General features: G+C 42.9%; 1 protein-coding gene across 1 annotated transcript; it reads right to left on the minus strand.

Annotated features, from left to right (window-relative positions):
• Positions 1–16,388: 16,388 nt before the first annotated feature.
• NXPH3 (neurexophilin 3) lies at positions 16,389–44,706 on the minus strand. The gene is made up of 2 exons (XM_060780839.2): positions 44,165–44,706; positions 16,389–23,028 (listed from the first exon to the last, which is right to left on the minus strand). The coding sequence occupies exons 1-2, from the start codon at positions 44,219–44,221 to the stop codon at positions 22,282–22,284; spliced, it is 804 nt and encodes a 267-aa protein (XP_060636822.2). The 5' UTR covers positions 44,222–44,706; the 3' UTR covers positions 16,389–22,281.
• Between the last annotated feature and the right edge of the window lie 27,383 nt (positions 44,707–72,089).

The raw sequence follows: 72,089 nt of genomic DNA on the forward strand, positions 1-72,089 counted from the left end.
ATGAGATCAAGTTTCTGTATAATCCATCACTGTTTCTCCAAAGTATGGCAAGTCAGATGGCATAGCCAGTGTAACAGTCCCCCTCCGGAGGTGAGAAAGGCAGGGTATAAGTACAGTAAATAAATAATAATAAAAACATGCTTTACTATAACTTCCAGTGAGGCAGGACTCTCCACCACTCCTGAAGACAACAGGTTAGTTTAAAGCAGTGTTTCTCAACCTGGGGGTCGGGACCCCTGGGGGAGTAATGAGAGGGTGTTAGAGGGGTCACCAAAGACCATCAGAAAACACAGTATTTTCTGTTGGTCATGGGGGTTCTGTGTGGGAAGTTTGACCCTGTTCTATCATTAGTGCAGTTCAGAATGCTCTTTGATTGTAGGTGAACTATAAATCCCAGCAACTACAACTCCCAAATATTAAGGTCTATTTTCCCCAAACTCCGCCAGTGTTCACATTTGAGCATATTGAGTATCTGTGCCAAGTTTGGTCCAGATTCATCGTTGCTTGAGTCCACGGTGCTCTTTGGATGTAGATGAACTACAACTCCCAAAACTCAAAGTCAATGCCCACCAAATCCTTCCAGTATTTTCTGTTGGTCATAGGAGTTCTGTGTGCCAAGTTTAATTCAATTCCATTGTTGGTAGAGTTCAGAATGCTCTTTGATTGTAGGTTAACTATAAATCTCAGCAACTACAACTCCCAAATGACAAAATCAACCCCCCACCCTACCAGTATTCAAATTTGGGTGTATTGGGTATTTGTGCCAAATTTGGTCCAGTGAATGAAAATTCATCCTTCATATCAGATATTTACACTATGATTCATAACAGTAGAAAAATTACAGTTATGAAGTAGCAACGGAAATAATGGAACGGTTGGGGGTCACCACAACATGAAGAACTGTATTAAGGGGTCGCGGCCTTAGGAAAGTCGAGAACCACTGGTTTAGAGAGAGACTCAGCACGTAGTGTCCTCCAAGAATGATTTGAAATCTTGAGAGAAACAGTCAGGGATGGAATGGCCAATTCCTCCCTGTTACTGCTGCCATAAGGAGCTGCAGTGGTGCAATGGGTTAAACCCTTGAGCTGGCAGGACTTCTAACCTGAAGGTTGGTGGTTCAAATCTGTGAGACAGGGTGAGCTCCCATTTGTCAGGTCCAGCTTCCCATGCAGGGACATGAGAGAAGCCTCCCACAGGATGATAGCACATCCAGGCGTCCCTTCACACAACATCCTTGCAGACAGCCAATTCTCTCATATCAGAAGCAACTTGTAGTTTCTCAAGTTGATTCTGACATGATAAAAAAAACTTCTGCTATTTGTCTCATTCCTCCTAAAAGTAGGGCTAGCCCTGCCAAATGGCTCAGTGTGACATTCAAACACTGGATAATGGCAAAGTCGACCTTATTTTCCCTTCACTGTGTAACCGGAGACTCTGGATCTGTTGTTGCAGAAGAAACACATCCACTCTTGGTTACACAATTGCTCCTCCTGGTTGTATGTAAACAGTCCAGGTTCTATGGATACTGTCCTAGAGCTGATGATCATCCGTAGGAAAGAGAGTCCAGAATGTGAACAGCACCCTACAATCCACTGTAATGAGTGCCTGTTCCGTCTTCCAGGAGCATAGTTTGCATTACCTTTTAGTTGCATGGGATATTGTTCTTTTGCATTTCCCCAGGGCTGCTACAGACCCAGCAGCACCCTGGAAGTTAAACAGTATCAGAGTCTGCAAAGCCAGCCTGCAGGCCTTTTTGCAGCTATTGGTTTAGAAAAGTATCTCTTTTGTCTAGGGACCGCCTCTTTTCCTGGGTTAAGATCTCCATTTTGGAATCTCCCCTGCCTCCTTCAGTAGAGAAAGAAAGCTTCAGATGTGCTGTTGGTCAGGCAGGTAACTCTGAAAAAACCATTGTAAGAATGATTGAGATACTATAGATAGTGATTGAGAAACAGGTAGAAAGAGTGAGATTGAGATACTATAGATAGTGATTGAGAACTAGGTAGGGAGATTGAGATTGAGATACTATAGATCAGCGGTTCTCAACCTGGGGGTCGCGACCCCCAGGGGGGTCGCTGGGTCATTTTTGGGGGGTCGCGAAGGCACCTCAGTTAGCCCCGCCCCCTCCAAAATGGCTGCCGGCCCCTGTGCCAGCCAAACATCCAGGCACTCCTGGTCGGCTCCTCCTCCTCTTCCCACAAGGCTGCATGGAGTCAAGAGGAGGAGCTCAGAGCTAAAGGCGCGAAAGGGAGAAGGTACACTATTTTTGGAGACCTTCTTGGGCCCTCCTCTCCCCGTGAGCTTAGAAGGGGTGGGGTTCGAGTGGAAGGCTCCCCGTATGGGCTGGCTTTTGCTGCCCAAGTTTGACCCAGGTCCATCATGGGAGGAGGTCAATTTCTCTGGTGTGGGTGAACTACAACTCACCAAAACAAAGGTCAGTTCCCCCATGAAGAAGAGGAGGAAGAAGAGGAGAAACCGCGGAGGCCGCACAGGGTCCGCTGCGACTGTTTCTCCTCTTCTTGCTCCTCCTCCTCCAGCTGGCCATCGAGGAGAAAGAGAAGGAAAAAGAGGAGAAGGGGCTCTGCTGCTGTTTCTTCTCCTCCAACTGGCCATGGAAGAGAAAGAAGCGGAGAAACTGCAGCAGTGTCCCTTCTCCTCGTCCTCCTCGATGGGCAACTGGAGGAAGAGGAAAAGGGTCGCTGCTGCCTTGCCCCGCCTCCCCCCTGCCTGGCTGGAAGGCTCTGCCTGTTGTTGTTGCTGCAAGGTTAGTGACTGGACCAGCTGGTTGCTCCCTGGGTAAGAAACGTCTTAGCTGTTGGGGAAGGAGGACCCACACAGCCAGATAATCCACTTCAGTGTGTATTTTATGCAGTTGTATGGAAGGGGACCCAATTAACCCAGGCCTCTTCCACACAGATGAATGAAATCCCACATTATTTGCTTTGAACTGGATTATCTGTGTCCACACAGCCAGATAATCCACTTCAGTGTGTATTTTATGCAGTTGTATGGAAGGGGACCCAATTAACCCAGGCCTCTTCCACACAGATGAATGAAATCCCACATTATTTGCTTTGATCTGGATTATCTGTGTCCACACAGCCAGATAATCCACTTCAATGTGTATTTTATGCAGCTGTATGGAAGGGGACCCAAATAACCCGGGCCTCTTCCACACAGATGAATGAAATCCCACATTATCTGCTTTGAACTGGATTATCTATGTCCACACAGCCAGATAATCCACTTCAGTGTGTATTTTATGCAGCTGTATGGAAGGGGCCTCTGATAACCCAGGCCCCTTCCACACAGCTCAAGTTTGGTCCAATTTAATTGTGGTTGGATTTCAGAATGCTCTTTGATGGCTGGGGAACTATACATCCCAACAACTCCCAAATGCCAAGGTCTATTTTCCCCAAACTCCACCAGTCTTCCTATTTGAGCATACTGAGTATTTGTGCCACGTTCTGTCCAGATCCATAGTAATTTGGGTTTACAGTGCTCTCTGGATGTAGGTGAACTACCTCTCCCATAATTCACTATAAATTCCCCCCAACCCCCTCCAGTATTTTCTGTTGGTCATTAGGGTTCTGTGTGCCAAGTTTGGTCCAAGTCTGTATTTCGGGGGGTGGGGGGGAGAGGGGTGTCTCAGTGGTCTCTGGAAGTCAGAGCTGCATTAGTTGAAGGTACTTCAGATCCCATCATCTGTTGCCCACACTCCCCCAAACATATTGTTTTTGTGATTAATCACTATGCTTTAATTATGTTGAATTTGTAACAATGAAAATACACCCTTCATATCAGACATTTACATTACATTTCATAACAGTAGCAAAATTACTGTTATGAAGTAGCAACGAAAATGTGGTTGGGGGTCACCACAACATGAGGAACTTTATTTAGGGGTCACGGCATTAGAAAGGTTGAGAACCACTGCTATAGATAAAGAAGCTAATTGAGACAGATAGATAGAATAGCAATTGAGCAATTGAGTTATAGAAAGATATTGAGTTATTGAGAAATAGTTATTGAGCACTATTTGCTTCATCTCCAAAACCAACCTTGGGCTGGAATAGGGAAGGCCTGCGCTTTCTAAAAGATAGTGGCTCAGGGTTGGGGTAAAGAGATCTCAGGATTTTTTCTACCATTTGGATGAAGGCAGCTCAGCGACTAGAGGAAAAGAAAAGAAAGAACATCTCTGTGGTTTCACCAACTGACTGTTTTGTTAGTAACTTTAACAAACTGTGCTAAGTCTGCAAGGACTTTGAGTAATAAATATTCTGTTTTGATGTTCAAAGCCTGTAGTAGCCTCAGTTGCTGGGAATCTCAAGCTTCTAAAGAAAGAACCCCGTGGTCCACTCAGACAAAGAGAGAAGCACATCTTAGTTTTATTTTTATAGGGTCTGGGTGTGACGGCACAGTGCCTGCAAAACACAGTGTAGAACTACCCTAAAGGCACCAGATCCCATCTAAGCTTAGTAGGCTCAGTCCCAGTTAGTAGTGGATGAGAGACATCAATGGAAAGCAGCTGTTGTAGGATACACATTAAAGGAAGGAACTGGCAAAGACACCTCAGAATATCCTTTGCTTAAGAAAATCCAGTGAGGTTCATGGAGTCACCAGAAGTCAACAGCTGACTTGGAGGCACAAAGAATTCTAAGCACACAATGAACACTCCTGCAGCAGTTGATCCAGGTCTATTGATCTTGAACATAAAGGTTCCCATGCAGTGCAATTGTCCATATTCACTACAGACAGCCCCTATTTTCTGCTACTTGCCTTTTGGAGATATCTGGAAAAAGCAAGTGAATGTGTGCATAGGCGTTACAGTTTTTCTTGTGTCAGCCTTATGTCTCTCGAAATGAAGCAGCTGGGTGTAACAAAGGATGCATCTTTACTGCATTTCCCGAAAGAGGGGATTGCGTTAGTCAGCATCAGCAAAAACAATGAACATCTATTATGGGACTTTAAGGAGAAATACATATGTTATGGTTTAAGTTTGGTGAGCTAGAGTCCACTTAATGAAATGAGTGGTACATTACTCAAAGTTGGTAGCTAAATAAATAGTACCTCATTTAAGAAAGTGCAATCCTTTGCATGTTTGACTTTTGCAGATTTGATAATTCACAAATTTGATTAAAATGTTATCTCTAAGGCCCCTTCCACACAGCTGAATAAAATCCCACATTAACTGCTTTGAACTGGAATATATGGCAGTGTGGACTCAGATAACCCAGTTCAAAGCAGATATTGTGGTTTATTCTGCCTTGATATTCTGGGATATATGGTTACCTGGAAGGACCCTAAAACTGGATCTAATCCCAGATTATTTTCTTATCCCAGATTATCTGGCAGTATAGACTCATATAATCCAATTTAAAACAGATAATCTGGGATCAGATCCTGGGATAAACCCTTGTGCTGCTGAGCTGCTGACCTGAAAGAGATGGGACCCAGACTTGGATTTGGTTTTTAACTGGCGTGTTTAATCAATTGTTTTAATTACCGTAACTGTTTTAATGTATTTAATTAAATGTTTTATGTTTATGATGGCACCGTATGGTGCTTTTTGTGAGGCTGCTCTGAGTGTCCTCTGAGATGACAACGCAGGCTCCTCGGCTTGAAAAATGGAAGCGAGCACCTCTCCAGAGCCAGAGATGAAGCACCGCCTTCACAAGCCGGAAATGAAAGGAGAAGCCTCTGCCTTTGTTTGTGCTTGTGTGTCTGTAAAAGGCATTGAACATCTGTCTATGTATGTAAATGTTGTAATCCACTCTGAGTTCCCTGGGGGAGAAGGGCAGAATATAAATAAAGTGTATTATTATTATTATTATTATTATTATTATTATTATTATTAGACTCATAGAGTTGGAAGAGACCTCATGGGCCATCCAGTCCAACCCCCTGCCAAGAAGCAGGAATATTGCATTCAAAGCACCCCTGACAGATGGCCATCCAGCCTCTGTTTAAAAGCGTCTAAAGAAGGAGCCTCCACCACACTCCGGGACAGAGAGTTCCACTGCTGAACGGCTCTCACAGTCAGGAAGTTCTTCCTCATGTTCAGATGGAATCTCCTTTCTTGTAGTTTGAAGCCATTGTTCCATGTCCTAATCTCCAGGACAGCAGAAAACAAGCTTGCTCCCCCATCCCTGGGACTTCCTCTCACATATTTATAGATGGCTATAATGTCTCCTCTCAGCCTTTTCTTCTTCAGGCTAAACATGCCCAGCTCTTTAAGCCGCTCTTCATAGGGTTCATTCTCCAGACCCTTGATCATTTTAGTCGCCCTCATCTGGACATATTCCAGTTTGTCAATATCTCTCTTCAAATGTGGTGCCCAGAATTGGACACAATATTCCAGGTGTGGTCTAACCAAGGCGGAATAGAGGGGTAGCATTACTTCCCTAGATCTAGACACTATGCTCCTATTGATGCAGGCCAAAATCCCATTGGCTTTTTTTGCTGCCAATAATAATTGTTTATTATTATTATTATTATTATTATTATTATTATTATTATTATTAGAAACACAACAAGATGAGTCCACAGCAGTCAAGATCACTCTGCTGGCTGTTGTATTGGATCACACGTCAGACACTTCCCAAGTGTCTAGGACTGTGTGATGTATCGGTGAATAATCCATGCAGATCCCAGTAAGGTGGCCTTCTGCAGCTGGCAGCTGGCAATTTTGTCAGTGCTGATCATGTTTAAGTGCAGGCCAAGGTCTTTAGGCACTGCACCCAGTGTGCCGATCACCACTGGGACCACCTTTACTGGCTTGTGCCAGTCTTTGCAGTTCAATCTTTAAATCCTCATATCGTGTCAGCTTTTCCAGTTGTTTCTCTTCAATCCTGCTGTCACCTGGGATTGCAACATCAACAATCCATACTTTGTTTTTTAACATGATTGTGAGGTCAGGAGTATTGTGCTCCAAAACTCTGTCTGTCTGAATTCTGAGGTCCCAGAGGAGTTTGACGTGTTCATTTTCTGTAACTTTTTCCGGCTTGTGATCCCACCAGTTCTTTGTGGCAGGCAGATGGTATTTGTGGCACACATTCCAATGAATCATCTGAGCAATGGTCTAATGCCTCTGCTTGTTGTTGTTATTGTTATTATTATTGTCATGCTAGTAAACCTAGATATTTCTAGCAATTTCTTTATTTGCAATTTTTCACTTTGGTGGGGGTCCTGTTCTCCTAACCTCAGAAAATGTGTGTTCCTGGACAATACCTCTTTTTTTAAAAATTGAGCCTGTAACTGTGGTTGGCATCTTCAGAGGTTCCTCTGAAGATGCCAGCCACAGATGTAGGTGAAACGTCAGGAGAGAATGCTAATGAAACATACAGCCTGAAAAACTCACAGCCACCCAGTGAATCAGCTATGAAAACTTTCAACAATACACTTCTAAAATGCTTCCAGGGATTATTTTTTTCCTTTCACTATCCTCTTTTTTCTTATGTTTTCCATTTTTGAGGTAGTTGTTGAGATGGGCTTATTTGCTGTATCATTTTCTTTCTTACTGCTTCATGTTCAGTAAGGGAATTCTGGAGACAGCTCCCAATGTTGTCATTGCTTTAAAAAATACGTCCAGTTAGTATAAGGATGAGAAGGAGCTGGACAGGTATATAAAACCTCTGTAAAAAGGCATTCTTAACTGAGGTAGGCTTGTATAAATATATCATGAGTGTTTGAAGGACAGGTTGAAAGCAATAGGGTTTGGGAGATATGCCAGTTAGGACATGGGGTGTTTCTGTGCATCTGCTGAAGTGGACTGTCGACCTTGAAGTCTTATGCCATAGAAAACATATTGCTATTTAAAATGCCACAAAACTCTGTTAAATTTGAGTACATGTTTCTTGTAAATCAACACATATGAACAACAGCATAAAATATTCCCTCCTCATTGAAGTTAAGTTGTGTTTGTGTGTGTCAGAAGCAACTTGAGAAACTGCAAGTTGCTTCTGGTGTGAGAGAAATGGCCATCTGCAAGGATGTTGCCCAAATGTTTTACCCCCAAACCCCCCAAAACAAAACAAAACAAAAAACAATTACAGCACATGCCCCCGTATGAGAAAAACTGGAGCTGACAGATGGGAGCTCACCCCATCTCATGGATTTGAACCACTGACCTTCAGGTCAGCAGTTCAGCTGGCATAAGGATTTAACCCTTTGCGCCACCGCAGCTCCTAGTTAGGTTGGTGACGATGGTTCAAGCACTATTCGCTTTTGTATCTGTGGCTTGATGAATCTGGTCTAGGTTCTTGTCCAAAATTTGAAGGAGCTGTGAGATAGTGACTAATTTGGAGATCGAAAAATCAATTCCCTGTTTTCAATCTATATAAATAAAAATGTAATGTTTGTTTGTGGGATTAACATAACTCAAAAACCAGTGGACGAATTGACACCAGATTTGGACACAATACACCTATCAGGCAACAAGTGACCATCACTCATAAAAGCACTGAAAAACACAGTGGAAGGGACTTCATCGTCTGGGGAGGCCCTGCTCTCGGTCCCGCCCGCATCGCAGGCGCGATTGGCGGGGACGAGAGACAGGGCCTTCTCGGTGGTGGCCCCTCGGCTGTGGAACGCCCTACCTGTGGAAATCAGACAGGCCCCTTCACTACTGGCATTCCGGAGGAAGGTCAAGACTTGGCTTTACGAACAAACGTTTGGCTAATAATGCAATGAAATACAGTAAGACGGTACAACTGAACATAGGAATTGGTATAAAGGATTATGATTACGGATTCTGATTCTGATTTGTTTGCTGAGGCGCACATCTATGATAATGATTGTTTTGACTTGATGTTTTGTATAATGTGTTTTTAATTGCCTTCTTGATGTTATTGTGTTAACCTTTACTATGTAAACCGCCTTGAGTCGCCATTTCGGCTGAGAAAGGCGGTATAGAAGTAAAGCAAATAAATAAATAAATAATAAATATTCATAAGCAAAAAAAATCAAAAAGGTGCTAAAGCACATGCGCTGGCAATCAAAACACACAATAGCATATCCACACTCTCTTCTGGATTATAGCTCCTACTATCCCCCTAGACCAGGCCCTTTAGGAGAGGAGGATGATCCAAATGCACTGCTTCCAACCTGCAAGCATTCTTCTCCTTTGATTTCTTTGAGAGCACCCCAATCCTTTTATATTTCCAATTTTGTATTTCTGGACTGCAACTCCCAGCAATCCTCCAGATAGATAGATTCGATAGAGATAGATAGGTAGGTAGATAGATTGATCAAGGGGACTGCTGGGAGTTGCAGTCCAAGAATAGGTAGAGAAGGAAGAAAGGGAAGAAAAGGACAGGGAAAGAAAAGGTGGGGGGTGGAAGGGAAGAAGAGGAGAAGGAAGGAAGGAGTGAAAGAAAGAAAAAGGGGAAGGAAGGAGAGAAAGAAAAAAGGAAAGAGAGAGGGAAGTTTGGCCACAGTAACGCGTAGCAGGTACAGCTAGTCTATATAAATAAAAATGTAATGTTCATTTGTGGGATTAACACAACTCAAAAACCACTGGATGAATTGACACCAAATTTGGCCACAAGACACTTATCAGGCCAACGAGTGACCATCACTCATAAAAACAAAAAACACACACAGTGGAATGGACTCAAACACCCCCCCCAAACCAAAAAGACATTACAGCGCATGCACGAAAATGACTCCCCGACCCCGTCCTCCATTTCTACTTGAACCAAGTGTGAAAGTTGCAATTGCCCACCTGGATTACCTTTGAATAGCTTTTCACCTTAAAAGCCTGACTTCTACCAGGCAGTGGGAAACCTTTAGCTGTTACCTTCCCGCCAGAGCGGTACCTATTGATCTACTCAGATTTGCATGTTTTCGAACTGCTAGGTTGGCAGAAGCTGGGGCTGACAGTGGAAGCTCATGCCGCTCCCTGAATTCAAACCTGCGACCTTTCGGTCAACAAGCTAAGCAGCTCAGTGCTTTAACCCACTGCACCACTGGGGGCGGGGGCTCCCCCTTCTTATCCTTCTCCAATGCCAAGACAGTGGCATTGGGAAGAAAGAAGAGCCATTCATCACTTTAGGGTGTTGAAATAATGGCACCATGCCCGTTTCATCAAAGTGTTCATGTTTTTCAAGGTGTGCAACACATTTCTGAGATCAGTATCTCCAAATGCTTCTTCACTACAGAATTAATGCAGTTTGGCACCAGTTTAACTGCCATGGCTCAATGCTATGTCTTACCAAACTATTACTCTCGTGATTCCTTAGCCATAGCATTGAGCCATGGTGGTTAAACCAGTGCGAATGCATTAATTCTATAGCCTAGAGACAGTCTTAGATCCTTCCCTTAAAGTTCGGACTAGATCCCAGAATGGATTCATTGCCACATCGACATGGAAGCCACCAGCTTCAACTGGGAGTATCCTGTCTCTGGAATGTCTCTGTAGATCCGCATGCTCAGCAACCACTTTTCTCATCTGTAGCAGCTCATAAAAAAGTTTTATAATTTACCCAGGCTTTTCTTTTTACAGCTGTTTTATTGGCTCCTCTTACAGAGTTTGAGTGCACGGTTTAATGTTGGTTTTGCTGCTTTTCATTTTTCTGTTCATTTTCTTTGATAGTGGGGAAGGGAAGTATTTGTAAGATGTATTGCAAAATCTTTGATGCAAAAGATTGCAAAATCTTTTGATGAGGCTAGTAAAAAGATATTAAATATATAAAAGTATATTAAATTGAATTCCAAAGTTGTGGCTTCTTTCAAAAAGGCAGGAGCCCATCTGGGGCTCTCCAGATGTTTTGAACTGTTAATTTACATAATCCCTGACCATTGATCATGCTGTCTGGGGTTTATGAAAGTTGTACTTGAAAGCACTTGCAAGGCTGCTATTAAAGAAAGTAGCCATGTCATTTAAAAAGGAAAACATGCTTTGCTTCAGAAGCTAGTGCAGTATGTACGGATGCCGAGTAACAGAATACATCTTGACAGATGGTAAAGGATCTCTCAGTTCATGCACTGAGGAATAGTGACTGGTGGCTCCCATGTCAACCCAAGGTTTTAATCCATAATTTTGACTGGCTTCAGCGCATTAGACAGCTTCTCCAAAACTATCCAATCCCTGGAATGGATTCTCAACCCCACTGTCAAGGGAGCCTTCAGAAGGAGACTTATGGGATCATGTGAACCAACTCCTGCTTAATCTAGAACAAGTGGTTCTCAACTTTCCTTATGCTGCAACCCCTTAATACAGCTCTTCATGTTGTGGTGACCCACAACCATAACATTATTTTCATTGCTACTTCATAACTGTAATTTTGCTACTGTTATGAATTGTAATGTAAATATCTGATATGCAGGATGTATTTTCATTCACTGGTTCATATTTGGCACAAATACCTTATATGACCAAATTTGAGTACTGGTGGGATGGGGGGGGGGGGTTGATTTTTGTCATTTGGGAGTTGTAGTTGCTGGGATTTATAGTTAACCTACAATCAAAGAGTATTCTGAGCTCCATCAATGATGGAATTGAACTGAACCAAACTTGGCAGACAGAACTCCCATGACCAACAGAAAATACTGGAAGGGTTTGGTGGGCATTAACCTTAAGTTTTGGAGTTGTAGTTCACCTACCTTCAGAGAGCACTGTGAACCCAAACGGTAATGGATCTGGACCAAACTTGGCATGGATACTCAATATGCTCAAATGTGAATACTGGTGGAGCTTTGGGGAAAATAGACCTTGACATTTGGGAATTGTAGTTGCTGGGATTTATTGTTTACCTACAATCAAAGAGCATTCCGAACCACACCAACGATAGAATTGGGACAAACTTTCCACACAGAACCCCCATGACCAACAGAAAATACTGTGTTTTCTGATGGTCTTTGGTGCCTCCCGCCTGACACCCCCTCATGACCCTCCCAGGGGTCCCAACCTCCAGGTTGAGAATCACGGATGTAGAACTGTATGGTATGTATGGTATCCCCTCGAGCTTGGGCCCCGTCTATCTCCGTGATCACATCTCTCCCTATGAGCCAGAGCAAAATCTGCTATCAACCAGGGAGGCCCTCCTCTCACTCCCACCACCATCTCAAGAACGGTTGTTGGGTATGAGGGAGTGCCCCCCCCCCCGCCTCTCGAATGCCCTTCCCCAGAGAATTAAGACAGGCCCCATCACTCTCTTCTTTTTGTAGGGATTTGAAAACCTGGTAGTTTCATCAGACCTCCGATAATGATCAGTCATAGGCCCAGGACCTCTGGCCATCAGTTAGGGCCCAAACCAGTACATTACCCGATTCCCGCTCCTCCTCTATTTCATGAAATTGGCCCTAGTTCAGATCTTTCCTCAAAACTGCCCAGAGGCCCAGGAAATAAATAGCTTCAGGATCTATCCCAACCATTAATTAGGTCCACTTCCTGCACTTCATTTATTCTCCATTCTATATTATTACTACATCAGCCCCATCCAGCCCTTCAAACTGTTCAGCCCACATGCAGGTAGGGCCACTGGTAATTCATTTGCACAATGGAATAATGTGGTTGTGTCAATGCATGAGATTGTGTTTATAAGTTGTTTATATTTTAATGACTATTCTGTATGTTTTATGTTTGCTGTGGAAACTGTCCTGAGTCCCTAGGGGAGATAGAGCGGTATATATAAATAATAATAATAATAATAATAATAATAATTATTATTATTATTACAGGTGACTTTGCATTATCTCTTTGGAGAAGTATAATAAAGGACAGGACTGCAGTCTACAGAAGACTAGTGATTCATGCAGGTGTTTAGCTACCACTGAACTGGAGTTGGATCTCCAGCCAAGGAGGATCTCCTGCCCTACTGCCCTGATGACCACATAGTGGGTAGTGGTGACTACTGTATTTCTTGCTTTTTAGTTCTCACTCAGTAGGCCATAGCCATGGTTCCTTACTTTGAGAATCAATGTGTTTTGTATTCCTCTTCTCACCTATAAAATATTGAATAGTTATTGCCTTGGGGTAGAGAGGACAAGATTTACTCCTCACAACTAAGGATGCCTCCAGGCAAACAAGCATGCAGCCAGAGACAATAAAATTGTTTTTAAGGTAGGAAGGCAGGTCATTGTAATATGTGCTTGTTGTTGTTGCTGCTGTGTGCCTTCAAGCCAATTTGGACCTATGGTGACCCTATCATTGAGTTTTCTTGGCATATTTGTTCAAAAGAGGTTGGTCATTGTCTTCTTCTGAGGCCAAGAAAGTGTGATTTGCCCAAGGTCATGCTGTGCGTTTCCATGGCTGAACGGGAATTGCACCCTAGTCTCCAGAGTCATATCCAATAGTCAAACTACTACAACATACTGGCTTTTGTGATGGATATAGGAGGAAAAGGGGGATCTTTGAGAAGCAAACCCTAATTTTACATTCAATACAATTATTTCTATTTTTCTGTACACAACACACAAGAAAGCTGCTGTTCACAAACATCTTTCTCTTTGGTGTCTCGGTTGCTTCTGATATCTTTTCCTCCTCCATGTCCTTCATGTGGAGTTCAGCCAGGCAGATGGTTGCAGCGTGGGCAGCTGTGTTAGTTCCCTTTCTCTGTTAACAGCTAAATGTGGTAGATTTGACTTGGTGTTTGTTCTAAGTGGCTGGTTTTCTGGATGTGCTGGAGCAAAGGTTATTGGAGGCTCAAGCATTTGAGGCTCATTAAATTTAAATTAGAGGAGGTTTTTTTCTCCCTCTCCTTCCCGTTCCCAATGAGACGAAGGAACCTATTTATTAGCAAACTGGCAAGCATAGTATTCTGTAGATGGAAGCAAATTCACCCACTTCTGCTGTGATCAGAGCCACCAAGCCGCAATCAAGCCCTGACATTTTCCATTTTGGAGCCCAACTTCTCTGTCTCTTTCATCCTGTCCTTCGCCTCCAACCTCTCTTTTAGGAAGCTGGTCTACTTTTCTAATGAGCAATCAGCCTGTACCCCTAATACACCTCTCATTTGGTACAATGCATTTTGTTTCACTAAACTTTGCAGAACATTTTGCCTCTTCGTTTTGAGCGACTTCAGATAAAACTAATCTAGATATCAAATTGTAGTTAAACATTCCAAAGAGAGGCGTGAGGGATCATCTGTCCATCATCATTTAGGCTAGTGGTTCCCAACCTTCCTAATGCCGCGACCCCTTAATACAGTTCCTCATCTTGTGGTGAGCCCCAACCATAAAATTATTTTTGTTGCTACTTCATAACTGCAATTTTGCTACTGTTATGAATTGTAATGTAAATATCTGATATGCTGGATGTATTTTTATTCACTGGACCAAATTTGGCACAAATACCCAATATGCCCAAATTTGAATACTGGTGGGGTTGGGGGTGGGGAATTGATTTTGTCAATTGGGAGTTGTAGTTGCTGGGAGTTAACCTGCAATCAAAGAGCATTCTGAACTTCACTAATAATGGAATTGAACCAGACTTGCCATACAGAACTCCCATGACCAACAGAACATACTGGCAGGGTTTGGTGGGCATTGACCTTGTGTTTTGGAGTTGTAGTTCACCTACATCCAGAAAGCACTATAAACTCAAACAATGATGAATCTGGACCAAACTTGGCATGAATACTCAATATGCCCAAATGTGAACACTGGTGGAGTTTTGGGAAAATAGACCTTGACATTTGGGAGTTGTTGTTGCTGGGGTTTATAGTTCACCTACAATCAAAAAGCATTCTGAACCCCACCAACGATAGAATTGGGCCAAACTTCTCAAACAGAACCCCCATGCTTTGAAGAGACTCACTGGCATGAGCCTCCCTCCACCCTTGCACACTCTCCCTCACCCGCACATGCACACCACGCTGCCGTGCTCCGAGCATGCCTGCTCTCCCCTTCCTGTTGGAGTCTCAAAGACAGCCCTTCCTTTGGCTGAGAGGCCAGCCAATCACAATGGAGGAGGGCTTTTTGTAGGAGGATTCACCCTCTCTTTTCAAAAAGAAAGGGAAAGACAAGCTGAGAAATCTGCCAAAGGGGTTCCTAAGAAATATATGTATCTGATGGTCTTTGGCGACCCCTCTGAAACCCCCTTGTGACCCCCCCTCCAGAGGTCCCAACCCACAGGTTGAGAAACAATGATTTAGGCCAACTTTAAAACTTGGAAGAGATGCTATGGGTTTACAAAAGCATTTACCACTCATTTTTTCCAAACTAAGGGCTCCTTCCTTGTGTTGTTATGTACATTACTGGGCTCCCAGAAGGAAATTGGAACATTTTGAAGCTCTCTCTCTCTCTCTCTCTCTATATATATATATATACACACACACATACATACACACACACTATATTTTATTTGCAGATGTTTGGTTTAGGGGACTCCAAGCATGGCAGAAATGCCCTCCATAACTTCTAGAGATCATATTTGTTATTATGGACCAAAATATTTTATTTGTCAAAGTGGTATTTCAATCTTTGAGCTTTCGGGTGAGGCTACAAAAATGCCCCATTTCTACCACACTGGTCAGTACTTTTATTATGCATTTTTTCGTGGTCAATTGCCATCAAGTTGACTTTGTCTTGTGGTGCCCTATGAATGAGACACTCTGGCTTACAGGCCTGCTCAAGCATTGCAAACTCTAAGCTGTGGCTTTCGTGACAGAGTCAATCTATCTATAACTAGCCACTCCTGCCACACATTGCTGTGGCCCAACCTGTGTATATGGGTTTTGTGTGTGTATATATGTGTATGCATATATATTGGTGTATATGTCTGTTTGTGTATATATATGTGGTTTTGTGCATGCGGTGTAATGATTTTTTTTATTTTTTGGCTTTCTAAGTCTCTTCTGCTGTGTTTTTCAGTGTTTTTATGAGTGATGGTCACTCGTTGGCCTGATAGGTGTACTGTGTCCAAATTTGGTGTGAATTTGTCCAGTGGTTTTTGGGTTATGTTAATCCCACAAACTAACATTACATTTTTATTTATATAGATGTAGCTTTCCAGTGTTTCTTTTGTCTTCAATTTTATCAAGTATTATCTGTTTATCCCATGTTGTTTTCAGAGCATGGTAGCCTCAGTTTGGTCATTTTGGTTTCCAGAAAGAGTTCGGACTTGATTTGTTCTCAAATCCATTCACCACACCGAATTCTCAGAATTATACGGGGTCTCCAGACAAATGCAATTTTCTGTTATTAGTCTCACATTTCCAATTTCCCCCCATTTTTCTTACTTACCAGAGAAAATCTGTTAAGAAGATTAGTTGTGCAATGTCTTCTAATTAGCAAGTCTAGAACCGCTACATCTGGAGCCGATCTGGGATTGTTCACCCATCTCAGAACCGTCTTCAATGCAAATTTGATACCCTCACACCTTCACACGTTATTAGTGGAGAGCAAGAGAGGTCTTCTCGACTAGAATAACAAAATCTAGAAACCACTCATCATTCGGCCCCTCCATAATATAGAGGGAAAGTTTATTCTTCATTTTAAGGACAGTATTTAAAATAAATACATGATATCAAGGAGATGTGCCCATCCTTTAATCAAAAAGAAAGAGCGAAGATATGGAGCAATCTATAGACAACAGAAACATTTGGTTTGAGGGAGTTGGAAATTCCTTGGGGAAAGGTTTGTTGGGAGAGAGAGAGATGGGGAGAGAAGCAGAGAAACTCGGAAAGGGAGGGAGAGAACCTCTTTGAAACATTTCTTAATAGCACCAAATGCTTTACAATCTTCATGACATCGTTGTCATCGCCACTATCATCTTCACAACAATCCTCTGAGGTAGATCCTGTTTCCATTTCACAGCTAGGGAGAGAGTTTGGATAAGTTTTGGGGGGTGTAATACATCACCCAGAACCTCTAGCAACATTGGTCCCAGCATGGCTTTGAGGTTCTGAGTGTTGTAGTCCATACAAGTAATTTGTAATAAGCTTTTTTCTAGGGAACACACTAAGAATGATTTGCTCATGGCAAGTCATTCAGATTTATTTAAAGCCTGGTATTATTCCATTATCCGGGCCTGCCATAAAAAGGGACCTAGACAGAGAAGGATAATTCATTTTATGGGGTCGGGGTGGGGAGTTGAAGGAGGAAAACCATTTCCTCAATTTTCTCAGGTTATTCCTCCTGCCCCCTTTCCCATATCAAAAACAATGGTTGTTTCAATGATTGTGACATGGGTGGTAGTGATGATAGTGGGTGGGGAATAACAAGAAAACAGGGGAAAATTGTTTACCTCCTTCAACCCCTTTCCCCCATAAAATGGTCTATCCTTCTCTATATAGCACCCCCTTGTGGCCTCTTTGCGGATAATGAAACACTACCTTAATGTTCTGATCCAAGATATATCTGGAAATACATTTCCATGCATTATTGTTATTATTGTTGTTTTATTTGTATCCCACCTTCCTCCCAAAATTGGGATTCAAAGCATCCATGGTTTCATGGATGGCAACCACACCCAGCAATTCGAAAGCACACACATAATATTTGCACTAGCTTATGTGATAGAACCAGTAGAGCTAGTCCATAATCCATCATCAATGAAAGTTGGAAAGCAATCCATAGCAAGTGGGTTGTTGTAAATTTTTCGGGCTCTATGGCCATGTTCTAGAAGCATTCTCTCTTGATGTTTCGCCTGCATCTGTGACAGGCACCCTCAGAGGTTGTGAAGTCTGTTGTTTCATCAGGAGAGAATACTTCTAGAACGTGGCCATTCAACCTGAAACGTCTACAACAACCCAGTGATTCTGGCCATGAAAGCCTTGGACCAGTGGTTCTCAACCTGTGGGTCCCCAGGTGTTTTGGCCTACAACTCCCAGAAATCCCAGCCAGTTTACCAGCTGTTAGGTTTTCTGGGAGTTGAAGGCCAAAACATCTGGGGACCCACAGGTTGAGAACCACTGCCTTAGACAATATGTTGAATCCATAGCAACTTGAAATCTGTACCAACTTAAGTTGTTTTCTCCAGTGTGAGTTTTAATATTTTCAAAAATTCATACCAGACTGTTTAGGTAGAAACACATACATTTGGAGGCTGACAAATCAGTCCCATCCAAAGTACAAGTCCACCTAGGTTTATCCTCCCCAAATTCAGAAGAATTTAAGAAGAGTTGGGCTTTATTCTCTATTGATAAGAATACAAGGAGACAAATGCACTGTCTAGTTCAGAATTCTGTCTCCATGGTAGCTAAGCATGTGTCCTGAATTGGACACCAGCAGCATTTGTACCACTTGCTTGTGTTTCCCAACCTACTTTCTCTGAAACTGGAAATATTGTATAGCCATCAAGATTAACAGATAGATAGCCATGTCTCCCATGAATTTGCCTTCTGGCTTCATATTCCTAGTATTTGTAAAAAAAAAAAATCCTCATTCTGTAAAAACTGGGAGGCAACATGATGGAAATCTAGATGCATTATTCTAACTCCTAAAGGTGTGTTTCTTGGTAGTACATGAGTGTACACATATGCACTGGTAGACTGCCCAGGAGTTAAGGTTGTGCATGCATATATATATAGTTATTTTTAAGTAGAATATATCTAGGGGAAAGTGGGCCTTTGGGGCTCATCACTACTCTGAGAATCTCAGGATTTGCAAGGTGGAGAGAAAGTGAGAGCTCTCTGCTAAACCCTTCACAAAAATGCATATCCCAGGATTCCATAGGACTAAGCCATAGCAAGTAAAGTAGTATCAAAGTGCTATAACTGTGTAATGTGCAAGAGACCCTAGATAGTATGTGCGGTGACATGTGTGGCATACCCCTTCAACATTTCAAAGATGAGAACCAGGACGGATGAGGTCCAGATGGTAAAGGTTGTTAATGAGGAAGAACATACAGGCTAGGAGAGGCTGCAGCAGTTTGCTTTTGTCTAAGCCTACTGGAAAGGACAGCTCCCAATTCTCCTTGCTGAATTTACTGAGTGCAAACTTTGAGCTTGCCAGCAATTGAAGTAAGTCAAGGACAAAGGGAGTATGTGGAAGGAAGAGAAAGAGACTGAGACTTTTTTAAAGTACAGGAAGTCCCAAGTTACGAACAAGGTAAGTTCTGCTGGTTTGTTCTTAAGTTGAATTTGTTTGTAAGTTGGAACAGGTACATTTTTAAGTGTAACTTCAGCCATATACATATCAGCTTTGGATGCATGCATTTTGCTGTCTGTGCCCCTGTTCAGATTTCGCCTCACTTTCTGTCCTGTGATTTTGAAAATTTTGGTTATGGAAACCGATGGTGCTGCAGGTTAAACCACTGAGCTACTCAACTTGTTGACCGAAAGGTTGGCAGTTGGAATCCGGGCAGCGGGGTGAGCTCCTGCTGTTAGGCCCAGCTTCTGCCAATCTAGCAGTTCAAAAACATGCACATATGGGTAGATCAATAAGTACTACTTCAGCGGGAAGGTAACAGCACTCCATGCAGTCATGCTGGGTACATGACCTTGGAGGTGTCTATGGACAACACCGGCTCCCTCAGAGTTGGACATGACTAGACTTAATGTCAAGGGAAAATCTTTACCATTACCTATGGAAACAAGAATTGGTGATAACATTTCAGTGGAGACACTTGTTTCCCATTGTAACTCTTTCAGGAGTGGTTTTCCCTTCCTAAGGGTAGATTTCTCTCACTTCCTGTTGTCTCACCCCTGTTCTTAACTATGAGTCATTCATAAGTCAGAAGTTTGTAACTCAGGGACTGTCTGTATCTGAAAAAGTGAGATGATGGAGGTTAAATTGGGACTATCCCAGCCAGATTAGGAGGCTGTAGTGCAGGCATGGGTGAACTAAGGCCCGGGACCCGCGTACGGTCCCCTAGGTATGAGAAGGGCCCACCTCAGGCCCTTCTCATTTTCCCTGTCCTGTGGCATAAGGACATGGTGGCCCACCACATCCTTATGTAGATAGAATGGGGAAGGAAGACACATAGCAGCTGAGAGCCCTGTGGAGCACTCTCAGTCACTGCATGTTTTGTCCTTCTCCCACTATAAGGACAGTGAGAGTGGTCCTGTACTTATGCTGAGAGGACAGCCTGAGGAAGACATGCAGAGGCTGAGAGCTCTCTGGAGCACTCTCAGCCATCGCCTGTCTCACACTCCTCCCAGCATAATACTGAGAAGACAGCCCAAAGATTGGGAGAGGAGGATCGGGGAAGTCGCCACATGTCTTGTTTTTGCTCCCAGGATAAGCATGGACCAAGCAGCCTCATCCTTATGCCAGGAGGACAACTGGAGGATGACCTGGGCCCTGACCTACCCCCTCCCAGCCCCACCCTCTCACAGTTCCTGCCCCCATCTCTCCCGGGCCTGTCCCACCCAGCATGTGCCAGTCTGCCCTCTCTCCTGGCCCAACCCTCTCAGTCGGGCCCCTAATGCGGCCCTAAGGCAAAAAAGTTTGCCCATGCCTGCTGTAGTGCCTCCCATCCGTTTTAGCAAACCCAGGTCCAAACTTCAACAAGCCTTCCCTTCAATATATTAAGCCAGGGCAAGGAATGTGTTTTCCCAGGTTGGGGCTAAAAGCATCAGAAGCTGGCTTCCTCATTTCGCTTTGTTGTCACAGTAAAGGCTAGCAAACTTTGGCCCTCCAGGAGTTTTGGACTTCAACTTCCACCATTCCTAACAGCCCCAGGACCCTTCCTTTTCACCCTCAGCCCGAGGCTGTTAGGAATGGTGGGAGTTGAAGTCCAAAACTCCTGGAGGGCCAAAGTTTGCCTATGCCTGGGCTAGCATAATGAATTTCCAAGCTCAGAATGCTAGCATGTTTCCTTGCCTCAGCCCAGCTACCATGTTTCCAGCATAAACTCTTCATCCCACTTAACTTATGCAAGTTCAACCTATTTTTAACATTCCTTTTGGATACGATGCCTTTAAATCAGGGTGAGCATCTTTGGAAGCTCTAGAGACAAATTTGAAACCCTTGCAACCTTAGATAGTCTGTTCAAAATGCCAACTTCTCCTCTAAAGGAGATGCAGTTGGAAGTCAATTCTGGGTTTTAAAAACAAGTGTGGGTTATGTCACACTGTTCAATGGAACCCTGAACCCTGGAACATACATTCTTGATCCTGGAGGCTCCCAGAAGATGCAGTTCATCATTTTGGGGAGGGTAATCGGGTGAGCCTAGAGGGGTTGAGGGCCGTCAATATATCCTTTGGGAGCCAGCTGCACATTGCCCGCCCTTGCTTTCAAACAAGTGACAGTGCAATTGTTTTATTTGGGTTACATTCTCTCTGTATGCTGTGCTCTGAGTACTTGATATATTTGTTGTAGCAACAACAGATCAATGATATCAGTATTCTATTCAAGTCAACCTCACCTCACTTGGAGGTGGAAAGGGCCTAGCCATAACTGGGGCTAGGCCAAAAAGTTGCACGAAAAAAAGGCTTAATAGGGCAATTGGACTGGAAAGAAGGAACAATTATAGCCAAGTACTTAGGTTTTCACCTTTCTGGCAGGTAGGTGATCATTCACAATTTATGGCCCAGGGATAGCCATTTGGAAACTGAAAGCTTGCACTGGTTCAATCTGTTTTTTCTATTTTCAGTTAAAGGCTCAGTTGGAAGGGAGGGAAGATGAAGCAGGGCAGACAATAGCTAGCAGATTTCAGATGTCATTAAGGGTGGTTTAATGAACTATAGATGAATCTGACCCTGGGCAAGGACAGTTCAACCGTGGGGCTCCAAATGTCTTTGTCCTACAACTCCCATCATCCCTTTCTAATAACAAGGCATACTGAGAATTACAATCCAGAAATATCTGGAGAGTCACAGTTATCTGCCTTCCAACATAGAGTAGCAGCAAGAATTTTTATACCTCCCCCTCAATGAACTGCAAGCCCCAGCAGTCCCAGATAGACCAAACTTGAGGAATGCTGGGAGTTGCAATCTAACAACATTTGGTGAGCCAGGGTTGTTCACTTTTGCCTTCACTACTGCTTTAGCCCTTCTGCACAAGCCACGTGGAAGCTTTCATAGCAGAATTCCCCAACGGATTGAACCCTGTGTTAAGGAGCAACACTGGAGAGAAAGTGCAATTTCGAATGTCTGCCTTGCGCATATTAATGATTTGGTCTGAGTGTACACATGAAAGTGTGGAAGTTGTGGATTTGGTTAATGATGGTATTCTTTTTATAGACTGCAGAGCTCCTTGCAAGCACGGTCTGTTGGTCGGTGTTCTCTGAAACTCCCCTCCTTTAGCAGAGGCCAGGCTTGTTTGGTGATTTTTCTAGCACTGGAGAGCCATGACTCATCCTTCTCCCAGCCCTTGGCCTCAATTTCCTGCTCCCAAACCCCAAACCAAGTTGTGCTTGGGACTTGGGCTGCTTCTGAGCTCAGAAGAGGTACGTTGTCACCCAGAAGGGTAATAAGGAACATTGTTGTGGTAGTTGTAGTCAGGACACACTTTCTGCACAAGTCTGTAGTCTATGCTGTAAAAGGTGATGTAGATACAGATGACCTTGAAGGGCTTGGAACACACCCAGGAAACTTGACTCTGTGTGTGGTTCAGGTAGCAGGTCTTGGATGGGTCATATGTACACAAGGTGGTCTTCTTTGCCTTGTCAACCTTCTCATATTCCACCCTGCAATTGAAGATCTTAGACTCTTTTGCCTCAATGAAGATTTGCTGCTCAAGGTCAAACTCTACAGCTTTGTTGGGGGGCACTAGGCTGACAGATATGTTGCCATGTCCAGTGGAGTTGTGCCGGAAGAAGACATTGACTGTGCCATTTCCATGGTCGACCACTTTGCCTGTAATCAAGAGATTCAGCTTGACCGTCTTGATGTTGGAGTAGAAGTCACCCCAGCCAAATATTTTCTTAAGCCTACTGGGGCTGGCAGCAGAGTCCCTTCGGCCACGCAAGGGCTGTGGGCCTTGGCCTTGCTTAGACAAATTCTCTAAGACATCCCAAAATTCTTGGTTGTTGTTAGAGGCCAACTCTAATAGACTTGTGTTCTGTAAGTTAGATGAAGCTACTGAGGAGGACTTCAGGGACAGTTGGTTCTTCTTCTTTTGTACCTGGGTTCTTTGTTCTTTAGGTGGTTTTCCATTGTCTTCTTCCTCTTCTTCTGTAGCTTCATCTTGACCACAGATAACCTGCATGAAATGAGAAGAGATCATGACCTCATAGAGCATAGATTTTTCTTAACAGGATGGGAGAAGGAATCTAGAGCCTCCTGCTTATTATTGTTGTTATTGTTACAGTTGGTTCCCATTATCCTTGGGTTCAACCAACCAAAGCTCAAAAATATTGGTAAAAATATACTTTGAAAAGCTAACTTTGATTTTACCACACATTGAGCTCTATGCTGACGTGTAGGCATATCCTGCTGTAGCCTCCCACTATATCACAGATCCTTAGGCTTTCTCTAGCATTTGTAAGGGACACTATTTTTATTAGATAATTGTATATGATAGGACTTTGGCATCCATGGTAAATCTTGGAACCAAAATCCAACAGATATCAAAGGGCCCACTATTTATGAAAATTCTTGCATGAGGACATAGCTCACTGATAACTGTTTACTCCTATGCTAGAGCTGCTCTGAATGTGTACTTTTAGCCTGAACTTTAAAGGTGCTGAACTTTAAAGGCACAGATACTGTTCAGCACCTTAGATAGTTCCTTTGATATTCAGACTAAAAGCGATCAGTCATTGTTGTCATAACATGAACCTTACAAATAGAGAAAATAGGCACATAACCATGAATACTGTAAGCCAAAGATAGGGAAGCTCTGGTCCTCTGGATGTCACTGGATTGTAATTTCCATCATAGCTATGGGATACAATGAACAGGGTTTGGAGATGCAACAACATGTGAAAGGCCACAGGTCCCACACCCCTGATATAATGATTCATATGTGTTTGAACATTTAATTTCATGTATGAGTGGGTCCTTCGATATGGAAAATATTTTGAGCTCAGGGAAATGAAAACTTTCTGCTTTTGTGCAGGCCACCTTGTCAGCCCTCAATATGCACCACGCTGTTATTTCCTAGTTGTACAGTGTCACAAACATATATGGTTGTCAACAAAGTAATTTCTTCCCCGGGGAATTTATTGAAGGGAAAGGAGTAGGCAGAACTGGGAGGATGAATGGGCAAGTGAGTTGTGCCTACACAGGCTTTGTTTCAGTAGACATTGTTTCATACAGGATGCTGTGTCAAGCAATTCATAGAAACGGGCTTCAAAATTGATTCTAAAAGTGGTGGGAAAAGAGAACAAAGGGGAGAGGGAGTCCATGTTATGATACACTATAATTTACTGATTTTTCTTCTTGGCTTGTGTGTGTCCCCTTATCTGCTATGATTGTAAGGAGGAGACAGGACGTTTTCTGTTCATATTTCAATTTGCCACAGTTCATCACTGCATCTGAACTCTACATTGGGATTAATCTGAACTACAGTAATAATAATAATAATAATAATAATAATAATAATAATAATATTCTGCTCTATCTCCTCAAAAGGACTCAGGGCAGATTCCAAACATAAAAGGCAAACGTTCAGTGCCTGAATACAACAATAATACATCCATATTAACAAAATTTAAAGAGCCCAACATATAAACACAAGTTTGAAACAAGTCAACTTACTAGCAGCTGGATTAAGTATCGGAAATTCCATAACCTGTTGGAAATAACTGCATCATAACCTTATTGAAAAGGTAAAAATGATGTCACATCTGTTTGGCAAATGTGAATTTCCATGGACACGTGGAGACCACCTTTTGAAAACCACTAATCAAGAAAAGCATGACCTTGTTAGAAGTCAACTCTATGAACAAGTGATATTTACTAGTATTCATGTAATGGCACACAGGTAACTCAGCTGTTAAACTGAAGAACCATGTCTTTAAACTGCCAAGGCTAAAGACATGCCACTACAAAAATATATATTTGGTTATCAGAGGATGGTTGTTTCTTTGAAGATGAAATTTGCAGTTGCCCAAAAGATATACACTTCTTTAAAATCTCTTAGTTAAAATATGCACTCAAAGATAAGAACAAAGTCTTCTTTGAAAAATGTTTACTCATAAACAACTTGTATTAATTCACCATACAGGCACCTGTCTTATTAGAGTTTAGCTGGATAAGATGTAGTTTCTTCTCTGTGTTGAGTACACAGGGTATGACACTTAATCAATTGTCCATAGTCTTTAAGTTTAGCTGTACACACTGAAGTCCATAAGTCATACTTCTCTACTAAACTCCAAACAGCAACATGCATCTACCTCCACTGAGGTCTGATGCAAACTGAATGCAAAATGGAATCCTGTGTCTGAAGCCCCTCCCACACCAAAGAGGTAAACCAAATGTACATACAATATAGGTTAACAATTATACACATTTACATATGGTTAGTGGAGGCTTGGGAGGTTGCTACAGTGTTCCCTCGCTACTTCGCGGTTCACTTTTAGCGGACTTGCTGTTTAGCGGGTTTTTGAAAATATTAATTAAAATATTTAATATTTAATATTCATGTCTAGTGGAGGCCAGGGAGGCTAGGGACCCCTGAAGTGTGGCGGCCTGACGCACGGCAGGGAAAGCCTGCCTCCCTGGCTTCCACAGACCCCAGAAATGTGGTGGCCTGAGGCACGGCAGGGAAGGCCTGTCTCCCTGGCCTGCTGCTGCCTGCGTGGCTCCGGAGGCCAGCGATGGGCCGGGAGATAGGTAAGGAAGCACGGGTAAGAAAATTATATATATATATATATATATATATATATATATATATATATATATAAAATGTGTATATATATGAAAATTAATATGGCATCCCTACTTCGCGGATTTTCACTTATCTCGGGTGGTCCTGGAACGGAACACCTGCAATAAGTGAGGGAACACTGTATTTTCAACATGAAGTTGCCTTATTTCAAACAAATCACAGTTAATAATCATCATGGTTTGATATGTGCTCTGACCCCAATAAATTGTGGTTCATCAAAAATCACTGCCTGAACATCAAGCAAAAAGTGGGTGCTAGAAACAATATCATACGAAAGTTGACTGGCACAACCTGGGGATCACAACCAGACACAGTGAAGACATCTGCCCTTGCACTATGCTACTCTGCTGCTGAGTATGCATGCCCGGTGTGGAACAAATCTCACCACGCTAAAACAGTAGATGTGGCTCTTAATGAGACATGCCGCATTATCACGGGGTGTCTACGCCCTACACCACTGGAGAAATTACACTGTCTAGCCGGTATCGCACCACCTGACATCCACCGGGGAGTAGCAGCCAATAGTGAAAGGACCAAGGTAGTGACATCTCCAGCCCATCCCTTGTTTGGGTATCAGCCAGCACATCAACGACTTAAATCAAGAAATAGTTTTCTAAGATCTACAGAGACAGTCGCTGGAACACCCCAGCAAGCGAGAGTCCAAAAGTGGCAGGCTCAAACCCAGAACCTCAATCAATGGCTGGTACCAAATGAGAGACTCCCTCCTGGGCACACAGAAAACTGGGCAACTTGGAAGGTGCTGAACAGACTGCGTTCTGGCACCACGAGATGCAGAGCCAATCTTAAGAAATGGGGCTACAAAGTGGAATCTACAACATGCGAGTGTGGAGAAGAGCATACCACAGACCACCTGCTGCAATGCAACCTGAGCCCTGCCACATGCACCATGGAGGACCTCCTTGCGACAACACCAGAGGCACTCCAAGTGGCCAGCTAATGGTCAAAGGACATTTAATCAACTACCAAGCTTGCAAATTCTGTGTTTTGTCTGTTTGTTGGTTTGTTTTTGTTAAAAATGTAATACAAATGTCTGGTTGCTGGTGACACGATAAATAAATAAAAATCAAAAATAGAAGTAAAAGTTTCCAAATTACTCATCAGCATCCCCAGAAAAGAAACAAAGAATACAGGACTCGGGGGACATTAGGCTCATTGTTTTCATGATCAACCATGGCTGAACATAAGGCTATCTGGGAAAGACCAGAGAAGGAATTCCAAGTAAAAGGAATAGCAAAACAGAGAAAATGGAGCAATATAAGAGAGCCAGAAGTCTGAAGCTCTTTTGGGAGAAGTAGGGCTCCTGGAGGAAGTGCCTTCGACAAGGTTAAGAACAGTTCGGGGAGGAAAATACATTTCCTTCAAAAGATAGCAATTGTGTCTTTCAGGGTGAAGCTCCTGTGATTTTCCTTCAAGCAGCAGGATCTAGGGGTTCTTGGAAAATGCCTGCTTGAAAAACCTACAGCACCTTTCTTTTGAAACTGGTCTCCACAAGGCCAATGTTTAGCTTTTGAAGCATGTTCCAGCTTTGATGTGCTTCTATAACAGAGAATGTTCCCAAGACTAAACATTCTTCTTACGCGTGAATTGTGGCTTTTTTTGGTCTGTATCGAACTGTCGCACCGAGCAGAGAAAATGCCTCTTGCCTTTCGGAAGGGAAAGGCATACCATTGAGCTTTTGCCACAGGCATGCTAACATTTATTCAATTAATCAGGGAAAGGCCAGGCACTTAATTGATTGAAAGGACCTTTAATTGGTTGGTGGCTCTAGTGAATGGTTGGAAAACTAGGAAGCAAAGAAAATAATAGGTCTCTGTGTGTAATCAACTACTGCTGGCACCAGCAGTGTTTTCTGGAGACCAAAGGGGTGGAGAGGAGGGAGAGAGGGGGAAAAACAGTTTTCAAAGGGTCTCTGGAAGGTGAAACAACAGTGAGCCTTAAATAACAGAATCCCGTGGCACCTTTAACACTAACAGATTTATTACTGCATGAGCTCTTGTACAATGCAGCCTGTTTCCTGACACTGGAAGCATAATCTGAAGAAGGGGCAGGGATTGTTCAGCCTAAGGACGTCTCACTGTGGAAGGGGGTTTGGTGGAAACCCTATGGTCTCAGTTGACTCTCACAAAGACCCCTCCCCAAAATTGTCAAAAATCCTGGCTTATTTTCCTGGCTTATTTTCCTTGAAGTAGCAATGGCTCCCCTTCCAAACAGGCAAAAGTTGACTCCTCATCATCCAAAATGATGGCCTCAAGAATGGTTATGGCCCTCAAGAAGAGCCCCAAATACTACTAAAAAGTAAAAGTTTCCCCTGATATTGTCTAGTCATGTCCGACTCTGGGGGGGGGGGGGGTGATGCTCATCTCCATTTCTAAGGCGAAGAACCAGGGTTGTCCGTAGACACCTCCAAGATCATGTGGCCAGCATGACTGCATGGGGCGTTCTTACTTTCCTGCAGAAGCGGTACCCATTGCTCTAGTCACATGTGCATGTTTTCAAACTACTAGGTTGGCAGAAGCTGGGGCTAACAGCAGGAGCTCCCACCGCTCCCTGGATATGAACTGCCAACCTTTTGGTAGCAAGTTCAGCAGCTCAGCGGTTTAACCCACCGCATCACTAGGGGACCCTTGCTCCAAATACTAGGATGTGTCTATTTTCTACAGGCCAAAAAGTGTGCACCTCTAGTACATTGTTCAGCTATTCAGATGGTTGGATGGAGAAATATTGACACAGTAATCTCAGATGCACAACATATGGTGAAGTTATTAACAGTAGCCATTCAGATGGAAACCAGCTTTCTCTAGAGCCAGAGCATTAGCCCACTTTGCTCTGTACTGTCTACTTGAGTGGTCAATCTTTAGACCTCCAAACATTTTGGAATTCAACTCCCATATTTCCTGACTACTGGTGATAGAAGCCTTTGGGAAATACATTCAGAAACATTTAGTGGGCCAAGGACTGAGAAGTACTAGACCATTCTGCATTAGCTGGTATGGCTTTCCCAAGTTTCAGGCAAAAGTCTTTCCCTGCCAAAGATGCTGGAGATAACAATCACGACCGTATGCATTTTATTTAAAAACATTTAATCTACTATGTTGTTGTTGTTGTGTGCTACACATTTCCAGCTTAAGGTGATGCTTAAGAGAACCTTTCACTGGGTTTTCTAGGAGCTCCTGGTGGCACAATGGGTTAAACCCTTGTGCTGGCAGGACTGCTGACTGACAGGTCAGCGGTTCGATTCCGGGGAGAGTAGGTTGAGCTCCCTCTATCAGCTTCAGCTCCCCATTTGGGGACATGAGAGAAGCCTCCCACAAGGATAGCAAAACATCAAACATCCAGCAACCCCTGGGCAACATCCGTGAGACGGCCAATTCTCTCACACCGGAAGCGACTTGCAGTTCCTCAAGTTGTTCCTAGGGCTGATAGTGTGTGACTCACTCAAAAGTCATCCAATAGGTTTCCATGGGTAAGTGAGTAACCAAACCCTGAGCTACAAATCTTCCCTGGCACACTTAAAATAAATGACAAGAGTCAGGTTGCTGAAATAAAGCAGCTTCTTCCAAATGGCATACATTGAATTTCAGAAAGTCTATATATTTAAATTCCCAAGTAGCACTACAGCGTTCACAGTAGAATATGGTACTGTCCACAAATAGCCAAACAAGAAAGTACTGTCTGTTTTTATGTCCATACTAGCTGTACCCACCACTCGTTGCTGTGGCCAACCTTCCCTCCCTCTTTCTATCCTTCTATCCTTCTTTCCTTCCTTCCTTCCTTCCTTCCTTCCTTCCTTCCTTCCTTCCTTCCTTCCTTCCTTCCTTCCTTCCTTGTTTTTCTTTCATTCTCTCCTTCCTTCCTTCTCTTCAAGTTCTCTTTCTTCCCATTTATTTCCCTTCCTCTTTCTCCCCTTTCTTCCTTCTTTATCTATTCTTGGACTGCAAATCCCAGCAGACCTCCTGATCAATTTATCTATTTACCTATCTATCTCTATCTAATCTATCTATCTTATCTATCTGGAGGATTGCTGGGAGTTGCAGTCCAGGAATAGGAAATTGAAAATATGCTGGGATTAGGATTCTCTCAAAGAAATCCAAGGAGAAGAAAGCTTGTAGCTTGGAAGCAGTGCATTTGGATCCTCCTCCTCTCCTAAAGGGCCTGGTCTAGGAGATGCTGGGAGCTGTAGTCTGAAAGAGAGTGTGGATATGCTATTGTGTGCTTTGTTTGCCAGGGAAGTTGTTTTTACGCATGCACTGTAGCATTGTTTTTCCTTTTTTGGCTTTTGAAGTCCCTTCCACTACGTTTTTCAGTGTTTTTATGAGTGATGGTCACTTGTTGGCCTGATAAGTGTATTGTGTCCAAATTTTGTGTCAATTCGTCCGGTGGTTTTTGAGTTATATTAATTCCACAAACAAATATTACATTTTTATTTATATAGATGAATACAATGAGACAGACAGCGTCATTCACTTAAGGTTTCGTAAACTCTGAACTTGTAGCCCATTGCCAATATGTAAATATCCAGATTTTAGATTCAGTATGTTCTAATCTCTTTTCTAAAATCCAGCATGGCTTTTGCAATCTATTTATATGACTGCATGTAAACAGCATGGTTATCTATAGATGAGGATGTCTGAATAAAAATGTATCCAGTGCAGGCCTTCAGCACAAAAGTATCCAAAGTAATGGGTGACATTGACCATGTGTAAAATGCATTGAGTGGATACCCCTATGGTCTCATGCCTAAGCAAAGAGAAGAGGGCTTCCCAATAGCTTCATGGTCTGTACCTCCTTTTACAGAAATTCAACCCTACTGGGAAATAGCTGCTCCTGTTTGATTACTGAAACCAGCCAATTTTGTATTAATACCAAGACCAATACGAAAAAGCTTTCCCAGCATCTCTGTGTTCTTTAAAAACTTTCTGTGTTTAATTCCATGTGCTCCAATGGAGAGTGAATTTAACTCCCATGGGGACTTTGAAAAATGGATCTGTCTGAGCAGAGATGGTTTATAACTTGATCTCTGCACTGCACTTGGTTTATTACTTGAACTAGAAAAGACACTGCATTTTGTCGTGTTTGTCGTCTTACCCTGAATAGATGGGAGAGCTCCTGGCTGCTGTATGGCCTGCCAAAGCCCCCCGCTGTGTTTGTTCAGAGGTATTCCCTAAGAAACAAAGCTATAAATCCAAAGTTCCCAGGTTCAAATCATGAATTAATTAAATATCTTTAGATGAGCCACTCTGTCTGACAGTCTGCAATATGGGGGATAATAATACTGACCTACCTTTGTCTGCTCTGGGTTTTAAACAGAATAAGAGAGGAAATATCCCATGTGCTGAATCTCCCAAACATCATCAGCTACTTGGATAAAATTCAAAATTGTCCACATTATTCGCTAAGGTTGTAATACCTTTGCTTTTTTGGTGGTTCGATGTATATAAACTTTGTGTTGCTGTGAGGTTTTTTGGGCTGTATGGCCATGTTCCAGTAGCATTATCTCCTGATGTTTCGCCTGCATCTGTGCTGGCATCTTTACAGTCCAAAAATCTCACAGCAACCCAGTGATTCCAGCCACAAAAGCCTTCGACAATACATAAACTTTTATTTCATGCACACAATTACTAAAAGTATTATATAAAATGACCTTCAGGCTATGTGCACAAGGTGCATGTGAAACTTGAATGAATTTTATGCTTAGAATTGGGCTCCGTCTCCAAGATATAAAACAAAATATCCTATCTGGTCCCAAGCATTTCAGATAAGGGATAGTCAACTGGTGTGTGTGTGTGTGTGTGTGTAGGCTGTATAGGCTGAGATCCTACATCACAGACTTTGCTAAAAATATAATTACCTGTCATCTCCTGACCTGACTCTCCAAACAAACCTTAGCAGCCAGCATCTTGACTAAGCAACAGAGGATCTCATCACATTGATTAGGAGCAGTGGGGGGATTTGCCAGCCTCCATGGTGAATCCATGGGACAGTGGAGCAATCCCATTGGTCCACACCCTGCATTGCCCACAGTGACGCTTCCCATTGCCCACAGCAATGCAGCTTCCTCCCATGCTGGCCCAGTTGCTGCCTACAGAACTTTGTTGCTGCCTTCCGTGTTCTGGGTGGAACATCCTTGGGTGCTTGCTACAGAACATGGGAAGCCTTCCATGTTCTGGGCAGAGCATCCTTGGGCATGTGTTGCTACCTAAAGAACATGGGAAGCCTTCTGTGTTCTGGGTGGAGTATCCTAGAATGCTTGTGGCACAGTTCATCTGCAGAGCCGCATTGAATGTCAGTGTGCATCTTATGATGGAGTGTGCTAGAAGCATCCTAGAATGCTTGTGACGACCCATGTGATGAAGCCACTGCTTCTTCTGGTGGCCAGGGCTTGGCAGGATGGCATCTCCAGCCCCCTCCTGACAGTGATTTACAGTGGAACAAGGATTTGCAATAGGAGCTCTGCTTCTCATGTTGTTTCATGGCAGATCATCGGCAGGAAAGGGCTGGAAAAAATCAACCCACTGAGCAAGGACTATGAACATAACAGATCTCTGTTCCCTATGTGACTGATAATGGTTAGGTGGATGGGGAGGGCATAGTGCCATGATCCTAACTATGAATACCAAACAGTTATGAATGTGTAAAGTGTTGCTTTTGCATTTGTAACTCTTAATAGGTTGCCATTAATAGCCATTGATATTATTGGTAATGAATCATAACAGAATAATTCAATGATTAGAGGAGAAGGAGGAGGAGGAACCATCTTTAATCAGCCTTGTTTCACAACTGGTATTCCGGAATATTTGAAAGGTAAGGTGTTTTTGAACAGAGATGGAAATAATATTTATTATTGCTCACTCTCAGGTCAAACAATGTGGTACCTGGCAATCAGCAAACCCCATAAGAACATCAGACCAGATATAATCTAGCTCAATTGCTTTCCCATATTTAAGTTTCCATATGGGTTGTAGAATACTTTTAATTTTTGTAAAACATGTAGCTTTTTGTGCAAAAACCTCTATTCTGCACAGGAAACAAATTCCCTATGTGAAAAACCCTGTTTTTTGTGGAGGAAGCCCCCCCTTTTTGTGCCGCAAACAGGTTTGTGCAAAAAAAGAGACACCTATTTTTCCTTCCATAATACTACACCCTGTTTAAATACATGGTGAATACTTGGGTGAAATGTTTCCTCCCAATTATTAGCCATGTTTCCTCCTGCAGAAATGAGATAAATACAATAATGATTTGTTCCTACTTGTGAGGATATAGAGCAGCTAAGGATTTACATCTCTGGTTGGAAAAATGCACATAAAGCCTTCCTTTGATCCAAAAGCAGAAGATCTTTGGCTCTTTAGATGTCTTGGACTTCAGTCCCCATCTCTTCCTCCCAGCATGGCCAACAGTCAAGGAGGATAGGGGCAGATGATTAAAACATCAGGAGATTCGTAGTTTTCCCAGCCCTGCTCTAATTCCAACCAGGCTGAAAGGATCTGGCTGGTGGCAGGGAGAGGGAAAGGGGGACTTTTACATCAGAAGACAATATTAGGTTGGATTTACTCTGCGACATCCCTCCCTCTTCTGATATTATTAAAGCCAGCATGGTGTAAAGGTTTGTGCATTGAACTTGAGTTCTAGAGATCAGAGTTTGATTCCCTGCTCAGTCATAGAAACCCAAGCACACTCTCAGCCCCAGAAAACCCATGATATGTTCATGTTAGCATTGCCGTAAGTCAGAAACAACTCATAGCATTGGAAGAGACCTCATGAGCCATCCAATCCAACCCTCTGTCAAGAAACAGGAAAATTGCATTCAAAGCACCCCTCTGAGGCTGAGGGAGTTTGACTTATCCAGCCTCTGTTTAAACACCTCCGATGAAGGAAACTCCACCACACTTTGGGGCAGAGAGTTCCACTGGTGAACAGCTCTCACAATGATCCTAATGTTCAGGTAGATTTCTGGCAGGCCAGGATCCAATTCCTGCTCAACCATGGAAACCCACTTGACCTTGGGCAAGTGACAGTCTCTCAACGTTAGAGAAAGATCATGACTAACTCTCTGAAGGAAGGAAAACTCCGTGGGATCACCGTAAGTTGGAAACCACTTGAAGACACACAACAAGAACAAAGCCTTTCCAGGACAAGACAAAGGAGGAAAGTTGACCTAAAGCCTTCCTGTTAAGTCTTGAGTCTTTTGCGGATGTCAGCTGCCTTTTAAGCTCTTGTACTATAAATATTCTCCTGGAAACCACAACATTAACTAAGGACCACAAGTAAAGTAGTCATGTGGATTGCATTTGTCATGGTCAACATTTAGTGGTCGTAAATGGGTTTTTGAAGGGAGCGGGGTAGCCACCCAGAAAGCCTTCTCACACTGCAGTTGTGCAAAGGATTAACATGTAAGGAAGGAAGTGAGAGCAAATCCTCCCCCTTCCTCACTCCACTGCCTAGATGTATTGATCCTGCCGTCGTAACAGAGTCTACACCCAGATTCAAGTTGTATACATTTTTGCAGCGTTCCTGGATATGTCAAGTCGGGTCTGTGTGCAGTTGGGCGAAAAGGGCTGCAGCATCAGTAAAATCCTGGTATTTGCTGGCAAATCTCAAGGACAAGCCAGTGCCTTTAATATACATCCATATTTCTTTATTCCCGCCATCCTTGGCATCTTCCCCATCAACAACCAGTAAAAGATAATGGTTCAGAAAAGAAAATGTTGAAACCTGGAGATATATCAATATGCACTGAGACCGTTTTGACATTTTACAGTGCCTTTTCAGAGTTCTTTTAAGAATTGCTGGTAAGATAAGATAACCTCACTTGACATTTACTATAACACGCACACCTGTAGTGCCGACCCAAGACACTGTGCTGCCTGAAGCAGAACTGAAATGTATCTTTCCTGCCAGGTTGTTCTGTTTTTCGGTCAGTTTTATAGCATCTCTAGGCACCAATTCCTGTTTTCTTTTCTGGTCTTCCCTCCTCCCACCTGATGCTGCCCAAAACAGATCTTTTCCTATATGATAGATCCAAGCTTCCCTATCTGCCTGCATTTTTGTTTTTTAAAAATCTATGTAATACTTATACTAGTAATAGAAGAAGCTGGAGAAAAAGATAGCTGAACTCTACCTGACAGTCCTTCCTAGCAGAGATAATGGCAATAAAGGAAACAATTGTATTAATGGAAATTTGTTGAACCAATACTCCCAGTTTCACTGAGTAAATGTGACTCTAGTTGAGAATAGCCCATGTTTAATAGATAGGAATGAATTGTGTGCCTTCAAGTCATTTCTGACTGTGGGAACCCCAAAGCAAAGCTATCATGGGGTTTCCTTGGCAGAATTCATTCAGATAGGTTTTGCCCTCTGAGGCTGAGAGAGTTTGACTTGTCCAAGAGCACTGAATGGGTTTCCGTGGCTGAATATATGTGTGTGTGTGTATGTATATATATAGAGAGAGAGACAAACAAAATGTCTTCAGTGGGGAGGAGAAATCCAAGATAGATAGCCTTTATCCCAACTTGCATTTCTCTTCCCACTTGAAGACTCTTTGTTCCAAAATTGGCTTTTCCACATCAGCATGGGAACCCCCAGATATTTTTGTGCCACAGCCTGCATTATGTTACCGTATATACTCAAGTATAAGCCAAGTTTTTCAGCCCTTTTTTTAGGCTGAAAAAGCACACTTCGGTTTATACTTGAGTCAAGGTTATTTATTGTTTTACTCTGTTATTATTATTATTAAATTTATTATTTTACTCTATTTATTTTTATTATTTTACTCTATTATTATTATTGTTGTTGTTATTAAATTTATTATTTTACTCTATTTATTATTATTCTTATTACATTTATTATTCTACTCTATTATTATTGCATTTACTATTTTACTCTATTATTACTGTTATTATTACATTTCCATTATTTTACACTATTATTATTTTTATTACATTTATTATTTTACTCTATTTTTATTATTGGAAGGATATATAAGCACATTTACATTGAAGAAGGTTAGAGTAATGGTGTAATCAGAGTTGGACTGTCTTAAATTACAGTTTTATGTCAATACTAGCTGTCCCTTGCCACGCGTTGCTGTGGTCCACATGGGGGTTCTGTGTGGGAGGTTTGGCCCTATTTTATCGTTGGTGGGGTTCAGAATGCTCTGTGATTGTAGATGAACTATAAATCCCAGCAACTACAACTCCCGAATCTATTTTCCCCAAACTCTACCAGTGTTCACATTTGGGCATATTGAGTATTCGTGTAGAGTTTGGTCCAGTTCTGTCATTGTTTGAGTCCACAGTGATCTCAACTACAACTCCAAAACCAAAGGACACTGCCCACCAAACCCTTCCAGTATTTTCTGTTGGTCATGGGAGAACTGTGTGTCAAGTTTGGTTCAATTCCATTGTTGGTGGGGTTCAGAATGCTCTTTGATTGTAAGTGAACTACAAATCCCAGTAACTACAACTCCCAAATGACAAAATCAATTGTTTGAGTGAAGGACATACATTGGGTTGTTAGGTGTCTTGTGTCCAAATTTGGTGCCAATTCATCCAGTGGTTTTTGAGTTCTGTTAATCCCACAAACGAACATTACATTTTTATTTATATAGATTAAAAAACATTTAACCTACTGATGCCCCAATTAATGTAATTTTATTGATTTTTTACTTTGAAATTTACCAGCTGCATTTCTCAGCCTTGGCTTATGCTCGAGCCAATACGTTTTCCCAGTTTTTTTGTGGTAAAATTAGGTGCTTTGGCTTATATTCAGATCAGTTTATACTCAAGTATAAACGGTATATATTTCTAGGGTTGATGGAAGCTGTAGTTCAAAACACCTGCAGGGCACCAAATAAAGCACCAGTTGTTCTACCCCTACTGGATTGCATTCACCTACAACAAGTACAACAAGAAGTATTGCCTTGTCCAAGGTTGACAACCACGAACCCCATCTAATCCTGTGTTATCTGTTTTCTGACAGGTAATACCAGCAGCTGAATTTTCTAAAGAAGTATTTCTAGGCACCTGATCCTTAATCTGATAGTGGCCAGGATGGGACCTGTGACCTTCTGTATCCAAAACAAGTGCTCTGGCACTGACCTATAGTATCATTCCAGTGGTCTGAAATTAAAATACACAAATTAAGCCTGCTGCCTGCTCCAACCTTGTATTTGGGAGATGACCCATGATACGAGAGCACAAATTGCATTGCCTCTGCTGTATAAAGAAAGAATGGGTAAGAGGAAGAATGGGGGCTGTGGCTGACTTAGGATCCCTGCAAGGTAATCTTGTGCCGAGGCCTGCGGCAGTGTTGTCAAAATGACTAAAACGTAGGAATGTTACATTACTCACCCTCTCCATCATTTTTAATTCATTTATTTACTAGGCGGAACGTATGCCTACTCAAGAAGCAGGTCTCATTAAATGTGCTGCAGCTTGTTCCCAAGTAAGGAATGCAGAGGACTAGAGCCTTAGAAAGGCATTTTAACACTTTCAGAGCCAGACCAGCATTAAAACATATTCTGAACCTTCATTTTCCCTTCTATAAAATGGGAATAACACCAATATATAATTCACTATGGCTGGGTAGCCAAATAAACCAAAGATTTTAGTGGACTAATTTAAAGTGCAAAAAGTTAGAATATTGATGTTACCATGGGAAATAATGTATAAGGGTAAGATTATAACTCCATTGCAATGTACCTTTTTGAGTACGTTTGGGCCTAACCTACCTCACAAGATTGTTGAGATGCTGCTTTGAATGTATTGATGATGATGATGATGATGATGATGATACTTGGAATACAACTCTGGAGACCTGTGTTTGATTCCCTGCTCATCTAGGGAAATCCGTTGAGTAACCTTGGGCAAGTCATACATTCTCATTCATAGAAAATCTTAAGGTTGCCATAAGTCAGAAACTTGAAGGCTTGCAAACAACAATCGTGCTTAGAGACATTTCTGCAGTGCAGACAGCATGACCAATTCCTGTATTCGGTGAAGGATTTTGATTCTAGATCGGAACAATTGTTTAAGTCAGGTTTGTTTATTTTTTTTTCCATAGCTTATTAGATGTGCTTGAAGGAGCTGCCTTATGTGGCTATTATTCAATGAGCCTTCATTGTCGGAGAGGCTGTTCCTAAGGATGTTTGTGGATCAAATTAGGAATGGCTGGTTTATTGCATTATATCAAGGGTGGGAACATCATTTGGACTTCAGTCCCTAGCAGCTTCAACCAGGGATTATGGGTATTGTAGTTTCAAAGAGATTAAAGACCAACTATTCCCCACAAAGTCTGGGATCTTCCTATGACATCTGATAAATCTTTCTGGAATCAGACTAATATGCTTAAAGATGGGCTGTGTATACTTTCAGTTTACAAAATTGCACTATGTCATATGTGGATGAAACAGCATGTGCAAAGATGACTGTGAAACAGTGGTCCCCAACCTTTTTTCGACCAGAGACCTCATGACCAGGGGCCACTTGAACGGGGACCACTTGATCAGGGACCACTCTCCAACATTGGAACCAAAAGGGTTACAAATCAGTTTTTGGTCAACTTTAGATTCTGTTTGTTTATTTGGGGTGCTGATTCAGAAAATTGAATTGGATAGACCACATCAGCTCTAGTTTCTGATACAGAACATATGCCATCCAATAGTCACCGTCTGCTCACCCACAGAAAACCATATTTAATAATCTAGAGCTGATGTGGTAGTATTTATCTTTTATGGGTAATCCGCCTCTCCCTACCTGACATCCCTGTTGACTTGGCACTATAAGAGGGTTTCGCGAGACCAGTCGCTCTCATTGCTGAATGGTTTCGAGGTAACAGTGTAGTAATGGTGAGGCCATGGACCATATTTGTGTTTTTGGGAACCACTGGTGGTCCATATACCACAGACTGGGAACCACTGATGTAATAGAACTTAAGCTAGGACTTTAGAAAGCAGAGTTGAAAGCTATATCTTTTGGACTACAGCTCCCAGAATGCTGATAGGAAGATGTTGACCAGTTGTAGTTCAAGAGATCATCCTTTCAAGCTCTGATTGTTAGATTTAGAAAACCTATGTTCAAATCTTATCATCAGAATCTCATGGTCTTGTTGAAGGCTTTCATGGCTGGAATCATTGGGTTGTTGTGGGTTTTTCAGGCTATATGGCCATGTTCTAGAAGCATTCTCTCCTGATGTTTTGCCTGCATCTATGGCAAGCATCCTCAGAGGTTGTGAGGTCACAACCTCTGAGGATGCTTGCCATAGATGCAGGCAAAACATCAGGAGAGAATGCTTCTAGAACATGGCCATATAGCCTGAAAAACCTACAACAACCCAACCTCATGGTCCTTTGTAATAGTGCTTTGAACTTTAATTCCCAGAATCTAACCTGTAGCTATGGTGTTTACGGTTTCTGGGAGCTGAAATCTAAAATGCCTAGAGGATGAAGAATTGGGGATCATTATATTAAGAGCCATGGTGGATCAGGCAAAAAGCCCATGTAGTCCAACATTCATCTTTCATTTTATTAGTAGGAAAATGACAGCAAGAACTGCCCACTTCATAAGGCAGTTGATCCTTCTTTTTTAATTTAAGAAACATAAATCCTCTCTTCTCTAAATGATGTAAACAAACACCTCTGAAATGATCATTAGTCCCCTTCAGTTTGTTGGTTTGTTGTTGTTTTAAAAGTGAAACAGAGCATTTCATCCATAAGTACAAGGTTACATGAAAAGAAAAATCACTAACAGTCTTCTGGGATCAGATCACCGTGAAGCATCTTTTAGATGTGACAGCATTAAGAGAGTAAATTCCAATGCGAGGAGATCTCCTTTTGTCAAAATGAAAAACCTTGAATCACCATTTTATTCTGACACTGAGAGTGGATGGGAAAGAGGGAAATACAATCCCCCAGGATGCCTTTGTTCCCAAATGAAGAGCATCCTGTTTCTGCTTTGGGTCCTAGCAAGTAAATCCACGCTGTGTGTTTGATGGAGGGCATCTCACTCTCTCAGGCTGGATCTACACTGAGAGTTCTAGAATTGCATTCTATGGTCAGTGTAGACCCATATGATGCAGTTTAAGTGCATTGAACTGCATTATATGACAGTGTAGGTCCTTCCACACAGCCCTATATCCCAGAATATCAAGGCAAAAAATCCCAGATTATCTGAGATAACCCAGTTCAAAGCAGATATTGTGGGATTTTCTGCCTTGATATTCTGGGTTATATGGCTGTGTGGAAGAGCCCTTAGTCTTTCTCATAAACAAAGAATTTGATAGAGACAAGAAGGTTCTGCTTTACAAAAGAATTTACTTTTTGCAAGGAGGGCTCGGTTTTTTTGGACTGCAACTCCCAGAATCCCCACCAAGCAGGCTGCCTAGGGGGTGCCTGGAGTTGTGGCACATAAAAAGTAAGTTCCCTCTAACTCCGGGGCATGATAAATGCTTTGCCTGGACACAATCCCTGGCAATCTCCAGCTGGTCTCAGTTGGGGTGGTTAGGGCACAACCTTCACTTCTGGCAAGTCAGAGCAGCAGCTCTTAAATCTGGCCTGGAGGACATGAAGTGGTCTGAAGTCACTATGGGTACTCCCACATATACCAATGAGCAGTCTCCAGGTTCCTGGTTCCATCCAAGGCAGGATCTGTACTGCATTATATGGTCAATGTAGGGCCCTTCCACGCAGCCATATAACCCAGAATCTCAAGGTAGATTTTTTTTTGTTGTGTCAGGAGCAACTTGAGAAACTGCAAGTCGCTTCTGGTGTGAGAGAATTGGCCGTCTGCAAGGACGTTGCCCAGGGGACGCCCGGATGATTTGAGGTTTTATAATCCTTGTGGGAGGCTTCTCTCATGTCCCCGCATGAGGAGCTGGAGTTGATAGAGGGAGCTCATCCGCCTCTCCCCGGAGTTGAACCTGAGACCTGTCGGTCTTCAGTCCTGCCGGCACAGGGGTTTAACCCACTGTGCCACCAGGGACTCAAGGTAGATAAGCCACAATATCTGCTCTGCACTGGATTATCTGAGTCCACACTGCCACATAATCCAATTCAATATTGATTTTATACAGCTATGTGGAAGAAGCCATAGATACATATAATGCAGTTTGAACTGAATTATATGGGTCCACATTGACCACATAATACAGTTCAAAATGTATTATTTGGCAATGTAAATAAAGCCTTTAATTACATCAAGTCCATGTCTCCCACTCTAGGAAAAGTGAAAAGCCTGCGATCCCACTCCTTTACTTGCATTTCATTTAATGCCTGCAGATGTCCCATTAACTGGTGTAGACAGTGAGTATTTTTATTTTATTTTATTTTGTTTTATGAAAGCGTAAGCGAACCAGACCAGATTAACCCAATCCAATTCAGCCCCGTTGCCAGCCGTCATCCTCCTTTCCCCCATGCCCCATGCCAAGCAGTCTTTGGAGGAAGATGTATCCATGCCAGACCCACAGGGATTAAGGGCACGCGGCTGCCAAAGAAAATGCTGGGCTCATTTCCCCGTGGATTCGAAATGTGTTTTTGTGCAAGGAAGAACAACAAAATGATTGGAGAAAGCAAGTAGCAGGGAAGAGCCTTGCTTCTAAAGAGCAACACAGGGAGGTTTCCAACAGTTATTCCCCAAATAGCTTTTCCAGGAGGCGAGGCTCGTACCTTTGTGGTTCTCCCCAGTTCTATTCCCCAATTTCAAAAGTGGGGTGGGAATAGAGTGTGTGTTTCACCCACACTGGTCTGTTGCCCCCAAAACGACACAGTCCTGTAGCATCTTAAAGAGTAGCACATTGTTGTCGAAGGCTTTCATGACCAGAATCACTGGGTTGTTGTGTGTTTTCCGGGCTGTATGGCCATGTTCCTGAAGCACTCTCTCCTGACGTTTTGCCTGCATCTATGAGGTCCTCACAACCTCTGAGGATGCCTGCCATAGATGCAGGCAAAATGTCAGGAGAGAATGCTTCTGGAACATGGCCATATAGCCCGGAAAACACACAACAATTCGCTAGCACATTTGTTACAGCACAAGTAATGTGCTATACAGAATACTGATCAAATTAATCAATAGGTTTTCTTCCTTTATGGTCAGAGCATAGCACAATCTCTACCTCAGTCCTGAAAAACTGTGAGCCTTCAAGGTTTCATAGGATTATTTGTTCTATTAGACAGTGGGCTCATGGATTAACTATTACATGGTGGGTGGGAGAAGTCATGGTTTTGCCCTCCTCACAGGAGATGGTGATTATTCCCCACTTACTCCTATCCATCACGGCTAAAGCTATGTGCCCAAATATAAACACTGCTTGGAAAAGCTTTTGAATAAGTTCTCCTACTCCCTTATCCCCTGGAAAACAACTCAGTGATCACCTCTTTGGATTGAGAGTGACGGTTTCATACCAGCCCACTCCTGTCAAGCCAAAGGTGAAGATCGTATCTCCAACTTGCATCTCAAAGTGCATCAAGTAGAGGATTGTTTAAAATTAACCTTGCGACCATGCATTTTTCACCGACTGACGCAAATCCGCCCTTTTCTGTAGGTAAACAATGCTTCTCAGGCTCGGGCAAGCACTCAAACCTATGCTGTGCCTACGGCTTGTTTGGTTAATGATTTTTTGCTAGTTTCAGCAGCTGTTTCGGAGCCCCCGGTAACACAATAGGTTAAACCTTTGTGCTGGCAGGACTGCTGACTGGCAGGTCAGTGGTTCAAATCCAGGGAAAGCAGGCTGAGCTCCCTCTGTCAGCTCCAGCTCTCCACGCGGGGACATGAGAGAAGCCTCTCTCAAGGATGGCAAAACATCAAACATCCAGGGCAACGTACTTGCAGATGGCCAATTCTCTCACACTAGAAGCGACTTGCAGTTTCTCAAGTCACTCCTGACACGAAAAAAAGGGTTTGTATTCTGTTTCAGAGCCCCTGGTTACACAATAGGTTAAACCCTTGTGCCAGCAGGACTGAAGATCGACAGGTCGCAGGTTCGAATCCGGGGAGAGGCAGATGAGCTCCCTCTATCAGCTCCAGCTCCTCATGTGGGGACATAAGAGAAGCCTCCCACAAGTATGATAAAACATCAAATCATCTGGGCATCCCCTGGGCAACGTCCTTGCAGACAGCCAATTTTCTCACACCAGAAGCGACTTGCAGTTTCTCAGGTCGCTCCTGACACGACCAAAAAAGAAAAAAGAAAGAAAAAGAAAGCAGGACTTCTGACTGGCAGGTCAGTTGTTTGAATCCAGGGAGAGCAGGCTGAGCTCCCTCTGTCAGTTCCAGCTCCCCATGCAGGGACATGAGAGAAGCCTCCCACAAGGATGGTAAAACATCAAACATCCGGGTCTCCTCTGGGCAATGTCCTTGGAGACAGCCAATTCTCTCACACCAGAAGCGACTTGCAGTTTAAGTCACTCCTGACAACTCCCTCCCCCCCAAAAGCAGCTATTTCAAAGAGGCATTGGGAAACTGGTATATCTTCCAAAAAAGAGCTGGGGATGCTGATTTTGTGGTGGCACATGATTGGTTTGGTTTGGGCTGGCTCTGGGACCTGTGTTCAAATCTGCCTCCAGTTTGAAACCTTGCTCAGCAGCATCAGTGATCTTTGTTATTCATTTTCAGCTCAGCTGCTTCCTTTTGTGTCCCACTGGATTTGGGAGGGTTCTTCCCTCCCTCCCCACAGCAAAACTGCCATGAGTTACATGTTCTGCAATCTCTCTTGGGCATAAAGAGCTGCTATGAGTAGAGGAAAGAGGTTTAGTGGCTTCCCAGTTTTGTTCACTGCAACTTAGACATGCTGTTCCCCACACTTTGCTTAGGATCTGATAGTTTGCTGTAAAGAGGACTTCATCCTACCCATCATTGGCTCAGACAGATTTGCCATAGATGATCTAGCCTTCCTCTGCCATGTCTGGCTGGCTTCTTTGTGACTTGGCTCACTAGCTTGACTCAGCTGGAATTATTTACTTCACGGGGGTCTTTTGGTCATGCACAATGCCCCACAGTTTTTTCACTGCAATGACAAGAGTTGCCACCTTCCACCCCATCTAACCCCTATCTTGGTACCTATAATCAACATAAAGCTACGAAGCAAGAAAACTGCTCCTAGAGTTAAAATAAAGTACCGTAATTAGAAAAAATGCCCAACTGCCTGATAGGTTTGGCTTCTAAGAAAAACACAGAAAATAATTGAGGTTGTTTAACAAGTGGATGGATCTACCGCACAAGGACCACTAAGGGTTGGACTGGATAGCCTCTCCATTATTTCTTTCGTCCTGTAACCTCTCCGGCAAAGTTGATGCAAGGACAAATTTTAAGAGCAGGCAAAATGCATAGCGCATGCTAAAGAAGGGGGTTAGGGAAACAGCAGACCATGAAAACTGCTTGGAAATGTACTAATTGTAGGCAAGCGCTGGTCTGAGCCGACCCTTGGCTTTTCCTTTCAGGCATCTGCAAGGGCATGTCTTGCTGCTCAGCCACCCACGCCCCCTCCCCAAACCACTTACCAGCAGATAGATGCTCCCTTGGATGAGGAATATGAAACAGCAACGTGTCAGCTGCATTTTTCTGCCTCTTCTCCTCTATTCCCTCCTTTCGATGTCTGGACAGTCTAGTCTGCCGCCTCCTCCTCCTTGTTGATGTTGTTATACTCTGGCCTCCTTAGGATCCCCCCATGCCAGGTTTTGCCCTCTTTCCAGCCAGGCGTGGGCAGAAAGATGCCTTTTTTTCACCCTCTGCAGCTGGAGACCTCCATGTGGCTTTCTCCTGGCTGCCTCCCTGCTTTGCTGGAGACTCTGGTAAACTCACTCCAGTCTCCCGCTCTCTGTGTGTCTCTCTCTTTCTGCTCTCCACCAGCTCCCTCCCACTGACAGGTGCCACCACTGGAGCAGCGGAGTCCTGCCTTAACCCTTGACTGCCTGCCTGCCAACTTTTGAAAAAACTCAGCAAAACAGGAAACTTGGCACAATGGGAAGACGGGAGGTCTGTTTCTAGGCCAGGATCCAGGAGAGAAGGGCAGCGGATGAGAGGCTCAAGAGGAAGGATGCTGCAGAATGAGCAGGTGGTGGGTTGGACTCCAGATGAATTCAACAGTCTGGCAGAATGTGTGGCAGGATGCGAAACCAGAGGTTTTGGAACGGGCATTAGCATGGAGAGGAGTGAGCTTTGCTTCATGGTTATATTTGCAGAAAGGGAAAATTATGCTCCTGATTTCATAGAATCATAGAATCAAAGAGTTGGAAGAGACCTCATGGGCCATCCAGTCCAACCTCATGCCAAGAAGCAGGAATATTGTCGCTTCCCCTGCCAAGGAGCGCTGCAGCCTCGACAAACTACAAATCCTAGGATTCCACAGCATGGAACCATGACAGCTCAAGTGGTGCCATGCTAATAATATAGAATCATAGAATCAAAGAGTTGGAAGAGACCTCGTAGGCCATCCAGTCCAACCCCCTGCCAAGAAGCAGGAATATTGCATTCAAATCACCCCTGACAGATAGCCATCCAGCCTCTGTTTAAAAGCTTCCAAAGAAGGAGCCTCCACCACACTCCGGGGCAGAGAGTTCTACTGCTGAATGGCTCTCACAGTCAGGAAGTTCTTCCTCATGTTCAGATGGAATCTCCTCTCTTGTAGTTTGAAGCCATTGTTCCGCATCCTAGTCTCCAGGGAAGCGGAAAACAAGCTTGCTCCCTCCTCCCTGTGGCTTCCTCTCACATATTTGTACATGGCTATCAAAGCTCCTCTCAGCCTTCTCTTCTTCAGGCTAAACATGCCCAGCTCCTTAAGCCGCTCCTCATAGGACTTGTTCTCCAGACCTTTTATCATTTTAGTCACCCTCCTCTGGTCAACATTCTGCTATGGTTAGACCACACCTGGAATATTGTGTCCAATTCTGGGCACCACAATTCAAGAGAGATATTGACAAGCTGGAATGTGTCCAGAGGAGGGCGACTAAAATGATCAAGAGTCTGGAGAACAAGCTCTATGAGGAGCGGCTTAAGGAGCTGGGCATGTTTAGCCTGAAGAAGAGAAGACTGAGAGGAGATATGATAGCCATGTATAAATATGTGAGAGGAAGCCACAGGGAGGAGGGAACAAGCTTGTTTTCTGCTTCCCTGGAGACCATGGGCCTCATGGTCCATCCAGTCCAACCCCCTGCCAAGAAGCAGGAATATTGCATTTAAATCACCCCTGACAGATGGCCATCCAGCCTCTGTTTAAAAGCTTCCAAAGAAGGAGCCTCCACCACGCTCCGGGGGCAGAGAGTTCCACTGCTGAACGGCTCCCACAGTCAGGAAGTTCTTCCTCATGTTCAGATGGAATCTCCTCTCTTGTAGTTTGAAGCCATTGTTCCGCGTCCTAGTCTCCAGGGAAGCAGAAAACAAGCTTGCTCCTTCCTCCCTGTGGCTTCCCTAGATCTAGACACTATGCTCCTATTGATGCAGGCCAAAATCCCATTGGCTTTTTTTGCCGCCACATCACATTGTTGGCTCATGTTTAACTTGTTGTCCATAAGGACTCCAAGATTTTTTCACATGTACTGCTCTCGAGCCAGGAGTCCCCCATTCTGTATCTTTGCATTTTGTTTTTCCTGCCTAAGTGGAGTATCTTGCATTTGTCCCTGTTGAACTTTATTTTATTAGTTTTGGCCCATCTCTCTAATCTGTCAAGATCGTTTTGAATCCTGCTCCTGTCCTCTGGAGTATTGGCTATCCCTCCCAATTTGGTGTCGTCTGCAAACTTGATGATCATGCCTTCTAGCCCTTCATCTAAGTCATTAATAAAGATGTTGAACAGGACAAGGCCCAGGACAGAACCCTGCGGCACTCCGCTCGTCACTTCTTTCCAGGATGAAGAGGAAGCATTGGTGAGCACCCTCTGGGTTCGTCCATTTAAATTATTATTATTATTATTATTATTATTATTATTATTAATAATCTTTATTTATACCCTGCCACCATCTCCCCAGTGAGGACTCGGAGCGGCTTACGTGGGGCCAAGCTCGGACAACATATTACAACAAAATAAAACCAAAACATAAACAACAAGCAACATCATCAAAATTACACAGAAAAAGAAAAAAAAAACCATTGCAATCAACACAGTCACGATAACAATGAGCGAGCCACACGTACAAGATAATACAATTAAAAGACTCTAAAGGGATAAAAAATAGGAGCAGGTTATTTGCAGGGAGCTCATGAAAACAAACAGAATTGTGAAACTAAACTTCCCATTTGGGGGTTGTGTACTCCAGGGACAGCAGCGTTGAGGGGAACAATAGTATCATGTTGTGCACCTACTCGCCAGAAGCGCAGTGGAAGAGCCAGGTTTTAAGGTTCTTTTTGAACGTTTCTAGTGAAGGGGCTTTCCTGATCTCTCCAGGTAATGGGTTCCAGAGTTGGGGGGCCACAGAGGAGAAGGTTCTCTCCCTTGTGTCCACAAGACGAGCTTGTGAGATTGGCGAAAGGAGGGCCTCCCCCGAAGATCGAAAGGCCCGGGTTGGTACATGGAGTCACGAAGGTAGGCGGGTCCCAAACCATTTAGGGCTTTGTAGGTGATAACCTCTACCTTGAATTGGGACCGGAAAATAAACGGCAACCAGTGGAGCTCCTTAAACATGGGAGTCGACTGTTCCCTATAACTAGCCCCAGTTATTAATTTGGCTGTCGAATGTTGGACAAGTTGTAGTTTCTGGGCCGTCTTCAAGGGTAGCCCCACGTAGAGTGCATTACAGTAATCCAGTCTAGAGGTAACTAAGGTGTGGACCACCATGGTCAAGTCAGACTTCACAAGGTATGGTCGCAGTGGGCGCACGGGTTTTAACTGTGCGAAGGCCCTCCCGGCCACCGCCAACACCTGCGCATCAAGTGTCAGCACTGAGTCCAGGAGGACCCCCAAGCTGCAGACCTGTGACTTTAGGGGGAGTGTCAGAGGGGTTGCCAAAGATGATCTGAAAACACAGTATTATCTATTGGTCATGAGGGTTCTCTGTGGGATGTTTGCCCCAATTCTACTGTTGGTGGGGTTCAGAATGCTCTTTGATTATAGGTGAACTATAAATCCCAGCAACTACACTCCCAAATGTCAATGTCTATTTTCCCCAAAATCCACCAGTGCTCACATTTGGGCATATTGAGTATTCATGCTAAATTTGATCCAGATCTATCATTGCTTGAATCCACAGTGCTCTCTAGATGTAGGTGAACTACAACTCCAAAACCCAATGCTCACCAAACCCTTCCAATATTTTCTGTTGGTCATGGGAGTTCTGTGTGCCAAGTTTGGTTCAATTCCATTGTTGGTGGGGTTTAGAATACTCTTTGATTGTAGGTGAACTATAAATCCCTGCAACTACAACTCCCAAATGACAATATGAATCCCCCCCCCCAACCCCACCATTATTCAAATTTGGGCATATTGGGTATTTGAAAATACATCCTGCATATAAACTATTTACATCATGACAGTAGCAAAATTACAGTTGTGAAGTAGCAACAAAAATAATTTTATGGTTGGTGGGTCACCACAACATGAGGAACTGTATTAAGGGGTTGAGAACCACTGATCTAGATGTATTCTGGTCTCCAACAGTCTAACCATTGGTAAGAGATGATGGGAACTCTAATTCAGTTAAACCTGAGGATCCACATACTCTACAGCCCTGAAGGTGATGGAATATACCTGTTCCTGAAGTCCTTGATCAGTTCTTGTGCTGCTGTTTTCGTTGTTGTCTGCCTTCAAGTCTTTTCCAGCTTATACTGACCATAAAGTAATTTCCTAGTTCAATACTCAAGCCATTATACAACAAAAGATTTTGATCAGACTATACAAATTGATTCCTGGGAATGCTGGGAACCATAGCAAAACTCATCTTACGATGTGGGAGGCTGTCCTAAACAAGGTGAGATGGACAAAATGGTCTGACTCAGGTGTGTAAACTTCAGCACCCTCTTTCCCTTCCCTTGACTGCCGGTGCATGAGGCTTCATTTCATGGCTCGGGTGTGATGATGATGATGATGTGTCAGTTCAGTTTGTCACTGTCTCTGTTTCCACAGCAGCTGCTGCAGAGGACAGGAAAGGTGCACTCGCAGGGCATCGGTGAAGTCAGTCTGACTCATCAACTCAGTTGGGATTCACCCTTCTCACAAAGGGATTGTCTTTGGGCAAATACAGATGCCTTCCATTCTGCTATAAGCTAGATGCTGCAAGGGATCTCTCTTCCCACTAGCTACTGAATGACCCTTGGGGTAGCTCTCCGAAGTTGGTATGTCTATTGTTGTTAAGCGCTATCCAGTCCACTTGGGCTTGTGATGATCCTATGAATGAGAGACCATGGGGTGCTTGCTCTAAACAGACAACAATAATAATAATAATAATAATAATAATAATAATAATACCTGCAAAGAGTCTGGCACAAACCAGTAAAGGTTGTCCCAGTGGTGATCGGCACACTGGTGCAGTGCTTAAAGACCTTGGCCTGCTCTTAAACACAATCGGCGCTGACAAGATTACCATCTGCCAGCTGCAAAAGCCCACCTTACTGGGATCTGCACGCATTATTCACCGATACATCACATAGTCCTATACACTAGATACATCACACAGTCCCCGACGTGCATGTGATCCAATACAACAGCCAGCAGAGTGTCTGCTGTGGACTCATCTTGTGGTGTTCCTAATAATAATAATAATAATAATAATAATAATAATAATAATAAGTCGCCATACCAGGTGACAGCCACATTGAGAAAAAACAACAGGAAAAACTCAGCTGTTATCAAGACCTCAAAATCGAACTGCAAAGGCTCTGGCATAAACCAGTCCAGGTGGTCCCAGTGGTCATTGGCACACTGGGTGCCGTGCCAAAAGATCTCAGCCGGCATTTGGAAACAATAAACATTGACAAAATCACGATCTGTCACATGCAAAAGGCCACCGTACTTGGGAAGTGTTCGACTTGTGATTTTGTGATACGAAATCCACCATATAGATCTCGTTTGCTGTGACATACTGTATTTTTGTGTCAGTATAATAATAATAACTTTATTTATACCCCGCCACCATCTCCCCAAAGGGACTCAGGGCGGCTAACATGGGGTAGTTACAATAAGGAAAAATAAAATACATAAAATACAAAACAGACCTATAAAGATTTCACAATCTCAATGTAATGGGTACCTTGACTGAGGCTAAATTTACAATGAAGAATTAATGCAGTCTGGCATCCCTTTAATTTCAATGGCTGGATGATAGGGAATCATGGGAATTGTAGTTTTACAAGGTTCTATCTGCTAGGACAGTGGTTCCCAACCAACTTGACCTGCGACCACTTTCACCAGGGACCACACTCCAACATTAGTACTAAAAGGGTTACAAATCAGTTTTTGGGCAACTTTAGATTACATTTGGTTATTTGGAGTGCTGATTCAGAAAATTGCATTGGACAGACCACGTCAGCTCTAATTTCCGATACAGAACATATGCCATCCAGTAGTCATCCAATATACCTCCCACACACCACTGTGATGCCCACAAATGACAAAACTGTACCAAACATGGCAGACAGAGACCCCATGACTCACTCTACGTCCTGGTACAGTCTGTGGGATGACAGACCATGAACGAGGGGACTTACAGTACCTTCACTCACTTCCAGATACCACTGTGACTCACACCAGTGACTGATCAAGACCAAACTTGGCACACAGAGCCCCATGACCCACTCTATGTCCTGGTACAGGCTGTGGGATGACAGACCATGAACAATGGGACTTACAGTACCTTCACTCACTTCCAGAGACCACTGTGACCCACACCAGTGACTGATCATGACCAAACATGGCACGCAGAGTCCCCATGACTCATTCTATGTCCTGGTACAGTCTGTGGGATGACAGACCATGAATGATGGTACTTATAGTACACTTCCAGAGACCACTGTGACCCACACCAGTGACTGATCAAGACCAAACTTGGCACACGGAGCCCCCATGACCCACTCTACATCCTGGTGTGGTTTGGAAGAGGGTGGACCATGGATGATAGGACTTACATATGGGAGTTGTAGTTCACCCGCACTCACTGAACCAAGTCTACATTGGATCTAGACTAAACTTGGAGCACAGACAAACAATGCCTTTCTCAAATAACCCAGGCATTGCTGGGTCTCCAAGCTAGTATTTAATAAGCCTCAACACTATAAGAGGGTTTCATGAGACCAGTCGCCCTCATTGGAAAGGTGTAGTAATGGTGAGGTCGCGGATCATATTTGCATTCTTACGGACCACTGGTGGTCTACGGACCACAGGTTGGGAACCACTGTACTGGAGTGTTGTTGCCTCACCAAACTACAAATTTCATGATTCCACAGCAGTGAGTGATAGCAGTTAAGGTGGTGTCAAACTGCAATAATTCTACAGTGCAGATGCATCCTGAGTCAGTCCACCTGTAATGCAATCTTCCCCTTGCCCTACAGCCTTCCACTTTAACAAGCATTGTAATTTTTTTCTAATAGACATATTGTTTCATGATGTGCCCAAAGTATAGTAGCCTCAGTTTAGTCATTTTGGCTTCTAAGTCCTAAGTCTTGATTTGTTCTCAGGTCTATTTATATGTCATAAAAGTAATTTAATGCCACTACAAAAGGAGCAAGATCTCTATGGTCCCATCTACACTGGCATATAATCCATCCAGTCTCTGAATCCAGATTCTCCTTTGTATGCGTCTACATTGTATGCGTCTACAATTGCATATTCTCCAGTTCAAAACTGATCATCTGGATTCAGAAATTGGATTATATGGCAGGGTAGATGGGGCCTTACATATCCCTCTTTTATTAACCTGGATGGAGACCCTTAATTACTGAAGAGTTTTAGCTAGATAGTTTGGGTTATCCTTCCTAACCCATTTTCTTTCGGTAGTGTCAAAACACTTGGGAAACACTTCCCTCCTGCAAAGATGGGAATCTAAGTAACCTTCTGAACAAATTTACAGAGCATATCAAAATGCAAAGTTTTTCTGGCAAGCTGTGCAACTTTGTCAGGAAAACTATGGGAGATTTAAAAAAAAGATGGAGGAAAAAAGCACAAAATGGAAGGTGACACTTTAAGGTTGCACAGCTTTAAATATTGCATAGTTTTAACGTTGCAGAGCTTTAAAATAGGAATGGGAACAACAATCCCAAACGTGAAATAAAGACTACATTGTCCTTTATTATTTATTTCTTAGGTAAATATACTATACTACCTTTCCTTAAATATCTGAAGGGGGGTGGCATGTAGAGGATGGAGACAGCTTGTTTTCTTCTGCTTCCAAGACTAGAACATGAACCAATGAATTTAAATTACAAGGAAATCTCACTTTTTTACTTTAATAGTGGAATATATTGTCAGTGGGTGACGGAGTTGACTTCTTTGAAACAGAGGTTGGATGGGTATCATTTAGGATTGCTTTGGTTGGGTATTCCTGTATGGCAGGAGGTTGCATGCTAATCAAGGTGGTCAGCTAAAACATTCACACCTAGCCCCAACAGACAAAAGTCCTTTGTCCCACCCTGGTCATTCCACAGATATATAAACCCATTTTCCTAGTTCCAACAGACCCCACTACCTCTGAGGATGCTTGCCATAGATGCAGACGAAACGTCAGGAGAAAATGCCTCTAGAACATGACCATATAGCCCAAAAAAAAAAGCCCTACAACAACTCAGTGATTCCAGCCATGAAAGTCTTCGATAATTCATATAATACAGTATAAAGCAGATAATTTGAGGCCCCTTCTACACTGCCATATAATCTAGTTACTCATCCCAGATTATCTGCTTTGAATTGAGGCTGGATCTACACTGCCCTATATTCCAGGATCTGATCTGAAATTCTCTTCTTATCCCAGATTATGTGGCAGTATAGACTCATATGATCAAGTTCAAAGCAGATAATTTGGGATCAGATCCTGGGATATAGGGCATCATAGCTCCAGCCTGAGTTATATGGCAATTCAAAGCAGATAATAGGATCAGATACTGTGTTATATGGCAGAGTAGATACAGCCTGAAGATCTTTGTGCCCCCTTTCAGCTCTTAAAATGAATTTACACTGTAGATTTAAAGTAGTCTGTCATTACTTTAACTGCTATGACTCAGGATGTATCTACACTACCATATAATCCAGTATTTGATCTCATACAATCTGCTTTGAACTGAATTATATGAATCCACACTACCATATAGACCACTGAGCTGCTGAACTTGCTGACCAAAAAGTCAGTGGTTCAAATCTGGGGAGCAAGATGAGCTCCCACTGATAGCCCCAGCTTCTGTCAACCTAGCAGTTTGGAAACATGAAAATGTGAGTAGATCAATAGGTACTGCTCAGGCGGGAAGAGAACTGTGCTCCATGCAGTCATGCCGACCACATGACCTTGGAGGCGTCTACAGACAATGCCGGCTCTTCATCTTAGAAACGGAGATGAGCACCACCCCCAGAGTTGGACACGACTAGACTTAATGTCAAGGGGAAACCTTTGCCTTTACCTATACTGCCATATAATCAGTTCAAAACAGATAATCTGGGATCAGATACTGGATCATATGCCAGTGTAGAAGGGGCTTAAATGTGTGGAATCCTGGAAATTGTAGTTTTACAAGACCTTTAGCCTTCTTTGCCAAATTGTGCAGGTGCCTCACCAGACTACAACTCCCATGATTCCATAGCATTGAGCCACGGCACTTAAAGTGGTGTCAAACTGCATTAATTCTACAGTATAGACGCATGCTCTAGTCCTAATCCCAGTCTTTAACTGCTAAACCACACAGATCTTTCCTCTGAATCTTGCATTGTACTCTAGAGAACATTCCCGGTGCTGCCAGAGAATAATACAGTTTTTAAATACATGAAATATTGGCACGATAAATGTGTTATATAGTTTAGGATGTTGTATTTAATGGTGATAAACTCATTAATAACCATGAAGAGCAATTAACTAGACAGGCATAGCTACTTTAATGGAACACAAAAGGAATATTTTATGAACTCGAGAAAATAGGAATTATTTATGATGGCTGAAATTAAGAGTAGACATTATCAAACATTTGCATAATTCAAGCAATAATCCTTTATTACAAAAACGAATGAATCACCCAATAGAACTTAAACAGGCACCTTACTTTTCGTTCGTGCTCATTTTGGCAATGAAATTCATCGAGGATTTGACTACTAATTAACTTTCTGCTCGGAGTAACAGTATGTTGGTTAAGCCGTCCTTGCCCGGTGTAGATCTTAGGAATTTCCCTCCCAGTTTCTGTTGGAGTGGAGTGGTTACTTTTTAAAACTAATTTCCCAGAACCACCAGTACTTGAAATGTCACATTGGAAAGGCTGAGCTGTAGTTCAAAAACACATTTTCTAAGCTCTTCACTTTACTAAAAGTAGGCTCGCTTCATGTAACTGCACGTGCATGATTCTACACCATAGAATGAATGCAGTCTGACACCACTTTAACTTACTTGCTTACTTAGGTGATCCCTCGTATCTCGAGGATGATTGTCTTCCAGATGTGGTGTCTTGGCGGTGGGTCCGTAGGTGGCTTGATCCACATGTTCTCCCGCAGTGAGGACATCAGTTTCCAGGTGGAAGGTGGTTCCCATCAGGGTTGGCTTGATGCACCTTCCTCTTGGCACGTTTCTCTCTTTCACTCGCCGTTCGTGCCTCTTCAAATTCTGCAGCACTTCTGGTCACAGCTGACCTCCAGTTAGAGTGCTAAAGGGCCAGGGCTTCCCAGTTCCCTGTGTCTATGCCACAGTTTTTAAAGTTGGCTTTAAGCTCACTTTAACAGCCATGGCTCAATGCTATGGAATCATGAGAAGTGTAGTTTGGTGAAGTATCAGCACTATTCGGTAAAGAAAACTAAAGCCCTTGTACAACTATAGTTCCTATAATTCCATAGCACTGAGTGACCAGTTAAATTGGTGTCAAACTGAGATAGGGATGCAATAGAACGTTCCTTCTTCACCTTGATATCCCCACTTTATTTGGAGGGGCTCAACATTGCTCTCTCCTATTCAAAAGTCATGCCTCAGGATCCATCTCCACAGTTGAATGAATGCAATTTGATGCCACTTTAACCACAACTGCTAAATGCTATGGAATCCAAAGATTTGTAGTTTGGTGATGTTTCATAGAATCATAGAATAATAGAGTTGGAAGAGACCACATGGGCCATCTAGTCCAACCCCATGCCATGCAGGAAAAGCACAATCAAAGCACCCTTAAAAGATGGCCATCCACCCTCTGTTTAAAAGCCTACCAAGGAAGGAGTTTCCATCATACTCTGATGCAGAGAGTGCTACTGTTGAATAGCTTTTATGGTGAGGCAGGCCCGTAGCCAGGATTTCGTTTCGGGGGGGGGGGGGGGGGGCTGACTTTGGGGGGGGGGGGGGCTGAGTCTGAGTGAAAGAGGGTCTACCCTAGCAAACCTTTTGTATCATTACCCCAATACCCCCATGCATATGGGATATATTGAGTATAGTGATCAGATCATGATATGAATAAACATAACAGTTTAAGTAATGCACCAGTAAGGCCTTTTCGCGAACCACCATGAGAATTTCGGGGGGGGGGGGGTGAAGCCCCCCGAGCCCCCCCCCCCCCCCCCCCCCCCCCGGCTACATGCCTGTGGTCAGGAAGTTCTGCCTAATGTTCAGGTGGAATCTCAAATAATAACAATAACAATAATAATAATAATAATAATTTTATTCTTTACTTGCCTCTCCTCGAGGTAGGTTACAGAATAATTAAAACATAAACATTGTAAAAAATACCACAAATACACTTATTCAAATGTATTTCTATAAAAGATACATACTCAAACGTATTTCTATAAAATACACATTAAAATTCACCCTTTCCTGTAATTTGAACCCATTGCTTCGAATCCTAGTCTCCAAGGCAGCATAAAACAAGCCCGCTCCCTCTTCCTTATGACATCATTTCAAATATCTAAACATGGTGATCATGTCTCCTCTCAATCTTCTCTTCTGCAGGTCAAATATGCCCAGCTCTTTAAGGCATGATCTACATACCGTTGATCATTTTAGTTTCCCTCCTCTGGACACTTTCCTGCTTATCAATATCCCTCTTGAATTATGGTGCCCAGAATTGGACGCAGTGTTATTCCAGGTGAGGTCTGACCAAAGCAGAATAAAAAGGCACCATGACTTCCCTTGAGCTAGACCGGTGGTTCCCAACCTATGGTCCGTGGACTGCAATAACTAAAATATGGTCTGTGGCCTCACTGTTACTACACCATTGCAACAAAAGCTACTGGTCTTATTGTGTTGGGCTCCGGCCTGTTGTAAGCCGCATCGAATCCCTTGGGAGATGCTAGCGGGGTACAAATAAAGTTATAATAATATAATAATAATAATGGTCTCGCAAAAAGTTCTTATAGTGCTGAGACTTATTAAATATGGTTTTCTGTGGGCGAACAGATGGTGACTACTGGATGGCATATGTTCTGTATCAGAAACTACAGCTGATGTGGTCTATCCAATGCAATTTTCTGAATCCACACACAAAATAACCAAATTGAATCTGAAGTTGACCAAAACTGTAACCTTTTTGATGCTAACGTTGGAGAGTGATCCCTGGTCAAAGTGGTCCCTAGTCAAGTGGTCCCTGGTAAAAAAAAAAGAAGGTTGGGAACCATTGAGCTAGACACTATACTCCTTTTGATGCTGTCCAACATCCCATTGGCTTTTTTGATGAGGCACTAGCATTCTTTGGCAGAGAAGGCCAAAGCCTTGTTAAACTACAGCTCCAGTGATTCCACAGCATTGAGCCATGACAGTTTAAGTGCTATCAGACTGCATTAATTTTACAGTATAGATCAGGCATGGGCAAACTTTGATCCTTCAGGTCTTTTGGAAATCAACTTCCACAATTCCTAACAGTATGCAGGTCCAAAACACCTGGAGGGCAAATTTTGCACATGCCTGGAGTAGAAGCACTCTTGGTCAGAGGTGGGGAAAGTATAAGCCATGGCTCCATGAGATCCCAAGGGGTTTTTCCCCTGAGTCTCAATTTCCCCAATTTAGTAGGACAATGGGGAGAATGAAATGTACTTCAAGGTGACCCAAAGCACACAAATCATTATTCCTGAAACTTTCCATGAGCAGCAACTCATCTTCCAGCAACACCCCAATTAAGCATGCACACACATGGAATTCAGAAGTGACTTTTGGCCCTGGTGCTCTTTCAGCCCTCGGTGGGGCAGTGGATTAAACCCCTAAGCCAGCAGGACTGAAGACCGACATGTCGCAGGTTCGAATCCGGGGAGAGGCGGATGAGCTCCCTCTATCAACTCCAGCTCCTCATGCAGGGACATGAGAGAAGCCTCCCACAAGAATGATAAAAACATCAAATCATCCTGGCGTCCCCTGGGCAACGTCCTTGCAGATGGCCAATTCTTTCACACCAGACGCAACTTGCAATTTCTCAAGTCGCTCCTGACACAACAAAAAAAGAAAGAAGTGCATAATTATAGTGATATATTTCCCTATAATTGTTAGAATATCAGCCAGAAAACTGTAGTATCTCACCAAACTACAAAACTTCAGGGGATATAGCCATGGCAGTCAAAGTGGAATCACCATGCTATAACTGTATAGTGCAAATGGGCTTTTGGTCACATTTTAATATGACGTTATGCCACTGAAACTCATGCCATCACAGATCTATGGTCCCAAACTGGCAACTGTGCGTGCTGTTTTTGACTCCTTCCTTGGCTGAGTAAGTCATAGCCTTGTCCTCTTTTTCAACCACCCCAACCCCAATTCGTGCATCAGGGTGAACATGGAATCACTTTAAAAGGAAAACAGATGGAAGAACAACAGCCTCGATCCTGTGGCTTGAAAAACAGCTGCCGAACTTGCAGAAACATCACAAGACAAGCTTTTCCTGGCAAGGAAATATGCAGTGGAAGAGGCTTCACTTCCTACATCTGAGTGTCTCTCGCCTGTTAAAGGCAAAATAGCAAGACCAATAAAAATGCTGGCAAGTCTATTTATAAATAGAATTAAAAATAAGACCGCAGAGAAGGAGGCGGCCCTTTGAAAAGCCGACCGACCTTGACGAGAGCGCCTTCATTTTGCTGGCAAAATATCATCAGGCGGGTTTATTTATTTAACTTAATGGGTTTAATTTTACATTGGCACGGCCACAGAAATCAAGCTCAAAAATACCTGCCTGCCGTTTTTAGCTGAACTACCTGGCCTTTTACACCTGTTGCTCTTTCCCCCGGAAGGTCCCTTGGGGAAATGGTTTGGAAAGGGAGCAAATGACACTGGCTGTTGCAATATTTCATCACAAACTATTTCATCTGTCTAGTGGCCTTGAGAGATTTTTAAAAACCTCTTTGGCTTTGATGAACATATGGAAGGGGCAGCTCCAAGGCAACCAGGTCAAAAAGTAAACCGAATTCTCTGCATGTAAGACTGAGCATTTCTTTTAGCAACTTCAATTGTAAATTTGATTTTTTTAATTAGTTAGATTTCTATCCTGATCTTCCTTCATAGAAACAGAGATAGAAGAGATCCCAAGGGCCATCCAGCTTCTGTTTAAAAACCTCCAAAGAAGGAGAATTCACCAAGGCAACATATCCCAGTACTGAATAACTCTTGGTGTCAGGAAGTTCTTCCTAATGTTTAGGTGGAAACTCTTTTCTTGCAGTTTGAATCATAGCTCCATATCCTGGTCACTAGAGCAGCAGAAAACAAGCTTGCCTCCTCCTCAATGTGACATCCCTTCAAATATTTAAACATGGCTATCATGTTCCCTCTTCACCTTCTCTTTTTCAGGCTAAACATACTCAGATCCCTAAGCTGACTCTTATAGGGCTTGGCTTCCAGACCTTTGATCATTTTGGTTGCAATCCTCTGGTCACATTCCCACATGTCAGCTTCTTGACTTGTGGTGCCCAGAACTGGACATAATATTCCAGGTGAGTGGTGACCAAAACAGAGTTACTTCCCACAATCTATCTAGACCAGTGGTTCCCAACCTGTGGTCCATGGACCATTTGGTGGTCCCCAATAACTAAAATATGGTCTGCAGCCTCACTGTTACTACACCATTGCAACAAGAGCAACTGGTCTCACAAAACCCTCTTATAGTTCTGAGGCAATGGGGATGTTGGGAGGGGAGAGGCTAACTACCTGCGAAAGAGATGAAAACAAGCTTCCTGACTGCTTCTCCTCCTCCTCCTTCCTCCCGCTGAGTGGAGCCGTTCCATGTGGCACCTGGAAGCAGGCGTGCCTTGGTGTCTTTGTTTTTAGGCATGTTCCTGGGGTTATTTGGGGTGCTGATTCAGGAAATTGCACAGGATAGACCACATTAGCTCTATATTATTAAATATGGTTTTCTGTGGGCGAGCAGATGGTGACTACAGGATGGCATATATTCTGTATCAAAAACTAGAGCTGATGTGGTCTATCCAATGCTATTTTCCGAATCAGCACTCGAAATAACCAGACCAAATCTAAAGTTGACCAAAAACTGATTACCCTTTTGGTAATGTTGGAGAGTGGTCCCTGGTCAAGGTAGCCCTTCATCAAAGTAGTTCCTGGTCAAATTGTTCCCTGATCATAGTGGTCCCTGGTCAAAATAAGGTTGGGAACTCTTATATTCCTATTGATGCAGCCTTGAATCGCATTGGCTTTTTAGGTGCCGCACCAAACTGTTGACTCATGGCAGCTTGTATTCTACTAAGATTCCTAGATCCTTTTTTCATCTACTGTTGTCGAGCCAGGTATCACCTATTTTCAACGCGCTCAGGACACTGTATGTAGACGTCCTTCTTCCCCTTTATTCAAACAGTACCCCTGGGAGGAAGGTCAGGCTGCTAAAGTGACTAGCCAAAGAGCACCTACATCCATGTCTCTTCAGCTTCTAACATTTTTTTCCCTGAACAGATGATTTTGGGTTCTGACAAATAAGAGAAATACTTTGGGATCACAATACTTTGTGATGAAATATTATATCATTGCAGTTCTGAAGGCTCTCCAAAGTACGTAGCTACTGTTATCACCGTCTTCTTAAAAGTTTCTTTTTACAGTCTTGTGTCTCAAAACATAATTTGAAAGTCACGTGTCCTTTTCATTACCTAAGAAAAGTTGAAATGTCACAAACTGCTGATTTGTGGTACAAATATTGTCATTTGGGAGTTGTAGTTGCTGGGATTTATAGTTCACCTACAATCAAAAACTATTCTGAACTCCATCAACGATGGAATTGAACCAAAATTGGCACACAGAACTCCCACGACCAACAGAAAATACTGGAAGCCTTTGGTGGGCATTAACCTTGAGTTTGGAGTTGTAGCACTGTGGACTCAAACAATGATGGATCTGGACCAAACTTGGCACAAATACTCAATATGCCCAAATGTGAACACTGGTGGAGTTTGGAGAAAATAGACCTTGACATTTGGGAGTTATAGTTACTGGGATTTATAGTTCACTTACAATCAAAGAGCCTTCTGAACCCCACCAATGATAGAATTGGGCCAAACTTCTCACACAGAATTCCCATGACCAACAGAAAATATTGCGTTTTCTGATGGTCTTTGGTAACCCCTCTGATGCCCCCTCATAACCCCCCCAGGGGTCCCAACCACCAGATTGAGAAACATTGATCTAGAATTATAGTAACCAAACTCGGCACAAATACTCAATATGCCCAAATGTGAACACTGGTGGAGTTTGGGGAAAATAGCCCTTGACATTTGGGAGTGGTAGTTGCTGGGATCTATTGTTAATCTACAATCAAAGAGCATTCTGAACCCCACCAATGATAGAATTGGGCCAAACTTCCCCCTATGACCAAGAGAAAATATTGTGTTTTATGATGGTCTTTGGTGACCCCTCTGACACCCCCTCGCAACACCCACCCAACTAGGGGTCTTGATCTCTAGGTTGAGAAACACTGCTCTAACTTCTACTACCTCCAGCCTTTACACAATGAAGCAGATAGTAGCAGGCTGCTACTATCTGCTTCGTTGTGTAAAATTTCTGATTGCTATAACTTTGGGGTAAACAACAGCATTAAAAGGGAGGAAATTGGTATTGGAGCTAAAAATTTAAGTAGGAAATTGCTGCATTCTGAAACCTGAAGTCAGCTGTCCAAGGTGCATCTGCACTGTAGAATTAATGCAGTTTGACCCCACTTTATCTAAAACGGCTCAATACTATGTAATCTTCAATGCTGTGGTGTAGTGAGGCACCAGCACTCTTTGGCAGAGAAGATTAAAGATCTTGTATGGTTCCATAGCATTGAGCCATGGCAATTAAAGGGATGTCAAACAGCATTAATTCTACAGTGTAGATCAGGCATGGGCAAACTTCAGCCCTCCGGGTGTTTTGGACTTCAACTCCCACAGTTCCTAACAGCCAGTAGGCTGTTAGGAATTGTGGGAGTTGAAGTCCAAAACACCCGGAGGGCCAAAGTTTGCCCATATCTGATATAGATACACCCCTAAGAGATTTTAACCAAACAGCGAGGCTAGCTTTGCATGGAGGTTTTCTGATTAATTATAAAGGCAGTGCAGAAAGCAGCCAAATATCTGCATTTTTTTCCTGCTTCTAATATACAAAAACAAGAATTCGAGCAGAGTGCAATCTTTCCCCCTTTTTTCCTCTTCTAATTAAACACTGACTGTTTGGAGCAGATATATTTACACTTCATTACATTTAAATTATATTTAAACTGTTCACAATCAAAAAGAGTAATGAGTGTGTGTATGTGGGCATATCTGTCTCTTTGACATCAATAAGACAAGTATCAATTCGCAATCTAAATGATATTTCCAAATGCCGCATCCATTTCCTTCTGTATGATTTAAACCTAGACCTGTGAATGGAATGGAAGATCTCTTTTTACTTTTGTAGCAGAAATCTAAATCAGTGTTTGGACTGGTATAATTTCTCCAAGGGCAAAATATGTAGATAATCTTTTATATATCTATACGATGTTTTAATATGTACTTTAATTTGGGTTTTGGGTTTGGGAGCTCCTGGGGGCACAATGGGTTAAACTCTTATGCCAGTAGGACTGCTGACGGACAAGTCAGCAGTTCGAATCCAAGGAGAGTGGGTTGAGCTCCCTCTGTCAGCTCCAGCTCCCCATGTGAGGACATGAGAGAAGCCTCCCACAAGGATGGTAAAACATCAAACATCTGGGTGTCCCCTGGGCAACGTCCTTGCAGACGGCCAATTCTCTCATACCAGAAGCGACTTGCAGTTTCTCAAGTCGCTCCTGACACGAAAAAAAGGGTTTGTATTCTTTCTTTCTTTCTTTTTTTTGTAAACTGCCTTGAGTCCTAGCATCCAGAATACATATCAAAACATCAACAATAACAATAATTACTAGTAAGGTAAAGGTTTTCCTCTGACATTAAGTCCAGTCATATCTAACTCTGGGGAGTGGTGCTCATCTCCATTTCTAGGCTGAAGGGCTGGTGTTTTCCATAGACACCTCCAAGGTAATGTGGCCGGCATGACTGCATGGAGTGTTGTTACCTTTCTGCTGGAGCGGTATCTATTGATCTACTCACATTTGCATGTTTTTGAACTGCTAGGTTGGCAGAAGCTGGGACTGATAGCAGAAGCTCATTCTGCTCCCTGGATTCAAACTTGCAAATAACAATTACTATTGTTATTTAAATTTGGGGCAACTCAGTCAATTTTAAACTATCAATTTTAATATGGTACTTTATTAGTATGAAATATTTTAATGTGTTTTATTCTTGTGTCTTTTAAGACGTATGTGTTTTAAATGGTTTTATGTTTTTTCTACGTGTTTTAACTATATTGTACCCTGCTTTGAGCCTTGATATAAGGTGGGTAAGATAGCATTGCTGGGTTGCTGAGTTTTCTGGGCTGTATGGCCATGTTCCAGAAGCATTCTCTCCTGACGTTTTGCCCACATCTATGGCAGGCATCCTCAGAGGCTGTGAGGTCTGTTGGAAACTAGGTAAGTGGGGTTTATATATCGGTGGAAGAAAGAACTCTTGTCTATTTGAGGCAAGGGTGAATGTTGCAATTGGCTAGCTTGATTAACATTGAATAGCCCCATCAGACCTCACAACCTCTGAGGATACCTGCCATAGATGTGGGCGAAATGTTAGGAGAGAATGCTTCTGGAACATGGCTATACAGCCTGGAAAACTCACAGCAACCCAGTGATTCTGGCCATGAAAGCCTTCAACAACACATAATAACATTATTATTATTTGAAACACAATAAGAATAGTACACAGCAAACAAGATCTCTATGCTGGTTGTTGTATTGGATCACACGTCGGACACTTCCCAAGTGTCTAGGACTATGTGATGTATTGGTGAATAATGTGTGCAGATCTGAGTAGGGTTTTGCAGTTGACAAATGGTCATTTTGTCAGTGCCGATTGTGTTTAAGTGCAGGCCAAGGTCTTTAGGCATTGTACCCAGTGTGCCAATCACCACTAGGACCATCTTGACTGGCTTATTATTATTATTATTATTATTATTATTAAATTAATTTTTCATATGCTCCTTTTTAATGTGGTTTGCTGTGCTTTCTGCTAACAATTCCTCCACGTTCTCTTTCCCTGCCAAATAATTCCTCTTTTGGGAAGTAAGAAGCAAGCAAAGATTGAGAGACAGATGAGATAAAGGCTTATGATAACTGAATGAAAGCCCAGCAGCAAATGACTTGAGATGCTTTGGGATCTATCCCAGAGATGACAGACTCAACTTGGCATGTATTTTTACAGATTGCAGCCCGTGGCCCCTGATTCTTTGCTCACTAATGCTTTTCTTGGAAATGTGCTGCCCTCTTGTGACAAATTCAGTAGACTGTGAGGTTTGATATTAAGCATTAATCAGACATGTTTAAATTATTGTTTTCCCAAAGTGAACTGGCAGTCACTACTAGTTCCTCGCTCTTATTTTTTATTATTTAATATATAATTTATATAAGGAGTTGTATTTCTAAAAGATCTGTCCTGCTTTGGAGGGATTAATGTGGCAGATTTTTTAAAATAATAATAATAATAATAATAATAATAATAATAATAAAGAAATCATAAGATCCAAGAGTTGGTAAAGACCTTGTGGGCTATCCAGTCCAACTCCCAGACAAGAAACAGGAAAATCACATTCAAAGCACCCCCAACAGATGGCCACCCAGCCTCAAGCTTCCAAAGAAGGAGCCACCACCACATTCCAGGGCAGAGAGTTCCACTGCTGAACAGCTCTCACAGTCAGGAAGTTCTTACTAATGTTCAGGTGGAATCTCTATGGGTCTCTATGGTCACTTACAGACCCACCACCAAGACTTTGCCCCTGAAAGACAACCATACCCAGCCACGAGTGATAACCTGCGGTGATTCTTGATGGGAGTCACCCTGGGTCTCATTTAAAGAGAAAGGTAGGATATAAGATAAACTGGCAAACTTCAATATAGAACTGGGGCTGGATCTACAGTACCATATAATGCAATTTGAAAAGGCATTATATTGTAGCATGTATGGGACCCAAGTTTGATTTGGTCCACAAAGGGGACAGTTCCATCTTGTCTCCTGCATATGTCATCAGTTGGGGATCCCTCTCCCCAGAACCAATTGATGCTTTGGGCCAGAGTGAAGAGAGAGGGGGCCAGGGGACAGTTCCACCTTGTCTCCTGTGCTATGCTAATAATATAATATAATATACATACATATAACATTTATAATATTAGGAGATTCCATCTGAACACGAGGAAGAACTTCCTGACTGTGAGAGCCGTTCAGCAGTGGAACTCTCTGCCCCGGAGTGTGGTGGAGGCTCCTTCTTTGGAAGCTTTTAAACAGAGGCTGGATGGCCATCTGTCAGGGGTGATTTGAATGCAACATTCCTGCTTCTTGGCAGGGGGTTGGACTGGATGGCCCATGAGGTCTCTTCCAACTCTTTGATTCTATGATTCTATTATTATAATGTAATACAATATACTACTACTACTACTACTACTACTATATTATAATTCTATATTTTATATTACATGTAATATTACTAATAATATTACAATATAATGGTATAGAAGTAAAGGTAAAGGTTTTCCCTTGACATTAAGTCCAGTCGTGTCCAACCCTGGGGGTTGGTGCTCATCTCCATTTCTAAGCTGAAGAGCCAGTGTTGTCCGTAGACACCTCCAAGGTCATGTGGCCAGCATGACTTCACGGAGTGCTGTTACCTTCCTACTGGAGCGGTACCTATTGATCTACTCACATTTGCACGTTTTCGAACTGCTAGGTTGGCAGAAGCTGGGGCTAACCGCGGGAGCTCATGCGCTCCCCGGATTTGAACCTGCAACCTTTCGGCCAGCAAGTTCAGCAGCTCAGCGCTTTAACCCACTGCGCCATCAATGGGCCCATAGTATTTTACATACTAGGGTGGAAAACTTGTGTCATATAGTACTTCTAGCTGAAGAGGTGGTTTGTATGGCTGAACACTTCCATCAGGGGCTCCAATGGTATAGTACAATATAGTAATATATAATACTGATATTGTACTATGCTAATAATATAATATATTTTGTGTGTGTGTGTGTGTGTGTGTGTGTGTGTGTATCTATCTTAAGCCTCTCTGAGTCCCCTTCAGGATGAGAAGGGCAGCATATAAATGTTGTAAATAAAGAAATAATAAGTATTACATTGGCCATATATAACGCAATTTCTTTTGGTTTTCAAATGACATTAAATGGGAGTGTAGATGGGACTAGAGTCCTACTAGGTAAAAATGTCAGAAATTATACTTATTGCATTTTATTAGATCTGGAACAGGATTATAGTTCCAATAATCCAACTATTGGCATGGGTAGCAGTCACACTGGAAGGACGATTTTGAAAGCAATAGTTCACAAAGTTTGAACCAATGTGGTTTCGACATTCGATTATGACTCTGGAGATCAGAGTTCGAATTCCTGCTTGACTATGAAACCTTCTGGAAACCTGGGGCAAGTCACACACCTTCAGCCTCAGAGGAAGGCAATGGCAACCCAACACATCATGCTAAGAAGACCCTGTGATATGGTTGCGTTCAGATTGCCATAGGTTGGAAACAACTTGAAGGCACACAAGTTCACAAAGTAACTTTTCCAAACTCTGATTTTAAATCTGGCTCACTATTTTCATGTGACAAACGAATGCCATCTGCTTTTGGTCTTTTTGCGTGTGACAAAGCTACGGACAACAGTAGGGGGAAGCAGAGAGTCGGGATACACACATCTGTGGGTTAGAAAGAATAGTAGAAAATGAGGAAAGGATTAAAGAATGAAATTGACTGATTCTTCAAGAGCTTGCAAGCCTTGGAGATCCACCCGGCTACGTGAAAACCAGAATACTGAAGTAATAGATGGCTTCCCTTCACCACCCCATGTGCGCCACATGTTAGAACCGGATTCAACTGAATGATTGAAATGTTTAGACACGTCTCCCTAATTCTTCACCCCAAAAGTCTCGTTGGTGGTTAACAGCTGTTTTTTTATTGATCTGGAGTAGATCTATAACAAACCAACCTAAGTAAATGTGTGTGAATTATTTTTTTCCCCATTTAGTTTTTTAAAAGACATTATCCCGACCCTCCATAGGCTGGAGGCTGCCTGGAACAATTAGACAGGCAAAATCACCTTGTCACAGGTTCTGTGCTTGGCTTTGTTTTACAAAAACTGTTAGAATTATGTCATAGGAAGTAATGATGTGATGGGGAAATTACATATGACTCATTAGGTTATCATGCATTGTCAGCTTGGTCTAAATAAAAGAAAAGCTTAAGGAAATAATTAGCTTCATCTATGAGAAACCAGCAGTTCCATTCTGAAAGGAGCGATTAGAATCATAGAATCAAAGAGTTGGAAGAGACCTCATGGGCCATCCAGTCCAATGATTCAATTACACAAGCCTTTATGGGTTAGATCTAGATGTAATACCTTATCACAATAATCTGTAAAGGAGACACAAGACATTGTTCTTAAGACAGACACCAGTTCTATGGTCTCCTTTATTTTCCCTTTCCAGTCCCTTACTTTCAAGGAGAAACAAGGCATTGTGTTGTAGGTTTTTCAGGCTATATGGCCATGTTGCAGAAGCATTCTCTCCTGACATTTCACCTGCATCTATAGCAGTAATCCTTAGAGGTTGTGAGATCTGTTGAAACTAGGAAATTTGGGTTTATTTAATAATAATAATAATAATAATAATAATAATAATAATAATACTTTATTTATACCCCACTACCATCTCCCCCCGGTGGCACAGTGGGTTAAAGCACTGAGCTGCTGAGCTTGTTGATTGAAAGGTCACAGGTTCGATTCCGGGGAGCGGCATGAGCTTCCGCTGTCAGCCCTAGCTTCTGCCAACCTAGCAGTTCAAAAACATGCAAATGTGAGTAGATCAATAGGTACCGCTCCGGCGGGAAGGTAACGGCGCTCCATGCAGTCATGCCGGCCACATGACCTTGGAGGTGTCTATGGACAACGCTGGCTCTTCGGCTTAGAAATGGAGATGAGTACCACACCCCAGAGTCAGACATGACTGGACTTAATGTCAGGGGACTACCTACCTACCTACCATCTCCCCAAGGGATTAGGTGCGGCTTACAAGAGGCTGAGCCCACAATACATCAATAATAAAAGCAATAACAAAAACAATACAAAACAGTTAAAATAAACTGTAAACAAAAAGTAAGCAATAAACATTGACAATAACACAACAAACGTTAAAAACCTATGGCTGGGCCAAATGTAATAATTAAAATTTAAAAAATAATGCTGGGCATGAACAGGTAAGATATAACTGGGATAGAGTTTCCAGAGCGGGATGGGGACGTACAGGCAATCCTAAACCAGTAATAAAGTGCATTTAGAGGACATATTGCTAAGAGTTTCCTTATTCTGGGAAGGCACACTGGAACAACCACATTTTCAGGCTCTTCCTGAAGACTGCCAGATGTCCTTGGGAAGTGAATTCCAGAGTCGAGGGGCCACCACCGAGAAGGCCCTCTCCCTCATCCCCACCAATCACACTTGTGCTGGAGGTGGGAGCGCGAGCAGGGCCTCTCCAGATGATTAAAGAGGTCGTGTGGGTTTGTACACAGAAATGCGGTCATGCAGGTAGGTATATCTGTGGAATGTCCAGGGTGGGAGAAAGAATTATTGTCTATTGGAGCTAGGTGTGAATGTTTCAGTTGGCCACCTTGACTAGCATTCGATGGCCTGGCAGTTTTTTGGTGTGCCTTGTTAGTGCCTGGGGGAATCTTAGTAGCATGAATGACAAGCAGAAGTCTGCTTCACTGCATGAAGGGATCTGTGCTATCTGTCTATTAACTGTTTTAGAAGGAGCCTTCGGGAGTGCAATGGGTTAAACAATTGTGCCAGCAGGACTGCAGACCAAAAGGTCAGCAGTTCAAATCAAGGGAGTGGAGCGAGCTCCCATCTGTCAGCTCCAGCTACTCATGCGAGGACATGAGAGAAGACTTCCATAGGAAGGGAAAAGATCTGGCATCCCCTGGGCAGCGTCCTTGCAGATGCCCAATTCTCTCACACCAAAAGCAACTTTGTTGTGACTCAGCTTGACTCCTGAGTCTGAACCTGAGATGTTTGGGCCTTCTGAGCCTGACCTTGAGCATTCCGAGCCTAATTTCCTGCTGGATGACAAGGAGGCTGATGGGTTACAGATTCCTGTACATGTTTCAGACAGGGCTGATAGTATGGCTGCTGAAGGAGAAACAACAAGTCAGTTCCCCGGGGAAAGGAATGTTCCTGCAGTTAGAGAGACTGATAGTGAGAGTGAAATCCCACATGGCCGGATGGAGGATCCGTCCCAGCTGGACCCAGATAAGGGGTTGCATAGCCTTGCAGATAATGAATTAATGAGCAGACAAGATCGTTTGCAATTAAGGCTTCGGAGAAACACTCACTTGGCCAGCAAGCGAGAAGCCAAAGGTGCCCAAGGTCAACACAATGCTTTCATGTTCTCAAAGGGTATTTAGTCTTGTAGCTGACAGGCAGTTGTTGTAGTCCAACATTGCTCTTCTCATGTTAACTTCTAGGGATTTTCCTTGGCTTTTCTCAGCACGCTTCTGGCTTCCTGAGTCTGGGATTTGGGTCTTGTTTTCAACTGGTTACCATGGATTTTTGTTTGACCATTGCTAAGGGTTTATGCTTCATGTTTTTTTCCCCTTTGGATCTTGGGAAGTTTGCCTTTATATTTAAGTCTCTGTTTTGTCTATGGAACTATAGCATTCCTATTTCTTTGTTTTGATTTTACTTTTCCCAATAAACTACAAAAACCTACAGCCTTGGTGTGGTGGTGTCTGGAGCAAGGTGAAAACTACCCTGAGTTGCAACAACTTGCAGTTTCTCAAGTTGCTCCTGATACACACAAAAATACTGTCTTAGAATTGTGTGGAAATGGGAGGGGAGGGGGAGAAACTTTGCACATGATGAAGTCCTTACTCATTTCAGTGGGCTCATTTCAACCGTAACTTGTCTCAATACTTTCCCTTGATCTCTTGATATAGCCCTTTTCTCTTATGTTGAGGAAACAATGATTGTATGCATTCATTTTATATGGTCTCTATAAAGTCTGGGAAAATAGGCTCTTCTTTATCTTGGACACAGCAGCAGAATATGAGTCTTTGAACTGAGTTCTTGGGAATTTCACATGCTGGATAGCACACCTGTTTCTCCTGGAATCTGAAATTATGATTGAAAATGATTCCAATAATATACTCAGAGTTTATGAAAATGGATAAATGGTGGCAAGGGAGGCTGTAGTCCCAAACAGTGTAGGAAGAAAAAAGAACAAAAGCTTGCTCTCACTACACAAACAAATCATTGGAAAGTACTTGGACACAGTCGATAGATATTTCCTTAGCAATACGTCATATGCTGTAGGACAAATAAAACCCCACTGAAAATGCTTGATTTAAAGGTCACTCTTTGACAGATTCTAAAGATTCAAAACCATTCTAGAAGTTGTAGTTTGGTAAAATATCAGCAGTAGACTTGAGCCTGGAAATGCTTTTAGCCATCCCGTTCGGCCAATTCAGCTTTTTTGGTCTGATCCAGTATCCGTAACGACAAGGGCCCAGCTGTCATGGATTCCCATCTGAAAAGGAACCACATGGCAGCCAATAATGCCCCCCCCCTTCCCTATTTGGCATCACAGTTTAATATTTTTTGATTTTCATTGTTGTTTTTTTTTTAATTTAGTGGGCTGACTGTGAATTGGAGACCCGAGAGACAGTGGGTGGGGTGTGTGTGCATTTGGGAGCTTAGGGAGTCACCCTTTTGGCTTCTTTTTCTCCTTCCCCTCCTCTCCTTCAGAAAATACTTCTAAAAGGTAATAAGTATTATTAATAATAGTTTGTGTGTGTGTGTGTGTGTGTCTTCTGGTGTGAGAGGATTGGCCATCTGCAAGGACGTTGCCCAGGGAATGCTGTGATGTTTTGATGTTTTACCATCCTTGTGGGAGGCTTCTCTCATGTCCCCAAATGGGAAGCTGGAGCTGACAGAGGGAGCTCATCCATGCTCTCCCTGGATGCAAACCTCCAACCTGTCGGTCTTCAGTCTTTCTGGCACAAGGGTTTAACCCATTGCACCACTGGGGGCTCCAGTAATAAGAGTAATCCAAGTAAACAAAAATAGAAGCCTGCCTCTCCTCTAAAGCAGAAAGTAGAAACAGCTTTAAGGAAGCAGAAAAGAGATTGCAGGCAAGAGAGGGGATTTTTAAGGTAGTCCAGGGAGGATAGCTCCACTGACCTCTAGGTCATCACTCTTCTTTCCATGGACCTCTGTAAAATGCCTTGGAAAGTTGTGTGGCGTGCTGTTGGTGCTGGGAGAGAAAGTGAACACTTCTCCTCTAGAGTAGAACCAGCTTTAAGAAGCTTTAAACCCAGTCTTCTCCTCTGCAAACAGAAGTGAAAGGACCCAAAAAGAGTAGTATGTTAACTCTGATGCTTTTTAAAAAAAATTCAGGTCTTAATGAAGGATATGGAAGGGGAGTCTGTGGGAAGTCCTCCCATAATGGGCTGGATAGGGTGCTTCCTTAACCCCATTGCTGATGTCCAGGCTCCCTTGAAGGGAGGAAAGGAAAGGCTCCCACTGGCAAGGAGGTTCCCCATTTCCACCAATGGTCTGAAAAGAGTTATTTTTTCGGATGCAGAAGAAAAATAGGCATTCGGTAGTGCACCCATTTTCGGGAGGTGTGTGAAAATTGTTATGGGGTGCTTCCGGTATCCAGCAAGCAGGAACGGATAGAAATTCACCCGAAATGCACAAGCCTAACCAGCACTCCAGCAGGGAAGCCTAAATGCCTTGGAAAACCACAACTCCCATGTTTGTCTGTATCATCATGCAAAGAGATATTATAGCACCTTTGAAAGTAACTGAGAGAAAGGTTGTAGCATACGATTTTCATTACTCTCGAAGGTGTTACAATATCCCTTTGCATCCTGGCACTAAGAATGTGTGGATAATTTGTTCCATCCAGACTTTGTTTTGTGAATTGACTTGATTCTGTACCTCCCAAACCACAGATTTTGCATTCCATGAAAGAAAGGAGAGAAAAAGAGTTCAACCATATGCACACATTTGAAAAACATGTTAACACCACTTCATGCCTTTGCAAAATGGACATAACTTAGGCAGATAGTGGTACCCAAGTAAAGCTTCAATTTTAAAAATGCTTATAAAACTTTGTTTTACTTCCGAACCAGCACAGAATACATTTCACAATAGGAAAAGCAGGAAGTCTATGAAACAAAATGACTTTACAGATCTGTTTCTGCCTGGCATACAGTTAGTGATTTGCAAAAACCTTAAACAAAACCTCATGGAAGAGTATATTCAAGTCACATTTTAAAAGATGGATGTGTCTAACTGTTCTCCTCAATGGAAACCACAAAGACTAAATTGAGTCAGTCATAGTTTCAACACATCATGAGATGACATAACATATTGGAAATATAGGGTAGATTCCTCTTGGGGATGTATATCTTCATAAGTGGATCTAGTGTGGCTGAGAGCTACATTCTAATTTTTGTACATCCTAGACCAGTAAGGGGCTTTTCAGTAGATCCACTTTTCAGTAGTGGTTCTCAACCTGTGGATCCCCAGATGTTTTGGCCTTCAACTCCCAGAACAACTGGTAAATTGGCTGGAATTTCTGGAAGTTGTAGGCCAAATCACCTGAGGATGCACAGTTTGAGAACCACTGCAGTAGATCCTGATATGTATCACAACTTTCTTACCTGCATCCTGTTAGACATCTTTGCAATTCAGAGTTTCCTAGTGCTTCAGTTACATAGCTACATATACATAAATGTAGATTGTGAAAATATGCTTTGACCATATTGTTAA

This window comes from Anolis sagrei, chromosome 6, assembly GCF_037176765.1.
Source record: "Anolis sagrei isolate rAnoSag1 chromosome 6, rAnoSag1.mat, whole genome shotgun sequence".
NCBI classification, from domain to species: Eukaryota; Metazoa; Chordata; class Lepidosauria; order Squamata; family Dactyloidae; genus Anolis; species Anolis sagrei.

Excerpts from the sequence above, each read along its gene's own strand:
- NXPH3 (XM_060780839.2), bottom strand. The coding sequence starts at position 44,221 with ATGCAGCTGACACGTTGCTGTTTCATATTCCTCATCCAAGGGAGCATC. Across the intron at positions 23,029-44,164 it reads AAGGGAGCATCTATCTGCTG|GTTATCTGTGGTCAAGATGA; the intron begins GTAAGTGGTTTG and ends CATTTCATGCAG.